At 43.3% G+C, this 72,089-nt stretch overlaps 1 pseudogene; it reads right to left on the minus strand.

Moving 5' to 3' along the window:
- Positions 1-11,634: 11,634 nt before the first annotated feature.
- LOC141131083 (uncharacterized) lies at positions 11,635-58,832 on the minus strand (annotated as a pseudogene).
- Between the last annotated feature and the right edge of the window lie 13,257 nt (positions 58,833-72,089).

The following is a 72,089-nucleotide window of genomic DNA, read 5'->3' on the forward strand; positions in this document are numbered from 1 at the left end:
CGGTCATTTGGTGGCACAGCTGACTTCCCTCCTTCCAAACTAAAGACAGGCTACGGAGAACAAGTGTGTTTATGTGCTTGATTTCCTAACAGAAGAAGTTTTAAAACCATACAAGCTTTACCTGGAAAAGGCCTGTATACCCTTCAGAGGAGTTAGATGAAGAGGTTATAGTGGAGGGTGATGCTGAGTTAACATTAAATTTGAAGATTAAATTGTTGAAGAAGAATCAGACAATGATGAGGAACACTTGGTAGATTTAAACATTCTGAAAGCACAAAGTAATAAAAAGAATGCTGGAGATACTTCTAAACCAGAGGAAATTTTGGAATTTAAAAACAGATGCAGCAGAGTGGTACCTGGAAGTGGAAAGAGTACTTCTACAGCTGAAGCTCACCGTCAGAACTGATAATAAGGATTGGAGGATACATGTTGATCAAATGCACCAACACAAAGATGGAATCAAAACATCCTTGTAGGAAACAAAAAGGGTTATCTGGACAAGCTTCAAAATGAGGTCAAGTGGCTAGTCGTGAGAAATATATTAACAGCCAGCTGGATGCTCTGGTTCAGGAGTATCGAGCAGCACAAGCCCAGCTAAGTGAGCTAAAAGAACAATATCAGCAATTAACAACTAAAGTAACAGAGAAGACGCAAATTCTGTCTGAGGTTACTGAAGAGCTAGAAAATGTTAAGCAGTAAATTGAAGAAAAAGGAAGTAGTATCACTGATGGCGCTCCACTGGTGAAGATGAAGCAAGGATTAAACAAGATAAAACAAGAGGTTGTACAGATGGATATCAGGATTGGTGTAGTAGAACATACTCTGCTTCAGTCCAAACTGAAAGAGAACTCAAACATGACCAGAGACATGCATGCCACAAACATTCCAGACTCATCTATTGGAGACTATTAAATTACAGAACATTTGTGAAAAAAAAAATTATCAAAAGCACCTACCATTTAAAAATAGCCACTACAGATAACACACCGCTCGCCAGAACCAGCATTAACCACTGACTATATAGTCAGTATGGCGCCAAAACTCAGCATACAACGCTATCACCCTGATATGGGTCAGCTGTTGCAGCTTGACAGGGGAGAAAATAAGCAAAGGCCGACAAGAGTGTACCGATCAGAGTGACATCACGGCCGACGCGCCGATCCCCTATCCAAGATGGGAAACAAAACTAGGCGCATTTGTGCAGAAAAGGCAGAAAGTCGCCACACATTACAAGCAGACAGCTGGGAACCCAAACCACACCGGCACAGCGCCACCAGTGGACCATGTCAATGCATATCACACAGCCAAAAGGGGCCCAACATATCATACAGACATAGAGGGAATAAAGGGGAGGAAAGGAAGGGGATTCCCCCGGATGCCACCACCGTCAACTCCACCACCCTGGTAGGACTAGTGGAGTAGCAAACCACCACTAGCCCCCAGATAGACACCATGCCAGGTGGAGCCCCACCTAGCCTCCCAATAAGGATTCAGGTCCCGCATATCCATCTCTGGGCACCGAACAGGTCCGCAGAATAAACCCTGGGGAGGGAATGTCATAAAACAAATTAATAATCATATCCATAATACAAAGCTCAAACTAGACCAGCATGTATCTTCAAAGGATCTCCCATGTCTTCCCTACAATTTAAAACATAGTTAACAATCATTCATATTTCTGATTCATTTTTATTTTTATCTCAAAGAACAGCATAGGGGAAAGGGGGGGAGACAAATCATACAAGATAGAAGACAAATACATCATAAACTAGAATAACCTTATTATGATTAAAGGAATGGCCTATAACTTAGAGAGTCATTGAGACCGGGTGATGGGGTGGCATTCAGCTTAAAGATCCATTTAGCCTCACGCTGAAGTAACTTCTGATCGATACTCCCACCCCGTGGGTCCTCCCTAACCCTTTCAAGAGCCGTGAAGCAGACCATGGATGTGTTGTTTTTATGCTTGAGTGCAACATGTCTGCCTATGAGTGTGTACAGTAGATTTTTTTCTAATATAGTAAATGTGGTCGTATACCCGTCTCCAGAAATTCCTGAAGGTTTTCCCAATGTAAAACGAACCACATTTACAGAAGGCAATATAAACAATGCCCTTTGTCTGGCAGTCAGCATAAAATCTCATGTTATACGTCTCTCCATTGGGCAAGACATATGACGAGCTCTCCAACATTCAGTTATAATAATCACAGTTGTTACATTTGAACATTCCTGGACTTTGTCCCAATTGTCTCAAAAATCCTGCAAGTGACTATGGACCAGCCTATCCTTGAAAGAAGGACATTTCCTGAAGGTGATCTGTGGAAATCACTGATGTACTTTTTTAGAATACGATCACCTACCAGAAGATGCCAATGTTTAGCAATTGCCTGTCGTACATTTCATGATTGCTTGAGTATGTTGTTATTACTCTATCCATTTGTTTTTCTTGTTTCCTCTCAAACAATGATTTCCATCTATCCTTGTCAAGGGTCTTCTTGAAGGCCTTCTTAAGGATTGTCTTGCTGTATCCTCGCTCAATTAGTCTTATCCTCAAAATATTAGATTCATTCCTGAAAGATTCTTCTGTGGAGCAATTTCGCCTTAGACACAAATATTTCGAGTAAGGTATGCTCCTAATCAGTGGCTGGGGATGGGAGTTGGCTGCATGGAGTATAGTATTTCCAGCTGTTGCTTTTCTGAAGAGTGAGGTGTCAATAGTGCCATCTTCATGTTTCAGGATGGTTAAATCCAGGAACGCTAAAGACATGTGACTATACTCCATCGTAAATTTGAGTTTGAAACTATTTTCATGCCAACTTGTTCATAAACATATTCAGATACTCAACACCTGCATTCCAGACCATAAAGATATCATCAATATATCTGTGCCAACATAAAATGTTGACCAGATAAATTGATGGATCACTTTTGGAAAAGACAGTATGCTCCCACTCCCCCAGGTACAGGTTGGCGTATGCAAAACAATATTAGTGCAGCGCAAAAGTAAAAACAGTCCATAGTATGTAAAAATGAAAATGATCCCTCGTGGTAGGAAGGGGAAACCAATTCTTCTGTATAAAATAACGATAATCTCCACCCCAGACACACAGATGTGCTTACCAGATAGGGTGGACCTCTTGTTACAGGAGGTCATAAACGCATGTATTCAATAAGAGCTGGATAGAAGCTGCACGGCCACTCTAGATATGCAATGTGATCCCGCAGGACAGCTCTCCAGTGAAGTGGTAAAGATGGTATATCCACAGGTGTAATTGAAAAAGAGATGCGGAAATCCCAAAAAAAGGGGGAAAGACTCTAAGTGTATTCCGTAGCAATAGGCAGTTTATTCAATAAAAAGTTACACGCGCTATGTAACGCAAACAGATAAAAGCCACAGCACAAGTAAAACAGCTTGTTCGTGACCGAACAGCTGAGAGATGGCAGCGGGTGATGTATGAAATGAAGCTCCGCCCCGTACGCATCGTTACGTCCAGTGGGACTTTGTCAGCGAGGGTCCATGTGGTTCAACACTGATCTCAAACAACTACGGGGATCTATTGTATAAACACAAGGGGAAAGATTATATATACATTTTTAAAAGGTATGTGTATATATACATTAACACCCACGGCCATCTCATACATTCAATAAACTATAAAATACACATAAAATACATATGTATATGACAACGAAAAAACATATGTTATCAGATATAAAACAGTTGAGGTCAAACTCTACGTTTAACCCCCTAGGAACTGCCACCCTAGTTTCATGGATCCATAGAGACTCCCGCTGATTAAGCTGCCTGATATAGTTACCCCCTCTCCAGTGTTTGGTAACTTTTTCTAAGCCCCAAAATTGTAATTTTTTTTTAGGATCCCTATTGTGAAAGGTCCTGAAATGCTTTGATACATTGTGTCTTGAGACCCCTTTTAATATTATTGACATGTTCTGCTATGCGGACTCCCATGGGTCTAGAAGTTCTCCCCATGTATTGGAGTCCGCATTTGCACTGTAACATGTAGCAAAAATAAAAAGTTTTATTAAGCAAGTCACTTAAACACTGATCAAACAAAATGCATTAAATAAATACCACCAATAAATCATTAAAATAGACAATGTTGTCTATACACTCTTAATAACCATCACCCATTCCTCCATGCATTCCCCCTGTGGATGACTGTGAATAAAGATGGTCACTGCTGAATCATCTTCCCCACTGAATTATTGAGGGTCTGGGGTCGACAGCAGCAGAGTGGTGATTATTGCACTTGCCCTTTTGGGTGTTAGTAAATGGACACAGAGCTGAATGTGCTCATAGGAACTGAGTCAGTCCAGGTATGCTAGGGGAAAATTTCTGTGGCTGGGCTGAAGTTGTATGGAGCTTGCTTGAGCTCAGACCGATGAATGTGGGTAGGTTGGTGCGTGTCTAGAAAGTGAACGGTTTGGTGTGTAAGTATAGCCCTCCCAGACGGGAGGTATAAAAAGTAAGATCCCATTGCTTTCCTGACAACGAGCAGCTCCTCCAATAAGGATCTTCGTTCAGCTCATCAGGGTAGTTTCCTGGGTTACACGGGATATCTGCCTTCCGAGTATTGCCCTATATTGTCGAGTAGAGCAGAAAAGTCTTGGTTGGCTTCATAGCCCTGACAGCGCAGCCATCACTGAGACTCAGGGCTTTCCGTCGGCACTCGTGAAACTTACGGAGGTGTCCCCTTGGCGTGTGACTGGACCAGCGTGTGCGATACAGAGAGCATGATGGCGTCATGCTGACGCGTTTCACCCGTCACACAAAATTTTATCAAAATTCCCCCTTCTGACCAGGAGGTTCAATCTATAAATGTCCTTGAAGGAAAGTCCGGTGGGATTAATATTGTGGCACTTAAAGTGCAACGACAGTGGTCGTTCATCATCCTTGCCGAGGATGCTTTGGACGTGCTCACCGATTCTGATCTTAAGTGGACGTTTGGTCTTTCCCACATAATACTTGCCACAAGGGCAAGTTAACATGTATACTACTCTGGTGGTGTTACAGTTAATGAAGTTGTTAAATTTATATTTCTTATGTCCCTCAGAATCGGTGAACACATCCGTTTTCTCCACATATTTGCGGACCGAGCATCTACCACACCTGTACATCCCCTAAGGGGGGATTTTTCTTATAGCACGCGAGATAGTGTTGTGAAACACTATGCTTCAGAAAGCCCTTTTTTATGTTGGCAATATGTTCATTGACTCTGACATTCATCACTCGTATAGTGCGACCCACGTATTGCAGGCCACATGGACAAATCAAAAGATATACTACATTCAAGGAAGTACAAGTAATGGATGTGTGGAAGTCATATGTCCTGCCTGTCGCATTGGATTTAAATTGACAAATTTTCCTCTTTTGATTTTATTAAAATTACAAACATTACAATTGCGACATGGAAAATACCCTTTGGATTTCTGAAAAAAAGAAACTCTAATAGGAGCATCTAGAGTGTTAGGTGCCACTTTGTTTGAGAGGAGGAACACCTTTGAGTTTGAGAGGAGGAACACCTTTTAAAAATGACCTGTGGGCAATCTGGTTAGACAGAACCCAAGATTTTGTCATTTATTCAATACCCCCCAGTGTTTGGTCATAATCTTCTTGACATCATAATACTGATGTGAGTAAGTTGTAACCATGGAGAAGTTGTAATTATTCTCTCTGGGTGGCATCGTGTCTTTACTTTTAAACGTAGAGTTCCTGTCCGTATCACCCACAGCTTTGATCGTTGTATCCAGGTCAGCTGACAGATAGCCCTTGTCAACGAACCTCTTCTTCAAAGTCATTGCTTGCTCCAAGAAATCTCTTTTAAGAGTGCAGTTTTGCTGCAGGTGTATGAATTGACTTTTGGGTACAGATTTTAACCATTGGGGGTGATGACAACTACCCTGCCCAATGTAGCCATTCCTGTTGGTGCTTTTGAAATAGGTAGATGTATTAAATATACCATCCCTGATCTCAGTATTTAAGTCCAAGAAATGAATCTTACTAGTACTGATCTCAAACTGCAATGAAATACCCAAAGTATTATCATTAAGCTATTGCATGAAAAAGATATCATGTCACCATTCCAAAGGAGAAGGATGTCGTCTATATATCGTCTCCTGTTGGTGTAGACGACATCTTCCTCCTCCCACTTGGCCATAAATAGGTTTGCCATGCTTGGTGCAAACTTGGCACCCATGGCAACTCTTCGGTCCTGGAGGTAATGTATGTGTCCCTCTGAACCAAAAGTAGTTGTGGGTCATGGCGAACCTCAAGTCCAAGATGAACTTCTTTTGAGAGTGAATCAGGCTGACATCTCTTTGTAAAAACAGCCTCTAGCCCATCGGAGTGAGAAATTATGGTATAAAGAGAGGCCACATCAGCTGTGGCCATAATCAAACCCTTCTTCAACTCAAGAGTATCCAGTAATTGGATCACTTGAGAAGAATCCTTCATGTAGGAAGGAGTTTGAGAAACAAGGGGTTGTAGAAAGCAGTCTACATATTTGCCAATGCGTGATGTAATGGAGTCCAGCCCACTAATAATAGGCCTCCCGGGTGGATTCACGGGGTCTTTATGTACTTTTTTTTTCTTGTTTTTTTTTGGGGGCCAAAGGTATCGGAAAGGCTTTCTCTTTTTTTTGTCAAGCAATTGTTGAGTGAAGCCTAGATCTATAAGTTTCGTAAGCTTGCTTTTATACTTATAAATCAGATTGTGATTAGGTGGGACATACGGGTCAGTATCTGAAAGAATGTTATTCATTTCAGAAATGTAGGCTGTTTTTTCAAGCACTACTATTCATCCGCCTTTATCGGCTGGGTGAATAATGATATCACTCCTCTTTTTAAGGGAATTAACACCATCACGGAACCAAAAGTTATTACGATCCCTTTTCACTTTAAGTTTGTCAATATCTTTCAGAACCAGCTCTTTAAACACTGAAAGTGATGGGGGTTAAAGAGAGAAGCATTAGCCAAGCCTGAGTGTTTTATTCTCTCATTGTCATCCCTAGAGGACAAAATGGGCTGTGACAGAAAATTGTCTTTGGATATTGATCTTTCTGATAAATTTTTGCACGTCGATGAACGTTTCAAATTTACTCTGCTTATCTGGGGCAAACTTAAGACGATGGGCAAGCATAAATTTTTCATTATCGGTGAGTGTACTGCTACTCAGATTAAATATACCAGCATCATTTTAAACTCTGCGTCCTTTTTCAGTCAGTTCCTCCTCCCCCCTCTGGTGCCTCTCTTTGATCCCCATCTTTTTTGTTTTTTTAGGGGAGCTATGGGAAAAAAAAGGCAAGGAAGGGACAGAGTGGGGTGGGGGGCCCTTCGTGCGATGTTGAGCTCTCCTAGGGAGATAGTAGCCAGGGCTATCCCATCCAGATTGTCTATACCCAGAGTGTAAATTCCTAGGAGAAGGAGCAGATGGATGTTAAACAATAATATTTATATTGTCATATTCATACCCATTATAATAGTCGTCATGGTTCCCAGCCAAAGAACCATACTGATTATACAATGGAACATCATTAGAATAGGATCGTGGGGGATAATTGATTTGTCCTCCTACGTTGTTGACCACCCTGATTATTGCAATAATCTGTTTTGGCCTGAGGGTGTTTGGATTGTGCTGGTTTTTTAAAACCAACTCTCCTCCAACTTCCATTAGGTGTTTTATTAGTATTGTTGTCCCTGTCTCGCAGATGGGATACAGAGGCATTGGGTTTTGGCTGTGGAACTGGGCCTGAGGGAGGCTCTGCCCCTCCACTGGCAAGAGCTGCCCTCCTGACCTGCCACTTAAACACTTGTGTTTTATAATCATCCATATCCCTTGCATATTTTTTCCTTTTTTTTTTTTTAAATTTTTGATCTCTATCCTCTTTTTCAAGTACTTAAGATTATCAGATTTATTTTTATATTCCTCCGATTCTCTATAAGGAAGTAATTTATCTTTAACATCAGATATGTCTTCATCAATTTTATTTAACTTGCGTCTCTTTCTAGCAATAAAAACCTTGAGAGATCTAAACCAACATCATTAAAATATTTGTACCACCCCAGGAGGTCAGCCATATCCTCCTGTGGGCTGATTTCAAATCTCAAACTTCTCGAAACCATATTTTCATCAAGGTACTTTTCCAGAAAAGCTATATCTCAATGGCCATGAACCTCTGCTGTCATGAGATTATTTAATCTAATAAATAAACCACTATTGTCAAGGTTTTGTTGAATTTCAACATTATCAAAAGACATCTTTTAGCTTTAGGGAGCGTAAATCCCTAAAATCAAACACATCCATAGTAAAAAATCAGATTGCTCTGAAAAGCAGCAGATACCAAAATCAAAAGAAGTGATGTAAAAAAAAGGAGTAGGTGGGTATCGGCGCTAAGACAAATAAAACATATATAGTATGAAACATATATTAACCTTATTTAAAAAAAAAAAAAAATGTCCTATATGGTTTACTTTTACTGTGAAAGATCATATTTGACCCCCTATACTTTGTTAAAAAGATAAAATTCCCTAAAAATAATATGACAAAGGAGAAGAGGCATACATGAAATATAGGCATAAAAGCATAAGTCACACAATAGTACTAACATACATTTCTTCATTTAGCCCACCAGGAGAAAGGGTTTCTAATGTATATATCCAGTAGGTTTCTTGTTGGCAGAGATGGGAGACATCTGGACATAGCTTCTATGATCAAAACCTGTTTGGCCCACAGTAGTGTTGTGGCACACTGTGCTTGTGTTTTGCCTTCCTCAATCAGGCAGCGGTGTTCACCGAACCGCTGTCTGAGGGACCTGATAGTACGACCCACAAATAATAAACCACATGGGGCATGTCAAGCAATGCACTAGAAATGCTGTGGAACAGTTTTTAAGAATCATTGATGGTGTAGGTTGTACCTTTTTGATGTTAAAGGACTTCTGTCTGTGTTTTGCAGAGGGCTTTCTAACAGTACATCCCCTGAAGGGGAATAAGGCACAAGGAAGCTCTAGTGTTATCCGTTTTTCCAGATTTTAGTTTACTTGGTGCTACTTTGTTCCTTAGGGTAAGGGCTTTTCTGTAAATAATTTTGGGTCTCTCGACTATAAGTGGGGCTCCTGTCGGTGAATTTCCCAATGTTTGACCAGAATTTAGTCCCATCTTGCGGTATTGGATATAATTCTCATAATAAATCTAACAGATTGTTATATTCTTTAGGTTGTTTTGGTGGATTACCTTAAAGGTAAATGAATATGCCTGGTCAATAAGAGTCATCGATGTGTCTGTGCCATGACAAGATATGAGTCTGGCTAGCAAATAACTCATACCCCCACCCGCCACAGATTGGCATAGGATGGGGCACAACATGTTCTCATCGCAACACCCTACACCTTGAGGTAGTGGGAAAAAACAAAATGCAAAAACATTACAAGATAGTATGTGGTCCAGGAGCTCCAATATAATTGAATTGTATGGCCAGCTTCAAAGTCCACATTTACACTTACATGGTCTGTTTTTCAGGACATGCTACCTAACCCACACAGATGTCAAAGTGGTTTACAATTTTGGAAATAATTAGAATCAGTCAAAAGAGGATGTAGCAACCGATTCTCGTTAATTTAAAAGTATTTAAGGTAGATCCAGACTAATTGTCAGCTGGTATAAACAAGGCCTGGGGAATGCCCAGGAAAAAATTCCAAGCCTACTTACCACCAGCTCGCAGACAACCAAATTAACCTGTCTAACAGTATGCGTTAAAAACAGGGGTTTAGTCCGCACGCATTTGCAAACGCATGCGTAAGCCACAGAGCCTCGTCACGGCACCCTGATATCTGTGGTCCTAACACTAAAATATGAGTGTCCCCACAGTGGAGGCACATGCATTCTGATGGATAAATGAGGGCAGGTGGACTGAAGGGCAGCCCATCCCTTCTTAAAGGTACAGGGCACACCAGACACCCAGCAAATAGCACAATGGCTGCAAAGGTGCTGGTGCGTTGCTGGACCAATATACACACCAAGGTGATCTCAAAAAACTTGCCACCACCCTCATTTATAGCTGGCTATCGCAGTAAGCGGCATTGGAGGGCTACAAACAGATATAAACAAGGCCTGGGGAATGCCCAGGAAAAAATTCCAAGCCTACTTACCACCAGCTCGCAGACAACCAAATTAACCTGTCTAACAGTATGCGTTAAAAACAGGGGTTTAGTCCGCACGCATTTGCAAACGCATGCGTAAGCCACAGAGCCTCGTCACGGCACCCTGATATCTGTGGTCATAACACTAAAATATGAGTGTCCCCACAGTGGAGGCACATGCATAATTGTCAGCTGGGTCTGTTTATGCTTCTTATTGTTAACAATAATGCAGCTAATTCCTACAGATCATAAGGGCACATATTATTTGTAGTGCATTTATCTTTGAAGGTTTTTTGGCCTTCATTTTCATCTGGTCTCCCACAAAATGTTGTCTACATTCCCCCCATAATGTGTTTACATGTACGTGATCTAGTGCAATCAATGTTATATAGGGTAAATAAAAATTATGTTCATGACCAACGTGAAGAGTTATCGAAGTGGACAGTTTACCATTCTCGTTGGTATAGACGTGATTATAGATAAGGTATCTAATTTTGTTTTGCCAACATAGAAGTCGCCACGTCTACCTGCCATTACGTAAATACTAACCATATCAAAAGACTTAAAATGTTGGACTTTAAAATTGTACCACTTGGTAGCTCAAAAAGGGATCCCTCTGAAACACAATATACAGTATGTATAATCTCCACATCAATAATAAAAAAAAGGGAAGGGAAGTGCATGCCCTAGCACAATATATTTCTTTAATAATCAAAAGTAAAAATTAAACAATTTATGCACTTGCATGCTACAGGAATGCTTATCAAACACTATCTTGAGTGATTAGATGTAATAATCCACCTCCAGAGAACCTCTGTGTAGGCACCACTGGATGATCACTCAGCTTGTTATATTCTCGCACTGTGCCAGTATACTATGAGGGAGAAAGGAGAGCAGGCAGCCAGATAGCCACACTAGTGGCATGTATCTGACAGACACCAGAGGGGTGGAGAAAGACCGGCAGTAACTCGATGGAGCAGTGTGCACCCGGAGAAGTTGCATGGTTTGCCGTGAATAGAACACATTTCAGGAGCGTGGCCTCCTCTTTCAAGCAATACAGAGTATTTTGCTCCAGTAGTGTAGCTGAAACTAATATAGTGGTAGGTGAAGAAAAAAAGTAACCGCTATTAATGTGCATATAAAGTTAATGTAAGCGTTGCATGTGGTGCAGGGGTGGGGGGGGGGTAACTGATGGGTTAATAATGGGCAGATAGACCATCAATGAACTGACAGAAAAAAGGGAGGCAAACAATTTTGCAATACAGTGAGGATAGAAAGTATTCAGACCCCCTTACATTTTTCACTCTGTTATATTGCAGCCATTTGCTAAAATCATTTTAAGTTCATTTTTTTCCTCATTAATGTACACACAGCACCCCATATTGACAGAAAAACATAGACTTGTTGACATTTTTGCAGATTCATTAAAAAAGAAAAACTGAAATATCACATGGTCCTAAGTATTCAGACCCTTTGCTCAGTGTTTAGTAGAAGCCCCCTTTTGATCTAATACAGCCATGAGTCTTTTTGGGAAAGATGCAACAAGTTTTTCACACCTGGATTTGGGAATCCTCTGACATGCCTCCTTGCAGATCCTCTCCAGTTCTGTCAGGTTGGATGGTAAACGTTGGTGGACAGCCATTTTTAGGTCTCTCCAGAGATGCTCAATTGGGTTTAAGTCAGGGCTCTGGCTGGGCCATTCAAGAACAGTCACGGAGTTGTTGTGAAGCCACTCCATCATTTTAGCTGTGTGCTTAAAGTCATTGTCTTGTTGGAAGGTCAACCTTCGGCCCAGTCTGAGGTCCTGAGCACTCTGGAGAAGGTTTTCATCCAGGATATCCCTGTACTTGGCCGCATTCATCTTTCCCTCGATTGCAACCAGTCGTCCTGTCCTTGCAGCTGAAAAACACCTCAACAGCATGATGCTGCCACCACCATGCTTCAATGTTGGGACTGTATTGGACAGGTGCTTAGCAGTGCCTGATTTTCTCCACACATACCGCTTAGAATTAAGGCCAAAAAGTTCTATCTTGGTCTCATCAGACCAGAGAATCTTATTTCTCACCATCTTGGAGTCCTTCAGGTGTTTTTTTTAGCAAACTCCATGCGGGCTTTCATGTGTCTTGCACTGAGGAGATGCTTCTGTTGGGCCACTCTGCCATAAAGCCCCGACTGGTGGAGGGCTGCAGTGATGGTTGACTTTCTAAAACTTTCTCCCGACTGCATCTCTGGAGCTCAGCCAGTGATCTTTGGGTTCTTCTTTACCTCTCTCACCAAGGCTCTTCTCCCCCCATAGCTCAGTTTGGCCAGACGGCCAGCTCTAGGAAGGGTTCTGGTCCTCCCAAACGTCTTCCATTTAAGGATTATGGAGGCCACTGTGCTCTTAGGAACCTTAAGTGCAGCAGAAATTTTTTTTGTAACCTTGGCCAGATCTGTGCCTTGCCACAATTCTGTCTCTGAGCTCTTCAGGCAGTTCCTTTTGACCTCATGATTCTCATTTGCTCTAACATGCATTGTGAGCTGTAAGGTCTTATATAGACAGGTGTGTGGCTTTCCTAATCAAGTCCAATCAGTATAATCAAACACAGCTGGACTCAAATAAAGGTGTAGAACCATCTCAAGGATGATCAGAAGAAATGGAAAGCACCTGAGTTATATATATATATATATGAGTGTCACAGCAAAGGGTCTGAATACTTAAGACCATGTGATATTTTAGTTTCTCTTTTTTAATCTGCAAAAATGTCAATAATTCTGTGTTTTTCTGTCAATATGGGGTGCTGTGTGTACATTAATGAGGAAAAAAAATCTGAATACTTTCTGTCCCCACTGTGTATTTACCCGATGGGAGGTGTATTCGGAAAGATCCTCCTAACCAGAAATCCCTTAAAAACTGTCAAGAATGATCCTGCATGCTCCCCGGCCAAGCAGTACCCCAAAGGAAGATGGCACTCCTAAAAGTATGGCTTAAAAAGTAGTCACACGTTCAGGTGCCCCCCAGGACATGCTGGGTGGACAGCTCCTGTAGCAGATACCCAGATTGTCATTAAATGTTGTATTTAAGGAGAGGTATACAAACTCCATTGAATTTGATTGCAAACAGGAGGTCAGAACATTCTCGGCAAAAACTATGTGGCTATTTATTATATTTTATTTATATTTTATTTATGCTAGGCAGGAGTAAAGATTTAATCAAAAATAAATAGTTAGAGCAACTGAATAGTGTTGAATATTTAGGTAAAAAATAGATAAAGAAGTACGAAGGAGGTGTGAGTAAGTGAAAAGATGAGGTAAGTGAAAGAAAACAAAAAAAAAAAAAAAAAAGTGGGGGAAAGGAAGACCAAACAGATTAATGAGTGATTGGATGTGAACTTAACATGAGCAGGTGAAGGTGCACGTGGTGTGACTGGGAAAAGATGTGAAAAGGACGATGAAAGATGAATAAATGGGGATCAGATAAGTAGAGGGGTGAGGAAAACAAGAAGGTAAGACTCATCAAAAATAGGAAGGAAAAAAGGGGGGAAAAACAAGGGGGCGAAAAGGAGAAATTGGTGTGATGGATGGGAAGGTGAAGGAGTGAAGGGGGCGAGACTATTGGGCAGTTGAAGATGACAAGGACAATTGAGTGAAGGGTGGTGGTAAAGGGGATTGGAAAGCAAGGAAGATAAAAGGAAAGATAGGGCTGGTAATGGGATGCAGTGTGAAAGGGGGAAGAACAAATGAGAAAGAACAGTGGAAAGGGAAGGAGGTAGGAAATGGGAAGGTACTAGAGAGGTGCGGGAGTGATAATAGCAAGGGAGTGCAAAGGTATGTAAATGAATCAGAGTGAAACAACAAAAATGAGGTGTAAAGTGTGCAAACTAAGTGCCAAACGCATATGGTTTAAACATTATCCAAGCCATGCTGCAATAGCCAGAAAGAGGTTCACATAGAAAATCTATGACTGTGTGTAAACAAAGAAAATAGCCAAAAGATCTGTTATAGAGAATAAACACAATGGGTAGATTGTATTAAATGACGCATAACCTGGCACAGTATGGCAGAAGTTATGCACAGGCAGGTAATTTAAATTTAAACTTACTTAAAATATGCTGAGAGAGGGTCTGACCATCCTGATGGAATGCAAGGAGTCATCTCAGGATCCACAATCATCCCAAGGCTTTTTCATGATGCACTTAATTAAAGGAATGGGTCTGAGATGTGCCGCAGGTGCTGTACCTCCTCCTATTTACCTGACCAGCCGAGGGGGACTGGGGCCGCCACAATGGCATGCCTTGTGTGGCTTCCTCGGCGTCCCAGAAGGCGAAAGTCCCGAAATGACGTCACTCTGCCATAAACACGTGACTTAATGACATCACGCGCACTTGCGGGGCCCCGCACATGTGCGAGCTGCAAAAAAACGTCCGGAAGGGATCGGGGATGCCGCTGGCAGAGAAATGGCACCCACGAATGTGGAGCAAAATGGGAGCACAGAAATCTATGCTCCCTCCCCTGCTGGGAAGACGTACACGAAGGGCCTCTCCATACGGGAACCATAGTGACCAGCAGGGAAATAGGGAATTCTAGGAGACAGAAAGGGAAATTGTTCATAAAGAGCATAACAATCGGCTGAACTTGCTCATAGAATAATATAAACATGTAAACAATGGAAAAAATATCAAAAGTAATATTATTTATATTATTCCATTAAATATTTCAAATATATCAAGAAAGAGATATTTAAGAGGTGTGTGCTGTCAATCTACTACTATATTTTTTTGATAACAGATGTCACGATAAACCAAAAAATCATGGCGTTTATGCTGTATTAAAATTATAGTCAATTCAGTGAGTCTTCCCAGAAGAAAAGCCCCTTAAAAAGGGAGCAAAATAAATGTATTCATTTAAACCTGGGAAGGAGGTAACTTGTAATCTGAAAATCCATCTTTGCTCATGTTGTAGCAAGATTTTTTTTTTTTTTTTTTTAATTGTTAATGGCAACAGGTTTGGTAATGAACATGTGCCAACTTTACTTTAATTAATATATAACAAAAAATAACATTTTTTAAAACTCAACCAAACTGAGGCTCATTGTTGATTCTGTGGACCTAGATTCTTCTTTTTGGTCACATGGAATTTATTCTTTTGTTGCTGTTTGTCTAAACGGTTTTACAAATCATTTTCTGATTTAAAGAAATGTCCAATTGTCCACTCCAACAGCCACTCCAAAAAACTTGTAAAATTCCTTACGTAGTGCCCTGTCTTCATTGAGGACATCTATTTCCTTCTCCATGACACTCCTCCATTTCGCTCTTCAATCCCTCTTTCTCCTTCCTAGCTATCTCAAACTTAAGGTATATTTAAAAAAAAATTATACTCATAAGCAAGGTCACCTCAATGACTAAGAAAACCCATTTGTACGATGTGTGTGGCGGTGGTTGTTGTGGTTGTCTATTAAGACATAAACTAGTTGTAGCAAAATTTTATTCCAGTCTCCTCCTCGATCGGGAATATGAACTTGTTTGAGTGCAGTAAAGGAGACTCTGGGTAATTTGTAATTGTAAAAAGTATGGCATGTCTGCCGATTGGAAGATGGCAGTTTCCAATCTGCATACTGTGCATTTGCTGGGATATCTGACACCGAAACTCCTGTTTTGTCTTGCCTATGTAGTATGCCCCGCACTCACATACCATGAGATACACCACCCCGCGGGTTTGACAGTTCACAAAATGTGAAGGCTTGAAGGGTACTCCTTTTTTTTTTTTAAATTGGCGTCTATGAGACCCTAGATCTCTCCTCTGCCCTTAAAGCACCTGACCACACCAAGATCGCTGTAATAAAATGCTTCGCCAATTTCCCAATGGCACTGTTTATATCTGACAAAACCTAAGTCATGAATTGCTCGTAGCTTCCGATTCCTTAGGCCGTAGAAATGATGGGAGCCGTTCTGGTCTCTGATCAGCTCCAAGGTTAGCTGGCGGAATCATCGTCTGCATTCTCCAGTTCCCTGTTGGGACAGGCGAGCCCGAGAAAGCCATGGAAGACAGTGGGGGGGGGGGACACATTCCCTCCCACTGCTTGTAAAAGCAGTCTAGAGGCTAATTAGCTGTTTTTTTAACTGTGGTGGTGAAATCACTTCCTACAGCGCTGGAGTCGCTGATTTACGTATCGTGGGAGCAAACGCTGTTGCTGTCGAGATAAATCAGTGCTGCAGCTGAATGGCGTACCTGAAAAAAAAAATGGTTAACAATAAAACACAGTAAACCGTAAAGTATAAAAAAATTACATAGCTTAAAAGCAAACATGATAAAACATAGTAACAAAACATTGCATTGTAGAATACAGTAAAAAAAATAGCAGAACAATAGAGAGAACAATAAAATAACATCTATTTTTTATTTTATATTTTTTTTTTTCGTTTTTGTTAACTTTTTTTTCTTTTTACACTTTTAATTGTAACAGTTGTAACGGTTCAGTTCCAGGTTCGGGTCTCCCAAAATGCAATGACATCTTTGGAGATCCTGTGAAAGTGTGTCCTAGTCTGTGCAGTGCTGTACCCTACGCTAATACTCAACTAGTGTGTGGTAGAGACCAGGATGGACAGGAGGGACAATATAGCGGGTGTCATGCCTATATCCGCGCTTTCCACAGACATAACATTAAATTGTAGCAAATAATTTTGCGCTACCCCCAATATTAAGCAGCTAACACGCCAAATTGGATAAATGGCAGAGGCAAAAATAAAAACAAAAAATGTGTAGCGTAATAACATAATGGGCTGGGGGCCCAAATAACATCTAAAAATTAGAAACAATGAATATAAAAAATTAAAAAATTAAATTGTGGCATAGAAAGTGACAATGTTAATGAAAACACAAATCATATCGTGAGACTGAGTGACCATATAAATAACAACATTAGTGAAAATACGACTGAAATTTAAATGGATGAGCAATGCCAGTCTATATATTTTAGAGTTGTAAGACTAACAAAAGTTCCAGTGAAAAAAACTTGTTTATCCAAGGATAAAAAACTGTGACTGTGATAGGACCACCACCATGTGAAGAGGAGGCTTACCGGAATGTTTGAACACGCCAGAACATATGTTCTGTGTGTCAAACAGGCTTGTAATGTGGTGGGGAGATGCAGAAGATGATGATTTCTCTGGGCTGGAGACTTCAAGACTTTTCACATCCAAGTGAGGGCAGATGGAAAATAGCCTTTCATATGTAGCGATACTCCGACTTTCACAGATGTAAAGTGGCAAGGGGAGAAGAAAAAAGGGAAAAAAAAGAAAAATTTTATTAAAGTTAAAACACTCACATGATTGTAGGTAGAAAAGCGCTTGTTTTATATCAAAAAGACAGCAGTGGAGACCTTCCTGACATGTTTTGTCTCCAAGGACATCGTCTGGGGTGTCCTTCCACTGCTGCACTCCACAAATAAATAAGAAATATGACCCCCGACAGGACAAATCCAGTCCACAAGTGTTTGCGGTGAATTTTCCGAGTACTTCCGGTGTGTAAAAATGGCGTCTCCACGTGCGTTCCAGCGTGTGTTCCATAGTGTATTATGATCAATATGGAGATGCGCTCCATACTCACCCCCAGCGCCAATCGGAAGGAAGAGGAGACGCAAGTCTGAGGGAGCCACCTCAATGAGGCCGGCACTCCCCTTCCAACCCAGGCACGCAAGTGCGCACCTAACAACGTCACTCGCCAGACAAGTTGACAGGCGCATCCGCAGATGGAAAGGGTAGCAGTCCAAAGGGTGCCAGTAGTGTGAGTTGCGAGCCTCGATGCACACCACGTATCACACGTCCCGTGTCCCAGGCAACTGCGCATGTACAATATGGCGTAAGGCCGTACAGCAAAAAACTGAAGAGGAAATAGCAGAAATGACATCTCGGCAATAGGGGGATACCCAAATCTAACATAAATAAGAAAAATAAATTGAAAATTGTATATATTGCATTGTGCCTAAAAATGAAGATAGAGAGAAATGGCACATAAGTGACATCCCTCAACTCTTCCCACAAAATATCAGATTATTAAATAATAAAAATTTAAATTAAAAAAGTTGTTTTGTGTCAATTCACTAACAAAAGTGAATAGTTAAAGTTGATGGTTATAGTTAATCAAAGGACACAGCAAGATCACCATATCCATATTAACTGTATACAAACATGAATTTAAAATCTACTAATAGACCTGGAAAAATATTAAAATTGTTTTTAAAAATTATTTTGAGTAACTCCTCGTGAACTGGATATTCATGTGTGGGTATATGTACACACAATATGACCATATTATGTATTACATTCACAACAAGAAAGAAAGAGAAATGGAAATATAATAGGTATGAACATTTTGAACTGGATAATATTTAAGCTTTACTAATAAAGGAGTTGATATCCCAGTCTATATTCATGCTGAAAGGCGAATAGGAACACAATTCATAGATCCAATATGTCTCAAGTTGTGAGACTCCCCTAAATTTAGCCCCATCCCTTCCAAGGGGCAATATATCTGTCGATCACCAAAAAAGTGGTTCCCTTAGGGTTTCGATCATGGTGTGATCTATAGTGTCTGGGTACAGAGTGTTTCGTGTCGCCACTTTTGATTAGGGCAATATGTTCTGCAACTCTTATTGAAAACGTGAGGATAGTGCGACCCACATATTGCATCCCACATGGGCAGGTAATTAGATACACTATGTAGTGAGTTGCACAGGTGCAGAAATGCTTAATGGGATATTGTTTGTTGGTGACAGTTGATCTAAATTCCACTGCCTTATGTCCCACTCCTGAGTTGTGTTGATGACAAACTGCATTTTCTGCATGGAAAAAAACCTGTAAGTTCATGAAAGAAAGACGGTCGTGAGGGAGGGTTTATGATATTAGGGGCTATCTTATTTTGCAACGTAGGTGCCCCTCTAAAGACAACTTTGGCTTGGTCCGGTAACAATGGGCTGAGGATACGATCATTTTTAAGAATGTTCCAATGTCTAGCGAAGATGGGTTTTAATTTGACGATATTGGGTGGAAAAAGAAGTCATCATGGCCCACCTGAAACCATTATCAGTATCACGTTTGGGTTTAGTGGCTAATAGGGATTTTCTGTCCATCTCCATGATGGATGAAAGCTCCCTGTCAACATTCACTGGATTATATCCTTTATCTAGTAACCGCACCTTAAGTGTGTCAGCTTGTACTTTTAAAGGATTCTATATTGGTACAGTTTCTGCGTAGCCGCAGAAACTGACTCTGTGGGACAGACCGGAGCCATGACGGATGGTGACAGGTGTCTAGTGGAATAAAGCCGTTTGTGTCTGTTGATTTAAAAAAAAGTCTGGTACTCAAATTGTCCATTGACAATCCGAATCTGAAGATCTAAAAAATTGATCATATCAGTGCTGGAATTGTAGGTCAAAGAGATGCCTCTATTGTTGCAGTTAAGTTGATCAAAAAATGATTGTAATGAATCTGCAGTACCATTCCATAGGAGGAGGATGTCGTCTATATATCACACCCACAGGACCAAAGACAGGTTTCCCAGGGCATAGACGACATCCTCCTCCCACTTAGCCATGAATAAGTTGGCAAGACTTGTGGCGAATTTAGCCCCCATGGCCACTCCTCGGAGTTGGAGGTAAAATTGTTGGTTAAACCAAAAATAACTATGGGTAGTGGCAAATTGTAATAGCTCCAAAATAAATTCACACTGAAAGGAGGCAAGGGATGGTTCTTTCTCTAGAAAATATTTGCTTCAATATCCCTCTCCTGTGCTATACAGGTATAGAGGGAAGCCACGTCCGCTGTGGCCATAATATACTCCCCCTGTATATCCAAACTCTCCAATAGTCTAATCGTAGCTCCAGAATATCTGAGGTATGATGGAATTTGTCTCACGAGGGGTTGTAAATAAAAATCTATATACTGGCCTATGCGTTATGTTACCGAATTGATGCCACTCACGATCAGTCGGCCAGGGGGATGGAGGGGATCTTTATGGATTTTGGGTAAGTAATAAATGGTTGGTATTCGAGGGGCTAAAGTATCTAAAAATTCTCTCTCCTCCTTGTTCAAGACCTTATTATCAAAACCCTTTGTGACAATCTTCAAAAGTTCTTTTTTGTATGTATATGTAGGGTTATTAGGTAATAGTTTAGATGTGTTGGGTTCATCCAAAATTTTGTGCATTTCTTGTTCATAATCCACTTTGTCCAAAACAACTATGCCCCCTCCCTTATCGGCAGAGCAAATAATTAAGTCTTTCTGTTGACATAAAGACTTCAGGCCAGTGTTGGAAATTGGTTGGTGGCGGATACGTTTTAACAGGTAGATCTGCTAGATCCTTGAGTACAAGGTCTTTGAATATAGAAATAGCTGGGGCCACAGGGACAGGTGGATTGAACAATGATGGGTTTGATAATCCTGAATGAACAGTCCCGGAGGTAGTAGCAATGCCACCACTCCTACACGGGTTGGAAATAAGGTAACGTTGTATGTGAAGTTTGCGTACGTACTTGTGTATATCTATGAAGGTATTAAATTTGTCCAATTGTTTAGGTGGGGCAAATTTAAGACCCTTGTCCAAAACTGACAATTCATCTTTGGTAAGTGTTTTGGAACTCAGATTGAATACACATCAGGTCCGCTTTCTTTTTTTCTGCTCTGTATTCTCCTCCACCCTCTTGTGCCTCTCTTGGGTCTTGGCCCATTGTGCGTGTAAATGGGTCCCTGTGAAAAACCTGACCATGTATGTTAGGATTGGTTTGGTTGTATCCATAGGGTGATTGTTCATGCATATCTCTTCGATCCGAAGAGTGTTCACGTGTATTTGTGAGAGGGGAGAACCTTTTATGAGTGGCCACAGGTGGTTGCACATAATAGCGAGGATTGGAATAATATGAGTTAGAATATTCCCTTCGGCCAACAGGGGAAGCTTCTCTATACTGGTTATGATAGTCTTGGGGATAATCAGAGTTGGAACGGTATGAATTGTAAGAATTAGCACCCCGTTGGCCTCTACCGCCTCTTTTACCCCTATTATGACTCACCCCTCCTAGGGGTAGTAGGTGTATGGGGGTTATAATGGCGTATTCTCGGTTGTGGGAATCCATTACCCCCACGTGTGTCTCTATTGCCCATATGTGTGGCATGGACAGAAGATGGGACTCTTTTATATGTGATGTACTAGGTATGGGTAGTACAGGTGCCAGAGAAGGCGGGGGGAGGGCAAGGGAGTTGGAATCTGCAGTTGGATTGGCGAAAAATTTTTGCCAACCAAAAACAGATCCACTTTTTATAATCACCAACATCCCTAGTGTATTTTTTCTGTTTCTTATTTCTTTGGTCTCTATCCTCTTTCTCCAGAAAACTCTGGAGATTAGAGGAGCGTGAATTACATTCAGGGGAATTTTTATGTGACAGAAGCTTATCTCTAAGCTCTTTAATCTCCCTGTCCAATGTTGTTAACCTGTTTTTCTTCTTGGTAATAAGCACACCAAGGAAGGAGATCCCAGCCTCATTGAAGTACTTAAACCAGGAATCAATGTCTGGATCACCTTGTTGGGGTTGTACGTCCCACCTTAAACTCCTAGGTACCATGCAATCAGAAATGTATTGTTCTAGAAATGCTATGTCCCACTGTAAGTGTAAATCTGAAGTCATGACATTTTTGAGTCTTAAAAAAAGACCTCCTATTTCTGTGTTGCTTCCTGTAGAAATAAAGACACCCTCCGTGTTAACAGTGCGGGATGCTCTATAGTCAAAAACATCCATATTGAACTAAATGTGTAGAATAATTGGGGTTGCGGCAAAATGTGTTCAAAGAAAAAGACGAAAAATTGTAGCAAATAATTTTGCGCTACCCCCAATATTAAGCAGCTAACGCGCCAAATTGGATAAATGGCAGAGGCAAAAATAAAAACAAAAAATGTGTAGTGCTATAACATAATGGGCTGTGGGCCCAAATAACATCTAAAAATTAGAAACAATGAGTAGAAACAATAAATAAAATTAAATTGTGGCATAGAAAATGACAATGTTAATGAAATTACAAATCATATCGTGAGACTGAGTGACCATATAAATAACGATATTAGTGACAATACGACTGAAATTTTAAATGGATGTGTGATGACAGTCTATATATTTTAGAGTTGTAAGACTCTGTAACAAAAGTTCCAGTGAAAAACGGGAACACAGCTACAAATGAGCCCTGCAGAATGATAAAGTGTTTGATATATCTTTTAACCTTTCTATACAAAAATATAGATATTTCACTCAAATGATTATTTAGGAAGGTAAAGGTTTAAAAATGAATAGGTTGTATTCGTTTTACATTCTAATTTAAAAGCTATTTATCATAACAGTTCAACTGAAAACTCAAATGAATAAGAAAAAATTATTTTTGCAAATTAGCTAGACAATCAGATGAATGGTAACAAACCTTATAACTGCTGAAACTGAATGCGTGACCGATCGTGGTTAAGTAGCTTGCCTGGACTGAGGGTTTTAAACATACTGCACCAGGTGTGGGCTTAAAAAGTCGCCGCCGCTGCATGCGCAAATTTGAGCAACCATACGGTGTCAACAAAGAATGTCAGTGTGCGTCGTCGTCACGTGTAATAACGTGGTGACGTCATCACACAGTGACTAGGGGATAAAAAGAGCAGGGCAGACGCTTTCAAATAGGTCATTTGATGGGCGGGCCAGAATGAGAAAAAAAAAGGGGGATTGTTGTTGGCTGTCTCCATAACAACAACAAAACACAGATGGAACGCACAAAAAAGGAAAAGAAAGACCGGGTACAACAGGGGACCATAAAATCCGAAGGGAAGAGCCATGGAGAGGCACATATGAGGAACACCCAGGGCAGGAAATGCACGGCTCCGCCTCACTGCAGAATGGCAGTGGGGAAGTGTCATGCAGATCAGGCACTCTGGCGCACAATCGCCGCAATGCCCCAAACGACCGAAGTAGATGGGGGATGCAGCATATAATGGCGGCCCACCAACCCAACCCGTACCAAGGGAGGGAAAGGAAAGAATGGGCCCCTGTGCACCGGGCGGGGATAAATCAAACCCCCTGTAAAAGGGGGGAGCAGGATGGGAAATTGGATGGTGAAAAAATCATTTAAGACCGAGAAATTAGTATCGATTCATAAAGATCTTATTAAAGGGATAAAACAAATTAGAATATATAATGGCACGCATGCAAGTATAATCAAATACATCATATGGGACTGAGATGGGAAAACGGCATGGAGAACATACAGATATGGCTTGGCTTCTTACAGTGTACAGATGTATAATGTGGTTCTATCATCCGACATACATTATTAACATCGACAGATTATTAATGATGTTGAATTAAACAAACATAAAAAGAAAAAGTACAGAACAAAAGCCCATACAAGACATATCTGATATTGGTTCAAGAAATACATTTACAACAGATGTTCAAGGAGTAATCGTCTTTTCTACTGATAACCCCAGAGATAGACTGTAGTCCCTGGGTTTTAAATTAGTCTTTTTCACAACCTCCTGAAACAAACCCGTCTAAAAAAAAAAAAAGACGAAAACTTAATTGAGTATTGAGACCTGGGAAAGAGGTTGCGTTGAGATTGGCAATCCAGCGGACCTCCCTCTGGAGCAAGATTTTGTTCCAGTCACCATCCCTGTTGTCCAGGTGAACCCGATCAAGGATGGTGAAGAGGAAGCGGAGAGTTTTACCCGCATGATGGTCTCGTACATGTCGCCCCAGAGGGAGGTCTGGGTTTGCATGTTTCATGCTGGTAATGTGTCGGGTTGCTCTTTTGTAAAATTCTAATTTAGTTTTGCCAATGTAAAAACATTTACATTGGCAAGTTAATAGACAACGCCAGGTGTTTTGCAGTTGGCGTAATGTTTGTGTATATTCATCTCACCGTTGGGTAGTACAAATTTTGACTGTGTTCATGTATCGACAGCACATGCAGCCCCCTCATGTGAAAGCCTTTTTAAGGCACGTGGGTGAATATCCTCGATCTAAGAGTCGATTTCTCAATAAATTTAAATTCATGAATGAATTCTGTATCTGTGGAGCAATTGCATCTGAGCCTCAGATACTGCCCATATGGAATGGACCGAACCAGGGATTCAGGGTGTGAGCTATTCGCATGCAGAATGGTATTTCCAGTGGTCTCTTTGTGATAGAGACCGCTGGATATTGAACCATCTGCCAGTTTGGTGATGTGTAAATTAAGAAATGTAATTGAGGTATTTACAAAAAGTGTGGAAGTTTACCGCCCCTACCTCACACTGCTCCGCACCAGGAACCAGATTAATAAAGCAGCTACTTGAATAATAGAAACGTGTGTGTATATAGGCAATAATATCTTAGAAAACCAAAAAAACGAAGCAAAGTCTCTAATGTCTTATTGCAGCAGCGCTATGTATCAGAACCTCCCAGACACATTTAAAATAGGAAAAACCCATTAGGAGAGGAGATCTAGATAAGTTTGAGTAGCTGTGTTCTGTAGGAGTAGGGAGCTTCTTCCACCCAAAACAATCACCACGTGAAGGGTAATCGACCCTAATGGGATTATACTCACCAGAAATTCAGCATACAAAAGCTTTTGTGATATTATTAATAGTAGTTTTCCACTTCCTCTGTCCGGCCACCAGATGTCAGTAATACTCTCGGTTAATGCAGCATAACATATGGGAGGAATAAAATATCCACACAGCGTAATATTGCTAAAAATAGTTTTATTAACAATATCCAAATATATCCCCCCTTATTCTGATCTGCGTACCAGAGATTCTATAAAATAGAGCATTTGATTTTAAAGTGCACTGTGCCTGATACCACGACTCCCGGGAAGTCCTCCAGAGTGTTCACTGTGTGTAGCGAACCACACACTTCCTGGTTCCTCTCCGGTACGTGGAACGCATGCGTCGCTTCCGGTAGATTACGTCTCTGATGCATTTCGTCACTTCCGGACGTCGTCTGAGGGCGTAATCTACCTTGTGATGGGCCGGTATTTATATAAGTGACAAACTCAATGGCCAATCCGGTGAGACCTGCTGGCAAATCCCCGCTGCGCATATATCTATATTCAGGGAGCTGTCAGCAGTGGGGAACAATTACAAAAAAGCCCCTATCACTCAAAATTAATCTAGACTGCCCAGAGTCAGCCACAACCAGACACTTAAAGGAAGATGACTTGTATGCATACTACAGAAATATATACCTTCCATGCATTTATAACAGTACAAATATCAACCATGTAGGTATTATTCCATATAGAACGCCTTGGAAAATATATAATTTCCCAATGAGATATATATATATATCAACCTACCAGCTAGTTTATCCTGTTTTAACAATCTTTGTATATATATATATATATATATATATATATATATGACATTGACTTATAATACATCCTAAGCATCATATATTACTTCCATACTGGGCGACTGCCCTCAGTATTAGTATGGGCACCAGGATAAACATGCATGGAGGATGCAATAAAATGGCACTAAGACTTAAAATGATACATGATCCACATAATACAAACAATATCTGGAGAATATAGACAATATAAAAGCCAATATAAAACAATCGATATAAAACTTGCAATATAGATAATATAAAATATCTGCAATCTAAAAAATACTAAAAAATTATGAGATTTTAAACATATATTTTAAACTACTATATATGGGATAGCTTTTATATGCGACAGAGACTACGCGGAGCTGCATGGATCAATTAACTATGATGAAAATTGTACAAATACATGTGTCGGATAAAGTACTACGTGTCACTAATGAAACAATTAATATCCAGCTCAATATTAAGGCCTTTGGGGGAGAGTACATCTACAGAATAAATCCACCGAGTTTCGCATTTAGACAATTCTCGGATGCGATTTATGCCCCTCCAATGAGTTTGGAGATGCTCCACCCCCCAAAATTCCAAACCCGTAGGATCCATATTGTGCTTCAACTTAAAATGTAATGAGACATTATGGTCCTTTTGATATTATGAATATGCTCAGCGATTCTAACTCGTAGTAATCTTTTAGTGCGGCCTATGTAAATCAGGCCGCAGGGGCATTTTAGAGCATAGACCACATAAGTACTATTGCACGTCATAAACTATTTAATGTTGAAGGATCGATTGTTAACAGGAGAGACAAAATTATCAATACCCCTAAGGGGTCTAGCAACTTCCCTGCATGCCTTACATTTCCTGCATGCAAAAAAACCGTTTCGATCCCAAAATGTCTCAGGGCGTTTAGGAGGATCTATCACTTTTTTTTTCACTTTATCGCCAAAATTCCTGTTTTTTCTGTAAATAAATTGAGGTGTGGGCGGTAGTACAGTGGTAAGTTTCTTGTCCATTAAAAGAATATGCCAATGCTGTTTAAAGATATCCTCAACTTCCTTGTACTGAGAGTGAAATTGAGAGATGAAACTCCATTCTTTATTGCGATTATTTTCTTTCATAGATGGCATATCAGAACTCTCTTGATCTACTTCTTGTAAGCATGCAGCTCTAGGCAGAGCTGCCACTTCTTCATTCACTTTTTTCAGCATATCAGGTTTGTACCCCTTGGCTTCAAATCTTTCCGTGAGGATTTTGGATTGGAGAAAGACTTCGGCCTCTTCAGAGCAATTTCTTTTCACCCTCATGATTTGTCCTTTTGGAATATTTCTGAGCCACAGGGGGTGATGGCCACTGGAGATAGGTAAATAACTGTTCCTATCAGTTTTTTAAAAAATATACCTTCGTTTCTAATTTATCATTCCAACGATATACGGTAACATCAAGAAAATTAATTGTGTCACTATGCCAATTAGAAGTTAATCTTATGTTGTTATTATTGTGGTTTAATGTTTGTAAAAACAGTTCCAACTAATCCGGCGACTCAGCCCAAATGAAAAACAGATCATCTATGAAGCGTTTGTAGAATTTTAATTCTGAACGTTGTTCCCTAAAGATGATTTTATCCTCCCACTCTGCCATGAAAAGATTTGCGATGCTGGGCACAAATTTTGCGCCCATCGCAACCTCTCTCTGTTGTGTATAAAATGTGCCACCATACCAAAAGTATTTGTGACTAAGACTGAAATCGAGAGCATTCCTCAGAAAAATCTTTTGATTGTGGGGAAGGTCATCCCTTTGGCATAGAGCCCAATTGAGCGCCAAGAGAGCATCATCGTGCTGTATAATGGAGTAAAGAGACGCAACGTCTGCTGTAACCAAAAGGACCTGTGATTTATCTGCCAAATCTATGTTTTGCAAACAGTTCAGAAAGTTTTTAGTGTCTCTAAGGTAAGAGCGAGTGCTCATGACACTCTTTTGTAGAAAACAGTCTAAATACTGGCCCATTCTTGAAGAAACCGACTCAATGCTATTTACAATGAGTCTCGTTGGAGGATAGGTGGGATCTTTATGAATCTTTGTCAGAGTATATAGTGTAGGTATACGACTGCTCGAGGGTAATAAAAAACGCTTATCTTTCTCGGTTAAGACCCCACTTCTTGATCCCATATCCACCAGAATTTTCAGTTGATCCCTGTAGCATTGAGTTGGATCATTCTCAAGAGGTTTATATGTAGCCTGGTCAGATAACATATCCATAATCTGGCCATAATAAAAATCCTTTGGGAGTATCCCCACTCCTCCTCCCTTATCAGCTGGCCTTATGATGATCTCTTTTTCTTTCTTCTAACATAGTGATGCCCTCACTAATATGTCTCATATTCACCTCTTTGTTTGGTTTGAGGTGTTCTAAGTCCCGTAAAATCAATCCCTTAAACACCTCAACTTGATGGTTGGGGTAATGGAGGTATTGCTAAAAGACACGAGAAGCAAAATGTTCCCCCAGCTCCACTGCCAGTATAATGTTCTATGAACTGTGATCCAGTGCTCTAGCCAGGACGTTCAGGCCCCACAATGCAATACTTGAATCAGAAAAGGGCTGGCGACTCGGTTGCTCTTGAATGAAAGGACTTTTATTCAAGAGCATCCGAGTCGCCAGCCCTTTTCTGATTCAAGTATTGCTAAAAAACATGGTGAAATATACCTTGAGCGTATTTTTGTTCATGGCACACATAAAAATTTCTAAATTCTCAGGTGTACTGTCCCATACCATGAGGACATCATCTATATATCTAAACCACGCCAACACATGGGTGGTATAGACCGATAAGCTGTCATCAGACAGAAGAGATTGTTCCCACTCCCCCAGGTTATGGTTGGCATACGATGGGGCACAACATGTCCCCATCTCAAACCTCTGTACCCGGAGGTAGTAGGCCCCATTGAAAGAAAAGACATTATGCATTAGGATGAACTCCAATGCTTCTAGCAGAAAAGAAATATAGTTTTTGATCATCTTCATGGGATTGTGATATGACATGTTTTATTGCAGAAAGACCTAGGTTGTGGGCAATGGAGCTATATAACGCTTCCACGTCAATAGCAACTAATAAAGAATGAGGTGGGAGTTGTAGTCCTTCTAAGCTTTTTAGCAAATGAATATTGTCTTTTGGTGTATGAAAATTAGACACAAAAGGTCTAAGATGACTTTCTATGAATTTACTCAGTTATGGAACCACTCCCTGAGACAATGGGCCAACCAGGGGGATTTTTTAATTTTTTGTGTATTTTTGGGAGACAATATAGGGTAGGGATGCGAGGAAAAGGGGTTCTAATATACTCCAATGTATCTTTATCAATGGCCCCATTGCAAAATGCTCAATCAATCAAATCGTACAAAGCGTCATTGAATTTATCGATGACGCTTTTAGATTTTGGTTTATACCAGGATTTGTTAATAACTTTCTGGCACATTGCTGTATATTGTTCAGTGGTCATAATAACAATATTTCCACCCTTGTTGGATGGTTTAATTGTTAGAGAATATTATTTTTTTAAGGAGTCTAAAGCAGCGTGTTCATCCTTCGTAAGATTGCTACAAGATACATGCAATTTTTATTTTACAAATCTCAGCTATAACTGAGGCTATAAAAGCCGTTAAATTGGGATTACTGGCAAACAAGGGAAATTTATCCGACTTTTTTAAAAATTTGTTTTGCATACTTGAAATAGGTGGAGGTTCTTTTGAAATGTGTTCTTCTGAAATGTGTTCTTCCAACAGGGCCTCAATGTCTGTTGCGTCAAAGAGGTCATTGTGATCCTGTTCTTCAAGGAGAGTCAGAAGATCATTTAAAGCTTCATCCAATCTCTGAGTCTCCTTTTTGTACAGTGTTTGTTTCTTTAGAAAAAATACTTTTATAATAAAGTTTTCGTGCGAAGAGGTGCAAATCCTTTATTATTTCAAAAGTGTTTATACGCCAGCGTCTGGGCAAAAACTTAGGCCTTTGTGTAAGAGATTTGTTTTAGCTTGACTAAGTGAATGTTTAGAAAGCTTAATGATATTTTGTGTTTTTAGAATTGGAGGAGATTCCTGATGTGGAGATGAATGCTGAGGGTAAGTGTCTGGAAGATTCTCCTCCATATGGTGCACTAAAAAATCTTTGTCAGTTTTGGACAGGTGGTTTATGAGGGGCCAAATTTTGTAGAGCCGATCGTATCCAGGTTCACCCAGAGGGGAACAGAGTTCATTGTCATTAAAGTGCATGAACCGCAAGATCTGCTCGTATCATGCCCTGGCCATGGAGGCAGATAATACAGGCATATGGTGAATTGGGCCAGTGGATCAATATGACCGCAACTCACTCTTTTTAGTTATGCCCATGAGGAGGGATAGGCCCAGGAAGGTCTAAAATTTGGAAGTCGTAATAGGTTTACATTCTCTGGCAAGGGTCAAATGGAGATTAGCGGAGATTAATTGACCAGCATACAAATTGCTTTGGTCCACAATAGATCTATAGAGATCTTCTGTGAAAAACAGCAAATTATAATCAAATGACGTAAAATAAACTGTTTTTCCACCTGAATTCCGGGTTGGCCAGTGAATGGGGGAAGTATGGGTGCTGCAGAAGTGGTGGGCTCCTAATTAGGATTGGCAAATGCAGCAGGAAGGGCACTCTGGGCTCAACGGGCCTGTGTTTGTCGTCTTCTTGGTGGCAGCGGAACACTAGTTGTGCTTGCCACCTCACCAGCTTGAACTGCACCACGTCATCAAGTGTTACTGCAGTGCTGGATGTATGTCCAGGATGTACTAGGCCGCTGGTGCTTGCCAGTTCACCAGAAGGATGAGCGGCACTAGTACTGGCTCTCAGCTCCATACAAGAACCCTGCGGTTCTTGCAGCTCAACAGCTGGACAACGGGGTCAGGTACGCCTGACTTTTACAGGGACCACAACTTTGTCAGGGTGCCGCTGCTGTCTACAGGATCATATTCTGAACCTGAATCTGACGGATAAGTGACTTCCTCTTCACTAGGGATGAGCCGAACACCCCCCAGTTCGGTTCGCACCAGAACCCGCGAACGGACCGAAAGTTTGCGCGAACTTTAGAACCCTGTTAAAGTCTATGGGACTCGAACCTTCTAAATCAAAAGTGCTAATTTTAAAGGCTAAAGTGCAAGTTATTGTCCTAAAAAGGGTTTGGTGACCAGGGTCCTGCCCCTGGGGACATGTAGCAATGCAAAAAAAAGTTTTAAAAACGTCCGTTTTTTCGGGAGCAGTGATTTTAATGATGCTTAAAGTGAAAAAAAAGTGAAATATTCCTTTAACCACTTGCTTACTAGACACTTAAACCCCCCTCCTGTCCAGACCAATTTTCAGCTTTTAGCGCTGTCGCACTTTGACAATTGCGCGGTCATACAACACTGTACCCAAATGAAATTTTTATCATTTTTTTTCCCCACAAATAGAGCTTTCTTTTGGTGGTATCACCTCTGCGGTTTTTAGTTTTTGTTATAAAATTTTGCAAACAGGTAGTTTTTTTCTCCTTCATTGATGTACACTGATGAGGCGGCACTGGGCACCGATAGGTGGCACTGATTTGCACTGATGGGTGGCAGTGATGGGCACTGATGGCAGCACTGCTAGGTGACACTGGCACCACCGGTGGGCATTGACAAGTGGTACTTGTGGGCATAAGTGTCACTGCTAGGCACTGTGGGCACTGGCAGGTGGCAATGTCAGGTGGCACTGTCAGGCACAGATGAGGCATATGTGCCTCCTTCCACTTCGGGACCGATGTCCCTTTAACATGAGCCGGTGATCGGCTTTTTTTTCGCCTCACGCTATCAGCGTGAGGAAAAAAAAGGATCACCAAGCTTTTGTTTACATCATGTAATCAGCTGTCATTGGCTGACAGCTGATCACATGGTAAGGGGCCGGGATCGGCCCCTTACACGGATCTGTGATCATCCGAGTCTCTGTGACTCGGTGATCACAGCGCGCGCACCGCGCACAGGGGAGGACGTCCCAATGACGGCCTCCCGGAAATTGAGGTCTGCGCTGTGGAGGTGTCTATAGTATGCCTGTAAAGTGGCGTGTGTTTCCCGTCCCGGCACAAAATGACATTTCTAAAGGAATAAAAGTCATTTAAAACTGCGGCTTTAATGTAATGTCGGGTCCCGGCAATATGGATGAAAATCAGTGAGACAAACAGCATGGGTACCCCCCAGTCCATTACCAGGCCCTTTGGGTCTTGTATGGATATTAAGGGGAACCCTGCACCCAAATTAAAAAAAAGGAAAGGCGTGGGGCCCCCAGGCCCTATATACTCTGAACAGCAGTATACAGGCGGTGCAAACAAGACAAGGACTGTAGGTTTGTTGTTAAGTAGAATCTGTTTGTAATTTTGAACTGGTACATTTTTAAAGTGTAGCTCCAGCCAAAAAATCTATTTTTAAACTTTTTGGAAAACATAGGGAAGGGTTATCACCCCTGTGACATTTGTTTTGCTGTCTGTGCTCCTCTTTAGAAGATTTCACCTCACTTTCTGTCCCAATGACAAATGTTTTTTGAAAATTTGGGGGTTTTAGTGAAACAAGGATTGGTGATAAAGCATCAGTGGAAAGGAGACGCGTTTTTCCCATATTAACGCTTACAGGAGAGAATTTCCCTTCCTAGGGGTAGATTTCATCTCACTTCCTGTTGTCTCTTTCCGTTTGCAAGTAGGAGTCATTTGTAAGTTGTAAGATGTTTGAAAGTAGGGGCCTGCCCTGTATACTAGGGCTGCTGAAATTAATCGCAGCATCGATGCATCGCGATTCGGGTGTCCCCGATGTGGCATCGATGCATGCGACCCGAAAAATCGATGTCTGGCCCCGCCCCCTCCCAGGAGAGTGCTCCGTGCATAAAGCTGTTTTTGGTGTGTGTATATTCCAGTCATGTGATTCTCAGCCACGCCTCCCTCCTCTCAGTCTCTCCTGGTGTCAGCTCCGTCCACTGACTGGAGCTATCAGGTCAGAAGAGAGGCGGGCGGGGCTGACATCAGGAGAGGAGGGAGGCGCTGCTGAGAGTCACATGACCGGAATATACACACACTAATAACAACTTTATGCACGGAGCGCTCTCCCGGGAGAATTCACTGCTGACCTGAGATGTGACAACCGGCGGAACACTGGCTGCACGAATGGAGATCGGGGGGGGATGGTGAGCAGGCAGATCGCCCTGCTCATTACAGGCTGCCACCAGCAGAGCAGCATATAAGTACAGAGGGGGAGGGGGAGGGGGGGGGGCGCTGTGACACAAGTCCATATCATAGAATTGTCTTCTATGTGCCTTCATCACACCACAACTCTGCATTATTGTCCACAGTCTGTGACCATCTCCTGTGCCATGTCCCAGTGTCTGACCATCTCCTGTGCCATGTCCCAGTGTCTGACCATCTCCTGTGCCATGTCCCAGTGTCTGACCATCTCCTGTGCCATGTCCCAGTGTCTGACCATCTCCTGTGCCATGTCCCAGTGTCTGACCATCTCCTGTGCCATGTCCCAGTGTCTGACCGTCTCCTGTGCCATTTCCCAGTGTCTGACCGTCTCCTGTGCCATGTCCCAGTGTCTGACCGTCTCCTGTGCCATGTCCCAGTGTCTGACCGTCTCCTGTGCCATGTCCCAGTGTCTGACCGTCTCCTGTGCCATGTCCCAGTGTCTGACCGTCTCCTGTGCCATGTCCCAGTGTCTGACCGTCTCCTGTGCCATGTCCCAGTGTCTGACCGTCTCCTGTGCCATGTCCCAGTGTCTGACCGTCTCCTGTGCCATGTCCCAGTGTCTGACCGTCTCCTGTGCCATGTCCCAGTGTCTGACCGTCTCCTGTGCCATGTCCCAGTGTCTGACCGTCTCCTGTGCCATGTCCCAGTGTCTGACCGTCTCCTGTGCCATGTCCCAGTGTCTGACCGTCTCCTGTGCCATGTCCCAGTGTCTGACCGTCTCCTGTGCCATGTCCCAGTGTCTGACCGTCTCCTGTGCCATGTCCCAGTGTCTGACCGTCTCCTGTGCCATGTCCCAGTGTCTGACCGTCTCCTGTGCCATGTCCCAGTGTCTGACCGTCTCCTGTGCCATGTCCCAGTGTCTGACCGTCTCCTGTGCCATGTCCCAGTGTCTGACCGTCTCCTGTGCCATGTCCCAGTGTCTGACCGTCTCCTGTGCCATGTCCCAGTGTCTGACCGTCTCCTGTGCCATGTCCCAGTGTCTGACCGTCTCCTGTGCCATGTCCCAGTGTCTGACCGTCTCCTGTGCCATGTCCCAGTGTCTGACCGTCTCCTGTGCCATGTCCCAGTGTCTGACCGTCTCCTGTGCCATGTCCCAGTGTCTGACCGTCTCCTGTGCCATGTCCCAGTGTCTGACCGTCTCCTGTGCCATGTCCCAGTGTCTGACCGTCTCCTGTGCCATGTCCCAGTGTCTGACCGTCTCCTGTGCCATGTCCCAGTGTCTGACCGTCTCCTGTGCCATGTCCCAGTGTCTGACCGTCTCCTGTGCCATGTCCCAGTGTCTGACCGTCTCCTGTGCCATGTCCCAGTGTCTGACCGTCTCCTGTGCCATGTCCCAGTGTCTGACCGTCTCCTGTGCCATGTCCCAGTGTCTGACCGTCTCCTGTGCCATGTCCCAGTGTCTGACCGTCTCCTGTGCCATGTCCCAGTGTCTGACCGTCTCCTGTGCCATGTCCCAGTGTCTGACCGTCTCCTGTGCCATGTCCCAGTGTCTGACCGTCTCCTGTGCCATGTCCCAGTGTCTGACCGTCTCCTGTGCCATGTCCCAGTGTCTGACCGTCTCCTGTGCCATGTCCCAGTGTCTGACCGTCTCCTGTGCCATGTCCCAGTGTCTGACCGTCTCCTGTGCCATGTCCCAGTGTCTGACCGTCTCCTGTGCCATGTCCCAGTGTCTGACCGTCTCCTGTGCCATGTCCCAGTGTCTGACCGTCTCCTGTGCCATGTCCCAGTGTCTGACCGTCTCCTGTGCCATGTCCCATTGACCATCTCCTGTAGCACGTCTGTCTGCAGTCTCTGTCCTTTAGTATTTTGGAAGAGAGCCTGGAGCTCCTCTGCTGTCTCTTTTTTTCTTAAGAACAGATGGAATAAAAAAAATGGAGTTCTCCTGACTACTTTAAATTTTTTTGATGAAAACCATGAGCACCTGCGGACTTGCGCTGTAATCGTGATGCATCGTGGAATCGAATCGTTGACTTGATAATCGTAATCGAATCGTGAGGCCAGTGAAGATGCGCACCCCTACTGTATACTCTGCAGAAATTGGGGGCCTTAGGTGTTGGTGTTGCCACAACACTGTAAGCCCTCACAGTTACTCTTGGTGTATAGAAAGTAAAAACCGCGCTACAAAGTTTATGAAAGTGTATAGTCCTATACAGAAAAAAGTCCAACAATCATAGATCATGAATGGGTGACATGAAATTCTTCAAAATTCAAATCTTGTAGGTGAATAATCAGGTGAACACATCTAGAAGGTAAAGCGCTTACCAGAAGTAAGCCAAAATAGGCGAGTGGCTTGAAACCCAGCCAGGGCCTTTGGAAAACGATCACAATGGAATAGGAAGGTCACACTCGAGCCGTAAGTGCAGATCCGTCAAGGATTATCCAAAAATATATGACAAAAAAACATAGCATAATACTGATAGCAAAACCAATGCAAAGGAAAGAAAAAAGTGCGACACACCACAGAGCAAAAATCATATATAGTCATAAACCACATCCAGTGTCTCAAACACAACTAGGATCAATAAGTGAGTCCCATGCAATCATGCAATAAGTGAAAATCCCTAAATAAATTATATTGAACCTTCCAAATAGTCTGCTTACCAGATACTTAAAGGCTAGTGAGCATATAACCATCACCAAGATGAACGGTATACAAGAGAATCCCTCTGGGTGCAACAAGCCACTTGTAGAATCTGCTTACCAGATGTCAGACTAAAATATGCAGATTCATACAGCTGAAATCCAAACACCATAAGGAGAGACACAGGGTATGAAGTTCCAGCGAGCCTAGTGAAAATCCTGCTTACCAGATGTGAGTAGGCAGACTGACACGCACACAGACCGAAGTCCCGGCAGGAACAGCATGGATACGTCCTGGAAATCCTGACCCGAACTCAGCAGTGCAAAAATGTATGAAAAAAATGGCCAATAGTGTGATACTGTATGTAACCAGGGTTTTATTAAATAGAATAACAATAGGTGAAAAGATAAAATGCGATGCCGGCCGGCACTAAAAGTAAAGCTCCCGTCCTCAACAGGGCGACGTGGTGACGTCAGCACGTCCCTCCCAGACGCGTTTCGTCATACGTTGACGTTCTCAATGCGTGCTAAGCCACCACTATTTATGCGCACTCCAAGCCTCGCTCTGAGTCCCGCTGTGGGAATCTCAGAGCGCCATCTTGGATGAGGGCATCAGCAGTATATATCTAAGGGAAAATAAGGAAAGGAGCCAAATAGTGTAAGATAAAACACCAGACTCGCATTCCTACAATCCTAGAAGACAGTCACAAAACATCAAGTGACCTGCACATCAAAAATTATTAAAAAATAGGCATACAAAACATTACCATTACATATTTAACACTGTAATAGGAGGACCTCATTCAATATCGGTCTACACATGTTCAGGCTCCCCATTAATGTTGGGCATGAACATTAACTAATATATTGAATAGAACCAATACATATTTAAAAGAAAAGCAATGTAAGAAATTAAAAGCTAAAAATGGAAATAAAAATAAAAAGTACCACTATAGATTAGATATAATGTCAGATATATCAAAGAGGGATACCTCTACATAATAGACATAATTAGAAATAAGAATGAAAATTTAATTATTTCCTCAATGAGAGAGCTGTTAGGCCCCCTAGAGGCTGTGGGCAAATCACTGCTCACGTACCCATATTGGGCCAACCATGACAAAAAGGAAAAAAAGAGCAGATACAAATGTGAAAGACAGTGTGTACAAATCCTTATTAACCCACATATGTGCCCAGAAGGTGGCCTCTACATTGAAGAAGTAATCCAAAAGATAATTTATAGGGTGAACCTATATCACAGATTCAGTTAAGAGAATGACCTCACAGGAAACATAAAATTTGATTTCAAAATTATATTACAAAAATGCACCTCAAAAATATGATATGTTCTGTTGCTCTTGGTACATTCATTATGCGCCAAAAATCAGGAATTGTCAATAAAAGCATTGACATCCACCTCTATGTTCAATCCATGGGGCGTGTATCTTTTGATCCTATGGATCCAAGACATCTCCAATTTGGAAACCTCTCGCACCATGGAACTCCCTCGCCAATGAGGTTTATAACGGTCAATCCCTAAAAAAAGGGTGTTAGAGGGATCTCTATCATGTGCTAAACGATAGTGTTTAGAAACAAATGGTTTTAAAGCCTGTAAGAATATTGGTAATGTGCTCATTGAGCCTTACTTGAAGGGGCCGCTTGGTCCGCCCCACATATTGCAAGCCACAAGGGCATTGCAACATGTAGACTACCCCCAAAGTAGAACAGGTGATGAATGGAGTAATGGGATGAGTTTGGCCTGTCCTAGTAGAAACAAAAGACTGGGTCCTCCTATTTGTGCAAGAATTAAAAGAGCACACTCGACATCTTTTACATTTATAGAATCCAGTAAGTTGATCAAAAAAGGTGGTCCAATTCAGTGGGGGATCCAATATATTGGGGGCCAGTCTATTCCTAAACGAAGGAGCCCCTCTAAAAACAATTTGTGGTTTAGGCGGTAAAACTTCCTTCAAAATTCTATCATTGGTAACTATATGCCAATGCTTGGAAACTAATTGTCTTACTTCCTTGTGTTGAAGGGAGTAGGTGGTAATAAAGGGTACTCCTAAATTGTGACCAGACCCACTTGACTGTGGTTTATCTCTCAGGAGGAGCTCCCTATCCATCTCCTGCACATCCCTTAAGACAGGCAACAAATTATCACTGGTGTATCCTTTTTCAAGGAACCTCTCTGTAAGAATGTTACTCTGTGATACAAACTTGTCAGGGTCAGAGCAATTCCGACGTACTCTCATGTAGTGGCTTTTAGGTATTGATTTTAGCCAGGGTCTATAATGGCAACTTTCCAATGGTATGTAGGAATTGCGATCACTTTCCTTAAAGAAGGTGGATGTAGATAAAACCCTGCCCTCTATAGCCAAAGTGAGGTCCAAGAAATGTATCTGGGTTTGACTCATCTCAAAATTGAGATGGATACCACGATTGTTTGTGTTGAGAGAGGACAGAAACTGCTGAAGTTCCAGGCCATCACCATCCCATAGGAGGTGGATGTTATCTATATACCTCACCCACAGGACAAGATGGGGACTCCGGTGGGCATAGATGACATCCTCCTCCCACTTGGCCATAAAAAGATTGGCCAAGCTGGGGGCATATTTGGCCCCCATAGCAACACCCCGACTTTGGCGATAAAACTGGTTAGAAAAACAAAAATAATTGTGAGAAGCAGCAAAAACAAGCAGCTCCATAACAAAAGAAATTTGGCATGTGGGGAGACCCGAATCTCTGATCAAAGCTCCCCTTACTGCATCTAGACCCATATCATGGGGAATTATGATATATAGGGAGGAGACGTCGGCACTCACCATCCACATGCCAGACCTAATCTCAGTATTAGAAAGGAGATTCAACACATGACGAGTGTCTTTGATATATGAAGGCATTTTTTGAACTAAGGGTTGCAGAAAAAAAATCAATGTATCTGCCCACCCGGGATGTGATTGAATCGATGCCACTCACAATAGGGCGTCCCGGGGGGGCAGATAGGGTTCTTGTGAACTTTAGGTAAATAATATAAAATTAGAATCCTAGGGGCCTTGGGGAAATAGGCTCTCTTTCTTCTTTAAAATCCCTAATGCGGAACCCTTAGAAATGATCTTACATAGTTCCCTTAGATACCCATTCTTGGGGTCGGAGGGGAGGGGAGTATAGGTATCCGTATCGCTAAGGATCCTGGTCATTTCTGCCATATAGTCCCCACGATCAAGTACCACTATCCCTCCCCCCTTATCCGCTGGGCGGGTAATCAAATCTTTGTTTTTGCACAGAGTTTAAACCTTCTTGTATGACTTTTGAATTCTTGGCTTTCTTTATTTCCAACCTTTCAAGGTCCCTTAAAACAACATCTCTAAATACTTTTAGTGTTGGGAGCAAGTGTTCCAGGGGGATTAAAGAGAGATGCATTGGCCAATCCTGAGTGTACAAATTGATCAGTGGATTGGGAATTCCTAGTGATGGGATTGCCGATCATGTATCTTTTAATATTAAGTTTGCGGACAAACTTGTGGACATCCATATAGGTTTGGAATCTATTTAAGCCCCTGGGAGGGGCAAACTTGAGACCTTTATCTAAGACTATTTTTTCTGACGGTGTTAACTGTTTGGTACTCAAGTTAAAAATGCCCTGCCCTATTACGTCCTGGCTTTTTTTTGCTCGCTGGCGCCTCCCCCCTCTAGTTCCTCGCTTCTTTCTACTGGTCTTTTCAGACCTTGACCCGGCTTGGAAAAACCCCAAGTCCCTGGTCCTCTGGGGGGCGGGGCGATATGATTGGGCTTAGGTCCTGAGAGGGATAAACCATAGAAGAATCCTGGACATCCTGTTGCCGTCCATAAGTTTCAAATGGGTCAAAACCCTCATCACAGGGATTCATATCCCTCATAGGAAAAAATCTATTTTGTGTAGGGAAATTATATTCCCAACTAGCATTATAAGAGTCTTAGTAAGTTGGCTTCTGAAAAGGATCATAATTCTGACTAGGTCTCCACCAGTCTGGATAATTGGCATTATAGCCCCGACCCCTATTGGAATCTGGATGGCCCCGCCCTCTTCCATTCACATGATGACCTCCTCTCCACGGGGGTGGCGGTATAAACCTTGACCCACCTCCCCTTTGGGGATGATTGGATCTAGGGGGCCCTGGATTATAGGGGTAGTGAGGGGGAATGTTATTGAGTTGATTAGGCCCTGTTGGTCTTTGAGGGGATTGGTATCTCTGGGGGCCCAAATTTTTCTGAGTTTTATTAAGGGGACCTTTTTTAGTATTTTTAGAAGGCTCAGGTTGTCTCGTGGGACCACCTGAATTGTCCCCATAACCTTGTACTGATACCTCTATTTCAATGTGGGTCTGACCAGCTGAATCCTCAAGCATTCTCTTCTGCCAGTCAAACACTACATTGTTGCAATAGTAATTTAAATCTCAATTGTATTTTTTCTTTTTCTTAAACTTTTGGTCCCTCTCCTCTTTTTCAAGGACTTTTAACAGACTCTGTGATCTCTCTCTGTACTCATCACTGTCTTTATTGGCACCGAGTTTATCTTTAATGATTTTAATCTCGGTGTCAATTTTAGTCAACCACGTCGCCCTGTTGAGGACGGGAGCTTTGCTTTTAGTGCCAGCCGGCATCGCATTTTATCTTTTCACCTATTGTAAGTGTTATTCTATTTAATAAAACCCTGGTTACTTACATACAGTATCACACTATTGGCCATTTTTTTTCATACATTTTTGCACTGCTGAGTTCGGGTCAGGATTTCCAGGACGTATCCATGCTGTTCCTGCCGGGACTTCGGTCTGTGTGCGTGTCAGTCTGCCTACTCACATCTGACATCTGGTAAGCAGGATTTTCACTAGGCTCGCTGGTAAGCAGATTCTACAAGTGGCTTGTTGCACCCAGAGGGATTCTCTTGTATACCGTTCATCTTGGTGATGGTTATATGCTCACTAGCCTTTAAGTATCTGGTAAGCAGACTATTTGGAAGGTTCAATATAATTTATTTAGGGATTTTCACTTATTGTATGATTGCATGGGACTCACTTATTGATCCTAGTTGTGTTTGAGACACTGGATGTGGTTTATGACTATATATGATTTTTGCTCTGTGGTGTGCTGCACTTTTTTCTTTCTTTTGCATTGGTTTTGCTATCAGTATTATGCTATGTTTTTTTTTGTCATATATTTTTGGATAATCCTTGACGGATCTGCACTTACGGCTCGAGTGTGACCTTCCTATTCCATTGGGATCGTTTTCCGAGGGCCCTGGCTGGGTTTCAAGCCACTCGCCTATTTTGGCTTACTTCTGGTAAGCGCTTTACCTTCTAGATGTGTTCACCTGATTATTCACCTGATTATTCACCTACAAGATTTGAATTTTGAAGAATTTCACGTCACCCATTCATGATCTATGATTGTTGGACTTTTTTCTGTATAGGACTATACACTTTGATAACTTTGTAGCGCGGTTTTTACTTTCTATATTCTGTTTTGGTGTGCCTCACTTATAACCGCAGCTTGTATTTTTTATTTTTTATTCCTTTTTTTTTCCCCTAGCGCAGTTTTTTATTTTTATTAGTTACTCTTGGTGGGCACTGGAAATGCTGTGAAATATTAGATCAAGAATTGTAATTACATGCCATTGTTGAACAGTGGTAGAAAAATTGGGCCTTTGGTGGTGTTGCCACAACACTGTAAGCCCTCACAGTTACTCTTGGTGGGCGCAGGTATGGGCCCTGCTGTGAAATATTAGATCAAGAATTGTAATTACATGTCCCTGTTGAACAGGGGCAGAAAAAAGTAAAAAAAATATTGTTACCAAAAAAAAAAATACACGTTCAAACAAAATGCACCTTTCAATGTGCACACAGTTAAATGTTTTTACTACTACAATGTGTGTGGCTTATTATTTCTCAATAACAGTCTGTTATTTTTTTTTGTGTGGTTACAGTGACAAAGGGCCTTATTAACTAAAGGGAAATGCACTTGCCACTACAAGTGCACTAGGAGACAAACAAAACAGAATGCAAACAAGAATCAAAACAAGAGATTGTTGCCAAAATGTTTTAATTTTTTTTTTCAAAAAAACCTTAAAGATCTTGTTGCCTTGCAATGGCCCCCGACCATTAAAATAATTGACATATCTGTCACGCACTTCACGGGCGGTTTGGGGGGCCAAGCCAATACGGCCACTTTCCAGGCCTGTGAGTGGTTCATCAACATCAAGTCCGGCCTCAGGCCCAACAGAAGTTAGATATGTCAAACAGTGACGTCTCAAGAAATTATGCAGAATGGAGCAAGCCATGATCACATAATAGATCTTGAATTCTGCAAGATTTATTGCCGAGAGGAACAAACGGAACTGGCTGGCCAGAATCCCAAAGGCATTCTCCACAACTCTTTTTACTCTGGCCAGCCGGTAATTAAATACCCTCCTCTCAGGGGTGTGTGTCCTTTGGGGGAACGGCCTCATCAAGTGCTCGCCGAGAGCAAATGCTTCATCAGCGATGAAAACTGAGGGGAGTCCATCCACATTCTGGTCATCAGGTGGCAATCCCAGGCTACCAGTCTGGAGATGCTGGCACAGCTCGGTCTGTGCAAAGACTCCTCCGTCATACATCCGGCCGTTCTTCCCCACGTCCGCGAACATAAATTCCAATTGTGCCGAGACCACCGCCATCAAAACTACACTATGGAACCCCTTATAGTTGTAGAAATAAGACCCCGAATGGGGTGGTGGCACAATGCGGACATGCTTCCCATCGATCGCCCCGACACAGTTGGGAAAGTCCCAATGGTCAGCGAACTGGGAGGCCACAGTCTGCCATTCCTGTGTGTTCGAAGGAAACTGGAGTCAAACAAGATAAAAAAATACAAGTACTTTTAAACATGGATATCAGATTACACAAAAACATTATTGAACGACAGCAGTTGAACATTATTAATATGTGTTATTTTTAGAAAAAAAAAAAATAAGGCCCACTTATAAGATTACTCACCCCCTCTGATGGACCATTGATCAATTTGTATGTGGGGGGAGGAGTTCTAATTGGGGCCAAAAACACACCTGACAGTTGCAAAGATTTGAGGGGGTGGGGGAGGGTAAAACAGTACAATGAAGCTGATAATATACATTGTTCAAGGGACTATAGGCTAGAGGTATAAATGGACCCAGGATTGCATGGTGGGGAGGTTATTGAAGGGAAATATGCATGTAGGCCAAAAAATGATTAAGGTAAAAAAAAAAAAACAGGCATGCATGAAGATAAAGGGGACATTCCCAGCATTTTCCAAGCATGGTAATTAGGTAACGAGGACATTTAGACAATACATTAGCAAACATTAAATACATATAATGTAATGTTAAAGGATAAAACTTACCTTCATATACTCCTTCTGCAGGACCTGAATAATAGCAGAACAGGTCTCTGGGATTATGATCCCCAGAGCCTGGGGGGAGGTGCCTGTCGAGAACTTCAAGTCCTGAAGACTTCTCCCAGTCGCCAAGTAACATAAAGTGGCAACTAGCCTCTGCTCCGCAGTGATGGCTTGCCTCATGCAGGTATCCTGCCTACTGATATAGGGGGTTAGCATAGCCAGCAGACATTCAAAAACAGGGTCCGTCATTCTGAGAATTCTTGAAATCCTCAGGATTATTCTCATGGATCTCACAGAGCAAAGGCATGTGCGAGAATTGGTCACGCTGGCGCAACCAATTCTTCATCTATGAACTCCTCCTCGCCCTGTTCATGGACTATATTAACCCCAACACCAAGTCCCCACGCAGCACGAACTCGAGAATGAGTACGTCCATGCAACATGGCTTCAAAACGGTCAGCTGGTCAAACAAACAAACAAACGCACGCTGGTCAAACTTAGAACAAACACACTGAAGAACAGCAAGGCCTATGAAGAGCGACCTGAAAATCAGGAACGAGCAGACCAGAATAGCCCAAGCACAAACCTCACAAGCACAAACTGATCCGCAGAAAACGATCAAAATAAGCTGAAGTGTAAAAAGCGCATATCATCTCTAACCAAACTTCTACTAACACGAGATAACCAGGAGATTAGCAGAAGGAGCCCAAAGGGTGGCGTAGTGGGGCTTGAACTTCCTTTTTCTAGTCCCGTCGTACGTGCTGTACGTCACCGCGTTCAAAACCCTCCGACTTTTGGGGTGATTGTGTGTGTGTGTGTCCAAGTCCGTCCGTTTTTAAGTCCGGCGCACCTAGCGTACAAAGTCCGTCGAAAAGATCGCCGGACCAAGTATGCCGTAAAGTCTGATCATGTGTATGCGGCATTAGGCACTGGTGCTGGTCCCACAGCACTGCAAACCCTCACAGATACTCTAGTTGGAGCGCAGGAATGAGCCCTGCTGCAAATTATTGAATTCAAAATTGTAATTAAACACCCCTGTTAAACAGGGGCTGAAAAATTGGGCCTTAGCCAGTGGTGGCGGTGCCCAGAACCAAAGATGTTCTTACAAGCTATCAGCATGATCATTGAGGAGGAAGAGGATAGTCACTCAGCATCAGCATAGGCAGTCTTGAAGGGATCTGACATTTCCAAAAAAAATATTTGGTTACATCAGCATCAAGTGCTTGGTAGCTGGTGGTGATCCAAGACTGATTCATTTTTTTGAAGGTCACTCGATCGAGTCGGTGGACAGGCGCACCCTGTGATTGATTACAAAGCCTCCAGCAGCACTGAATGTGCATTCCGAAAGAACACTGGATGCAGGACAGGCCAGTAGCTCAATTGCATACTGTGCAAGCTGTGGCCAGTGATCCATCCTCAAGATCCAGTAACCCAGAGGATTTTAGGTGGGAAAGGTGTCAAAGTCTGATCTTGCCCCTAGGTATTCCTGCACCTTGTAAAACAGACGCTGGCGATGGTTGCTGGAACTGATCATACCTTGGGGCTGTGGACTAAAAAATTGTCTGAACGCATCGATCAGACGGCCACCTAATCCACCGCTCATTCTGTGACTGACCGAAGCCTCAGCAACACGTTGTCCAGGAGGACCGGGAAATTGTAACCTCCCAGGCTCTGGGAACGCGCTCCACAAAACTCTCTGAAAGGCCTCCTGAAGGATGTTTCATCCTCTGCTCCCTCTGCGATGGCAAGATAAGGTCCGCAAACTTACCCTTGTAACGTGGATCAAGGAGGGTTGCCAGCCAATAATGATCCCTCCCCTTGATACCACGAATACGAGGATCCTTCTGCAGCCTTTGCAGGATCAGGGAGGCCATGCAGCATAGGTTTGCTGAGGCATTCGGTCCGGAGTCCTCTGAGTCACTAAAGACGACATGATCCGCATCCACCTCCTCCCAGCCACGTACAAGTCCATGTGTTAAATGATCCCTTGAAGACTGCTGCTAATGCTGAGTGCCAGGCTCCACCACCATGCTGACACAATCCTCCTCGTCCTCTTCCTGTGTGATCGGTGGGCACGCAGAAACGCTATTTCGATAAAGGGGGCCTTGAGAGGTAAGGAAGTCCTCCTCTTCCTCCCTCTGTTCTGCCTCAAGTGCCCTGTCCATTATTCCACGCAGCGTGTGCTCTAACAGGTGGACAAGAGGGCCAGTGTCACTGATGCATGCACTGTCACTGTTCACCATCCTCGTGACCTCCTCAAATGTTGACAGGACAGTGCATGCATCCCTGATCATAGCCCACTGATGTGGGGAAAAAAAACAAGCTCCCCTGACCCTGTCCTGGTGCCATAGTCGCATAGGTACTCATTGATGGCCCTCTGCTGCGTGTGCAGCCGCTGCAGCATGGTCAACATTGAGTTCCACCTGGTGGGCATGTCACAGATTAGGCAATTCTTGGGCAGGTTAAATTCCTTTTGGAGCTCAGCCAGCCGAGCACTGGCATTATATGACCGGCGGAAATGCACACAGACTTTCCTGGCCTGCCTCAGGACATCCTGTAAGCCTGGGTACCTGCCCAAGAACCGCTGCACCACCAAGTTAAGGACGTGAGCCAAACCGGGCACATGGCTCTGTGAAACTATCACACCCAAGAAAAATACTGAATCCTTTATCAATTGTGCCTTTTTGGGGTTTAATTTCAGACCTGCATTCTCAATTAGTGTCAGGAGTTCCTCCAGCCGAGCATAATGTTGCTCTTTTGTCTGTTGAAAATGTCTTCAGAATGTCCACCATGCAGATGTGGAGCTGGATTTGCACCCCTGAGCCAATCGACAGAGTGCATACTGTTTCCCCTGAAATGTAAAGGCCAGCTTGTATTGGCTATCCTCATGCACGGGAATTGAAAAATAGATTTTGAATTGATATGTCAATTGATATGTCAGTGCTGTCATCATGTCTGGAATCTTGGCAACAACATTTGTTATAGGTGGGGTGCATTTGTTTAGTGCACGGAAATCTACGGTAGGCCTTCACCCCCCACCCCTCCTTCTTTACTCGCCAGAGGGCTGCATTTGTTTTAGATTGGCACTCTTTAATTACATTTTGTGCTAGCAAATTCCTCACTGTGCTCTCTATGTATGGGATAGATTCGGGAGGAATTTTGTACTGACACTGAGGTGGCGGATCAGGGCCCTCAATTTAGAAGTTGCCCACACTTTGTTATGTTGCCACAAGATTTTAGCCAATGTTTGGTCCTCTGTTTTCAGCAGTGCCTGTGGGTCAAGGATTTCATTTGTTTGAACTGATGTAAGAAGAATCAGTCCATGTGTCCCCATGACATCCGAGCCCAAAATAGTGTCCTCATGTGTTGCGGAAAGAAACAAACTATGTTCTACACATAACTTCTTTAGTTCTATGGGTACAGGTATTGACTGCTCAGAAGGTACTAGTTGTCCTCCGAATCCTCTCAGGAGAATTTGTCTCCCCGTAGGATCTATTTCAAGTTCGATATTTGTTACGCTGACAGCTGCTCCCGTATTCAAAAGTATATTTGTGCGATGGCCCCCTACCGCCCCTTGGATACGTGGTCTGCTGCCTTTGTTCCTCTCCAGATGACATACTAGGGACAATCCTGGGGCCTGACATCCCTTTTGTTTAAAATAAGGATTGGTTGAGGGTGGGATTTTATATTCCTCCTGGTTTTCTTTAAATCCTTTTCCTGTCCTCTGTAACTCCCTCAAAAGAGGACCATATATTGTAGTATCAGGTGCCTCACTCGGCTCCTTTGCCACCTTATCTGGTCCAGGTTTTTGCAGTTCGTTCTTATGCCACGGCGGCTTCTCACCCGTGCTCCTCCTAGGCAATTTACAGTCCTTCATTAGATGGCCCGTATTGCCACATCTGTAGCACCTGCCTGCAAATCTCACCCTCCCTTCGCTTTTAGCTATCTCCGAAATTCTTTTGTGGGGCCTTTTGTCTTGATCTGTCTCCCAAACCCAGTCCCTTATGGTGTTTATAAAGGTCTGGTATGAGGTGGCATTCCTCAGTGCAATTCTGGTATGGTAATCAATACATGTGCACTTCTTATTAGCCATGGCACACAGAAAACTACTGTCATCAGGAGACATTATAAATGGAGATGTATTCACTGCAAAAGAGTATTGGATCCACCCCTCTCCTAAATTTTGTATTCTCTAGGGCGTCTGACCCCCTAGTATCTCTTCCTCCCATTATGCGCTGCATCTCCCTCATTCTATCTGCCGAGTTTCCCCAATTTGAGTTTAACTTGGGAGATAGACCTCTATGACTCCCGAATGGTGGTTGCAGTTTTTCACACAGTTGCAATGGAAGCCATGCGCGGAGGAGTGCGCATGCATCCCTATTTTTTAAAATGTACTGTGCCACCACCGCTTCCAGCCTGTTTGAGAGACTAATGGGCGAAGCGCTAGTGTCAAATTTTACAAAATCTGGCACAGATTTGTGCGATCTTGTATGGAGAGTGTTGTGGATTGGGTGCTACCCTCCCTTCTTATAATTCCTAATCCTTGCCCAGTTCTTTCTGGCGCAGGAGTGAATAGAGAAGAACTTTGATTTGGGGATTCTTCAGGATTATCAGCCGAATATATTGGCTGTTCGATCAGCATCCTGTCTCCCAGCTCATGTGACAGAAAGGAATGTGTATCCTTGCTAGGACAACAATGGCTGTGCACTTTTCCCATTGCCTGGGCTCTCAAAGATAAAATTGCATGATCTTTTTGGGCTAGCTGAGTTTTACATTCTTGTAACTCTCATTTAAACATTTCTATCGCAGTTTCATTACCGGCCTCTCTTTGTCCTAAAATATAAAATCATACAATACAGCGCTCGCAAATAAATATAATATGTGATCTCAAAAACTAGAGAAGAAGAGAGCTTTGTTGCAGCTGCAGAATGAAAGTACTGTACTTTAGTGATATATAACCAGGTGAACTGCGCTAGCAACTATATATAAATAAGATATACCACATCAAAATAGACTAAAAAACACAAATAGTGAATATAAAGGTGTCGCAAATAGTGAATATAAAGGTGTCAAAGAACTGGACATGCACCCTGTGCAACACACCCAATTTTGTGTGAGAGTGCACAGGAGTGCACTACCAGAACCACAAGACCTTCAATATAATAAATGTGATAGATCAATTCTTGTTCATAATGCTGCACAATGACAGAAAATGACAACGGGAGCGTACAAAAGTGCACTCCCTGGGTGAAAACCTTCACTGCAATAAAAATCAATTGGTGTGCATATTAGACAAGATATGAACTATAAAAAGACAAAAAATAGCGGTTAACGTAACACTAGTGTAAGGAAGAGAAATAAAACAAATATACTCTCAAAAAATTCACAATCAAAAATGACTTATGGAGCGATCCCATCAGGAAATGCCAGGTGGGATAGTGGAATCATGAAATGTCAGCAATAACCAAATTGCAAACAGAGAAACGTAACTAATGGTTAAAACCCCTTCATGGGAGAAGCAATAGGCGGACTTCCAGCTTTTTCATCCTTATGGTCAAACAGGGCTGATGGTATAACAATGTTGAAATTGCTTGGAAGAAACCCCAAAGCTCGCGTTTCTCCAAAAGAGAAAGGAGAAGCATATAGCATAAAACCTTAAGATACCAAGGGGTCACCTGCGCATATATGCGCTACTCACGGGACCGGTAGGCAGAGCAGGCATTCAGATATTTGGTCGGTTCGCCGCTCTCCGGCGTGCGTTCCACCAACACCAGGAAGTGATGTCACTGGTAGCAAATCAGGTAGACGTGGACAGGATGTTGCGTCGACGCGTTTTGCCCCTCCCCCAGGGCGTTATCAAAGACTTAAATCGCATCTTTGTCCTAAAGATGCGATACATTGTTCCCTTAACATATGTTTCCTCCCAATTTATCCAATCTGTGCTCTAAAGAACCATTCTCAATCACAAGTTGTTCAAGCTCATCCCTCAGTTCATCACACTCACAAACACTTGAATCTATATTCGCAGCTATAGCTGAAACAATTTTACTCACATCTTCTATCTTAGCTATTAATTCTGTTCTATCTTTATACCACTCCAATTCTTTTTGTTCCGCAATGTCTTTCATTTTCAACAACATGCATACGGCATTGGCCATTCTCTGTTTTTTTACTCTTTTTATACTTTATGGCATCATTATGAGTATTGCATTGTTTTTTAATAGATCCTTGAATTGGTGTGTTAACATATTCTTTTGTGCATTATTGAATTGAATATAAGCTTTTTTTCCAAGAAACTTTTCAAGAATATCCATTGATATGCTAATTTGCAACTTGGTCTACACTGAAGCTCATCTAACCTGTTTTTTCAACAGTTGCTTACAATGCACACAGACAAATAACAAAAAAAAACAGATACAAAGCCGTTGAAACCTAAAAGTGACATGTAGTTCTCCAAGACACAAGGCAGACTCCAAAACACAAAGCACACTCTTAATCAATGCCTTACTATATTACCACTGATTTTTAGACCCCTTAGATCACAGGCCACATTATTTTATTGGAACAGAGAGCTATTTCACACTCACGTGGGGAAAAATAAAAATAAACTAATAATAAAATAAAAATTTAAAAAAATAATAAAAAAAATAAAAAAACTTAAAACAAATCTATTTTTCTCCCACTTTTTCCTCGAAGATGTGTGGTTTATCCTGTCAATCTGCAGGCTACATCAGATAACCAGGGATGATCAATCCCTCACTCACCAGTACCCTTGACTGGTTACACAGGCCTAACAATATACACTAACAATACAATACACATTAAACATATACATATATCAGCCAACAATCTCACCAGGTTCTGTGCATCCGCCTCACTGATGAAATATTTCAAAGAACTTTCATGACCATCCAAGCAGGATTTCCGAATTCCCGAGCCAGCGCCAATCTTTGTCCACACTAGAGACTATTTTCAGTTCTGGGTGTACTTGACGATTTATGCTTACAGGGACTCAAAAACAAAAATACATTAGGGTTTGTGAATTTTGTGCAGAAATAAATTCTACACGCCTTCTGGGGTGCCAAATGAAGTAATATATGCAATAGTTATATAGGGTATACTAGATTGTATAATATTGCATCTATGTATCAATTTGTCTAGTCCCTATAATTGCTAATCTATAATGCCCTGTACACACGGTCAGATTTTCTGACGGAAAATGTGCGATCGGAGCTTGTTGGAAATTCCGACCGTGTGTGGGCTCCATCGGACTTTTTCCATCAGATTTTCTGACACGCAAAGTTTGAGAGCAGGCTATAAAATTTTCTGGTGTTGGAGGTGTGGCAGGAGGAAGAGTAGGACCTGGAGGAGGAGGACCATGGGTGAGCTGACAAATGTGGCTTTCGCATGTGAGTTTGCCCCTCAACCCCTTATGTAGAGCTTCGAAAAAGACAAAACTCACATTAGAGTCATTGGCCCTCCTCCATTTGCAGCATTTTGCATTCTGTTAGGTCAGCAAAATCCTCTTCCACACTGTGGGGTGTTCTGAGGGCCTCAGTAGCCTTCCAAAATAGGCTTATTGCAGCCTCCTCCAGGTTACTCCTCTTCCTGCCACTTTTTGGTTGAAGGCGGAGGGGAGGGATTTGGGTATCGGGCAGCCTGCTTGGCCCGGCCACCTCCTGGCTGAGACTTCCCTGTGTATGAAAAAGGGACATCGTTTTAGTTTTTTGCTCCTCGATCACAATCAGAAATTAGTACTCCAAACTAACATAGATTTAACATCATTAATTTTGACAACCAGAAATGTTTAGAACAATGCTATACCTGGCTCAAGCTAGGCTCCTCCACATGTTGCTGCCTGGAAGGCCCAGGTTGGATGTCAGAAGCCTCAGCTGGGGGGGAAGGAAGCGTGGAAGGAAGAGTCGAGAGTGCTGGTCTGGGTTCAGTCTGACCTGCCAGAAAATGCAGTCTGTCATAGTACCACAGCCTGGGGACATAAATGTCATCTGCTGCTCCTGATCTCTGGGACTCTTGGACCTTCTTGTGCTCCCTTAGATGAGTGCTCCTCATGCCACCAATTAGGCTCTTCAAATAGGTGATGTCTACCGTGGGGACCACCGTCTTCACAAATTGCAGCAATTTATCCAGCACTGCCTTCCTCTTTGATTCTTATAATCAGGGTGGTTCACCTGCCACAGACAGGGCAGCTCTCTGAACATATCTATGAATATGCTGATAAACTCCTGAACCTTCAAGCTATCCATTTTCTCTGCAAGACACAGCACAAGACAAACCCTAATGTCAGGCTAAACTCTCCTAATCTTGTCACAATACAGGCCTCAATCTAGAAGCAGTATAGGGCCAATTTTAAATCTTACCTTCGTTATCACAATCCCAAATTCACAAAAAAAAGTATACCTGGCTGAAGCTGGGCACATCCACTTCATCAAGGATGAAAGAGCCCAGATCTTCATGGGACTCCTCAGCTGGGGTGGAGGGAAGGGTCGAAAGTGATTGCCTTGCTTCTGTCTGGTCATCCTGCAATCGCAGTTTTTGGTAGTACCACAGCTTGGGGACATAAACCTGGTCTGCTGCTGCTCCGGATCTGAGGGAATCCTGGATCTTATTGTGTTCCGGCCTGTACATATTGTGCAAGATACCAATTTTACTGTCCAGAAACTTAAGGTCTGCCTGGGGGACTCGAGTCTTCACAAATTCCAAAAATGTGCCCAGTGTTGCCTTCCTTACATCTCTATTAGAATATAATGGGTGCTTGACCTCCCACAGGTTTCTTTTTTCTTGATACAGATCAATTCAACGTTTCAAAAATTCAGCATCCTTAACCACTTCCCGACCGCCGCACGACTATATACGTCCTAAGTTTGAACGGGGATATCGTTGTTATGGCAGCAGCTAGCTGCCATAACCCCGGTATCCCCGTTTTCATGCGGCAGCCGGCTTTCAGATAAAAGTGGTCCCTGCGGCGGATTCGCCATGAGATCACTTTTATCGGTGGCGGGAGAGGGGACCCCCCTCCCGCCGCGATCCGGTGCCCTCCGCCGCTTACCGGAGCCGTCGGTAGCGGCGGAGGCGATCGCGTCCTCTGCCGTGCTGTGTATAGAGACGAGTGAGGCCAAGATGGCGCTCACTCGTCTCCATGACACTGCTGGGCGGAAGCGACGTCAAAACGTCACTTCCGTCCACGCCTCTTAAAGGCATATTTTTTCAAATGTCATTTTTCTAAATGACTTTTTTTTTTTTTTATTGCATTTTAGTGTAAATATGAGATCTGAGGTCTTTTTGACCCCAGATCTCATATTTAAGAGGTCCTGCCATGCTTTTTTCTATTACAAGGGATGTTTACATTCCTTGTAATAGAAATAAAAGTGACACAATTTTTTTTTTTTAAAGTGTAAAAATAAATAAAATATTGTAAAATAAATAATAAAAATAAAATAGCGCCCGCATATGAAAACGGTGGTCAAACCACACATGTGAGGTATCGCCGCGACCGGTAGAGCGAGTGAAATAATTCTAGCCCTAGACCTCCTCTGTAGCGCAAAATATGCAACCTGTAGAATTTTTTAAACGTCGCCTATGGAGATTTTTGAGGGTAAAAGTTTGACGCCATTCCACGAGCGGGCGCAATTTTCAAGCATGACATGTTGGGTATCAATTTACTCGGCGTAACATTATATTTCACAATATAAAAAAAATTGGGATAACTTTACTGTTGTTTTATTTTTTTATTCAAAAAAGTGAATTTTTTCCAAAAAAAGTGCGCTTTATAAGACCGCTGCGCAAATACGGTGCAAAAAAAAGTATTGCAATGACCGCCATTGTATTCTCTAGGGTGTTAGAAGAAAAACCATATATAATGTTTGGGGGTTCTAAGTAATTTTCTAGCAGAAAAACCTGTTTTAAACATGTAAACACCTAAAATCCAAAACGAGGCTGGTCTTAAAGTGGTTAAGGCTCGATTCACACAGGGGCAACGCGACTTCAACACGACTTTAAGCGACTTATAACACGGCTTCAAGTCGCCCTCAGAATTTGCCTGTGGCCAATCAGAGCTCATCAACTCCTGTGACATAATTGTTGTTCCTGTTCTCTTCCTGGTTCCAAGTTCCCTGTGTCCTGTGACGACAACAATGTTATCCTTGCGTTATTTGATGACAGCTGTCGTAACAGCTGGTGTAGCAGTGTTGATGGAAGAGGAAGCGGAGGATTAGGATGAGAAGAAGACGTCGCTATTGGATACATCCAATCATTATAAACAGAGATACCAGAGGCCAGTTCTGGGCCATGTATGAAAATTTGCGTGCTTATGATGACAAGTTTTTTAACTACACCCGGATGTCTATCGCAAGGTAAGTTAAAATGCTATATGTGGATCTGCATATATTTAAAAAAAAAAAAAAAAAAAAAAGCATGTTTCATAGTTTGTTATAAAATTGTGGAAAAAGTTAATTATTCTCCTACATTGATATTCGCTGATGAGGCTACACTGATGGGCTTTTAGTGGACACAGATAAGGCGAGACTGATAGGCACAGATTATGCGACACTGATAGGAACAAATAAGGCAGCACTGATGGGCAATGATAAGACGGCACTGATGGGCGGCACTGATGAGCGGCACTGATGCTGGCATTAATGGGTGGCAATGATAGGTGGCACTGTGGGCACGGATGTGTGGTACTGGTAGGTGGCCTTGGTGGGCACTGGTATTTACCTTCACGATCTTGACTGATGTCCCTCTCGCATCAGCCGGTGTCCGTTTTTTTTTTTCTCTCCTCGCGAATGAAATGAAAAATAAATAATAAAAATAGCCAATTACCAGCTTTTTTTTTTACATCACATGATCAGTTGTCATTGGCTGACAGCGGATCACGTGGTAAGGGGTCCTGGACCTCCTCCCATGCTCCAGCGGCCTGCGCGCCCCCTGCAGGGCGCACACGGTGCGCTCTGTGATCAGCGAGTCTATGAGACTAGCCTGATCACAGATCGTAGAAAGGGGTCGATCTCGCTGGAGCACGGGAGGAGGTCCAGGCACGTCCTCCCGGCAATTAGCGTCCACGCTGAAGCCATCTTTCGGCTATAGCTTGTGAGGAAGTGGTTAACTACCCTTTTATTTATACATTTGTTTTTTTACTCCGTATCTTTTACTAGATAAAGTCTTTCTAAGCCCCAAATCTTAGATATCTGTTTTTTTTATCAGTGACCCTGCAGAATAGGGGTTAATGTGTGTGTGTGTGTGTGTGTGTGTGTGTGTGTGTGTTTCAATATACTAAATTTCCTCCTTTTTTTTTTTTATAACAGTTTTGACGAATTGCTTGGTCTGGTTTCCATCCATCTGCAACGACAGAACACATCATGGAGGAGAAGTATCTCACCTACTGAAAGACTGATTATTACACTAAGGTAATCTATATTTTATTGGATGCATAACATTACGCACAACAGTAGCTGTTCTTCTCCAATGGTTCACATGAGTGCAATTCTTTTGCACTCCTGTGAACCCTTTTCAGCATACAGTGGTCAGAAATCCGCTCTGCATTGACATCACCAAGTTCATTTCAGGCAGCGCATCATCCTTACTTCAAAAGGTCTTTATTCACCAGCTGCCTGGACTCCTCCAAGCAAGCCGCTCCATGCTACGCCACAGTTTAGCGCTCCAATGAGTGTGGAGAAGCAGAACAGGAGACCTGCTGACTGAATGTCAGCAGCTCTCTGCTAAGGGAGGGTAGAGAACAGAGCCATCGACAATGTTTGTTGACTCAATTCTGTGTAAAGAAGCGGCAGTTGACAGATGCAACATCGGTGCGATGCTGCATCCACCTAGGTAAGTATCATTCTTTGAATAAAAATAAAATAATGTGGAACATACTGTATATTGTGTAGCACACAAACATCCATAAAATTTTGAAAAAACTTCTAACTTTTTAATATTTATTACCTGTAATAATAATCCAAGAATGTAACTTTACATTATCTAACAATAATAACTTTTTTTAATTGTTATATATTATCTATAACAAAAAGTAAAAAATAAGAACCTTTTTATTACAGGTTATATTACTTTATAATTGCTGGTAAGAGGGTTGGTACTCCGAATGGGGGTTTGCATTGCTGCTGGAAGGGCCTTGAGATGGTGTAGCTTGAAAGCTCGGTGCACCAATGGTGGAGGTAAATCGGGGATGGATATGGGATCGGTGGATGGGAAGAAGGTAGCATATTGCCATACTCGTCGGAGTATGGGCGGAAGCGAGGGGAATAGTAGGGGTGGGTTCTGGGTGGTGGGGGGTTTGAGTGGGAATAATATGGACCGGATGGCGGCGGCAGTCCGAGCATTAGTGATGAGCAGTTTGGTTGCTCATTGCGCACACTAGAATCCAGTAGGTCCATCACAGCCTTTTTCACCTGGTTTCTTCTCTCTTGGGGGATTTTCTTTAACATGCCAGCCACCATAATCCCAAATCCGTGCTCCTCTGATTCGAGATCATCCAATTTTTGGTTGAGTCGATCAACTAGGTCTGCAAATCGATCCATGTTTTTCTAAATGCCTTCCTGGTGGTCTGCTATTACGCAGTCTTCTTACTTGTGTAGGGCCAGGGCTTTCTACACGACTAGGGCCAGCTGTCACCGGCGTATTTACAGACGTTTCGGAGGGGTTCAATTCATGAGCAGGCAATTCAGACATCGCATATTGGTCCTGCGACCCTTGAGGTTCCAGAGGTGCCTCGTGACCTTCACCCACTTCCCAACTGGATTGTGTTCTGTAATAAAGATATAATAATGTCAGGCACAACCTTCTTTATATAACTGTATAGTAGCACTTTTCGAATATGAAAGATGTTATCTCACTCTCTCAGCTCCATGTACGGTCTAAGGAAGTCGAGTTCGTCAGCGTGGACATAGGGTACAAGCCTTTTCGATCCCGATATCTTTCTTAGATGTCTTTTGAAGCAGTCCCTTAAGCCTTTCCATCGAATTTGTATTAGAGACACTGCAAAAAATTAAATATAAAAATAATCAATTATGTATTTTGGAGGAACATTTGTTTGCCTGACAAAAGTGGAATTTCTTACCGGACGTTCAGGCAACTCTGCTTCGGCAGCTGCAGATAGTGTAGGACTTGCTGGTAGAGTGCCTGAATGTCCCTACCAAAACCAAAAAGATTGAAGGTATGCCATTTCCAAACAACATCTGTAACATTTTTTCTTTCGACATGCCCACCTTGTAACATCGGAACACATACATTGGATGCAGAATCCTCACCAGCTCCAGCTGCACCAGGGGACAGATGTTCTAAAAAAAAAAGTAACAAAATTGTTTTGGCAAAAATATTAGGCTGTAGGGATGATCTGCCGTGTTTGAGCACTGGTTTAAGGGATTGGGCACTGAGACAGAATAACATTCCAATCTCGCTTCCTCCTGTTTCACATGGCACATGGGACACTTGCAAGCACAACCCAAAATAACAGTTGTGTTGTTAATGGTCAAGAGCCAGGGATACATTAATGACTTGTGGTCAGCAAGAAAGCAGATGTGTTAGTCTTGCTACATAATGATTATAAGTGACATAAGCAGATTAAACCCTGGCCTGCCAACATCCAAGCTTATTTATTTATTTTTTGGACACACATTTGTAGGCCAGCACTATGAAAACAATGTTAAGTGCTTAACTCAGAGTCCTACAAAGAATTTCCCGCACCAAATTAGCAATACATACCAATACCTTCCTCCAGGCTTTGCTGCAGGGTATGGTCCCGTTTCTCCTCCTTCTGCTGATGTGCTGTGAGTAGGACATTGCCTGTGTGAGTTGGTTTGTAGAGGATATTGCAGCCTTACACATTGGTTGGCACATTCACATTTTTAACTTACCAGGGGAAAGCTGCATCCTCTCCACAGCATGTGGGGCATCTTCAGCCATAGCCTCCTCAGCTGAGCTGGCAGGGACTGCCGCTCCCCCTGGAGATAGGCGAGAAACCAAACTGAATTTGCAAGACAAGTGTAAAAGTATTTCAATGTGTCATTTTTGAGAATGGGTAGAAAATTCCAAGAAGCTAAAGCAAAGTAATGGAGAAGAGTTAGTTACTTACCATGCTGCCAATCATCCATATCCACATGAGTTCGGAGTCCTTGGATTGTGTCCAACTGGATGAGTGGCAGGTAATCTAGTTCGTATTGATAAAGGAGCGCCACGTAAGCAGGCACGATACCCTGGCTGGTCACATGCCCAGCCCAGTGAGACAGCTTGGCCTTAATGGCTTTGTTGATGCCCCCACACGCTTCCGGAGGCTGCTGATGGAACAGTGCTGCACGTTTTCCTCTGCATTGACAGCTGCCGCAATTTCATCCCACAGCCGTTTTTTGGCCGCCTTACCTGTTTGGAGGTACCAGGCTCTTGCAATACGCTCATATCTGAGTACATATGCGGTCAGAAGAGCTTGGCTTTCCATGCAGGAGAAGTGAGGACGTCGGCGAGAAGTGCCCATACGGCCTCTCCTCAAAGTACCCTGTGCAGAACTTGAAGAAGGAGAGGCAGCACGTCCAGGATGCTTGTCCGAAGGCAGAATGCAAGAGTCCTTTGCACTCTGCCTTCGGGGAAGCATATGCTAAGCCCAAAAAGGGCTAGCATACGCTTGTCCGCAAAGGAGTGCTGTTGTGCATCATATAAAACACAAATTGAACAAATTTATTTTCAGTCAAAGATATTTAACAAATTATTAACTTAATTTAACAAATTAAAGATATTATTTAACAAAAAAAAAGGGTTGGTAGATCACAACTGGTGATAGGTGGAGGTGGATGCTTGCTCACCATGGGGATTGGGGACGGGGTAATGCTTGGGACTGGCGTTCATGCAAAAATTTCTGCTGGTAGCGGGGTACAGGATATGAGGGATGAAAATGGGAGGTGGAAGGTGCAAATTCACCGTAGGAGTGTGGAGTGTCCAATGAGGTCTGGGACGGGATAGGTGGTGGCTGGCGTTGAGGAGGGGGCTGTTATTGAGAGGGGGTGCTAGCACTGCTAAGGTCCCGGGGCCATTGGGGGATCATGAGATGCATAATATGGATCACATGGAGGTGGCCCAGCACCTAATTTTGCTTGTCTATATTGCATAGCAATACCATACATGCGATCCATACAATGCTTCTCTAGGTCTCCCCCAACGTCCTCCAGGATGTGATGTAGGCTGCGGCAGAAGCATGCGCGTGGGTTGCTGGTATCCAAAAATGCATCCATACTGTGCCTCTCCTGCCGCACTTCCTTCAGTAGTGCTAGCACCCTATCATCTGCCTTGATATTGCAGCCACCCCTCGTCTGACGGACACCGACATGACTGTGCCGCTCCCCACGTTCTTGACTGCCAGTCACCGCCAATTCCAAGGCCCTGGATTCCTGCAAAAGAACACAAATTTTTACATTGACAGGCAGACATAAGCAGTTACCTCATCTGTGCACTGAACACTTCCCTCACTCATTGCATGTGGAGATGGATTGCCAGTGCTCACCATGGGACTGGTGGGACTGTCAACCTGTTCCTCTTCTGCAGCCAACCCTCTTTGTCTAGCAATGTCAGATAACGCCTAAAAAGCAATGTGCATAGCCAAATATATTATGAAAAAAAAAAAAAACTTACGGTCTGCTGTTTATCATATTTTGGCGTAAGAACATCAAATTATTGTGGTAGACATGAGGTCTTTTGGCAGGTGCTGGTGCTCCACTTTGTGCTGCCTTCTCCTCGTCCTACAGGTCCCTCCTGACACCATCGCGTAGCGGTTTCCAACAGCGCTGTAAAGTCTGGCCTAAAAAAATGTGGAAAACAAGGGTTTTATATGCAATCTTCGTTTACATTACACAAAAAAACAGATCATGCATTCAAGGAATATAGACTTACTTATTTCCTTTCTTGCTCCATTTCTTATGTCTTCCCAGCCAGGGATAATAGCAGCACTAACATCCTCCCATGCTTTGACTTTCCTGATGTGGTCTCCGTGTAGTGGATGTGCCACATCCCACAGTTCAGGATGGGCCTGAACACCATTGATTAGGTCTTGTGGCATACCACTTGCCATCTTCTTGGTCTCTTCTCTGTCCTAACCACAGTCACACGGCTGTGCAAAGGACTCTTGGGTAATCTAATGTTCAGACAGAAATTTCCTGTTTTTACAGAGATTACAGTGTCCAATCAACTTTTTGCAGCTTAAAAAACGCCGCTGCAGCGTTTTTGCACATTTTTTCGCGTTTCACATTTTTACAGCACACCCTGGTCCTGTTTTTTTTTTAACAGCTTAAAACGCCAATGCCATTTGCGCCCTGCGCCCCCCACCTCAAGGCACCCTGTCGCCATGTTGATGAGGACAAGGGCCCCTTCCCGACAACCTTGGTTGCCGGGGACTGTGGGCAGGGGGCTTATCAGAATCTGGGAATCCCCTTTTAAGGGGGCCCCCCAGATCCCGGCCCCCCACCCTATGTGAACGAGTGTAGGGTACATCGTTCCCCTACCCATTCACCTGAAAAAAAAGTCAATAAAAAAAGACACTACACAGTTTTAAAGTAATTTATTAGGCAGGGTCTCTTCCGACTTTGGGGGTCTTTTCTGACTTCGGGGGTTTCTTCCTTCTCCGCTTTCTCTGATTCTTCTTGCGCTGTCCAGTGCCTTCTGACGGGTTTTTATGCTTTTGCTAGCTCTTGCCGGTCTTCTCCGTTGTCTTCTGCCCTCTTCTCTTCTTCCGATGTTGACACAACGCTCTCTACCGCTGTAATGCAGTGTGCGCGGTGCACAACGACTTATATTGGCATGGGGCGGGGTCACCGCGTGATATCATCCGGTGACCCCGCCCCCTTACATCACCGCCCCATTATGCCTCCGTGAAGTCATAAGGGGGGCGGGGTCACCAGATGACTTTTTTTTTTTTTTTGGCAGACCTCCACTTTAATAAACGGACACCTTGTGTTTTGAATTTCTGGTATACTGTAATTTCATTATTTCTCATGAGATTCCAGAAGCAGGGGGCGTTCTCCACTGTTTGAAGTGCTTGTAGATCACTTCACTTTATAAAAGGAGAAGTAATCTACACCACTTCATAAACTGGCCCTCAGAGATATCCTCTGTGAATGCTGGAGAATGGAACAGTGGATATTTTCGGTTGCTTCATAAACGTACACCAAAGTGTGAGGAGATACAAATAATAATTCTGTAAACACAAGATCGCCAGAACTACTGTCCCCATCCTAATAATTTCATTCTATTTTCTATTGCCAACACCCAATTTTTGCATTTTTAGTCACATCTGTTTTCATTGATAATAGCAAAAAGGACAACTAGAGAAGGTGAATCTTAATGGCAACATAGTCACCATTTACAAAGTTGCTAGGTGTTATACCTTTCCACTTTGTAAACAAATGTAAACACAGATAAGACAACATTTTCATCCACTTAAATTCTCTCAAAAGAAAAGCACACGGATAGCAATTTTGTTTTTGGAATGAACAAAATCTATTTGAACATGTGGCTCATAAACGCTAGTATAAAAAAAACCTTCCTCCCGCACCACCCAACCACCCCCGCCCCCCTTGAAAAATAACATTTTTACACTTATTATTTGGCACCAAAAATACAATAAGAAATAAAAAAATATATATTTCAACAAAAAATAAACCTCCCCCCCTCCAAATTGAAGAATACATTTATAAAATTATATTATTTCTAAAAATAAATACATGAAATAAATAAACCTGAAAATGTATTTTTTTTTGTAACAAAAATAGAAAACTACCCCCTTCCTCCCCCATTGGAAAAAAAAAAATTAAACCAATTTTTTGGTATCCACAAAAGGCCCAAACTACAGCAATAAACCCAACTTACAAATTGGTATAATTGGTGGAATCTTCCACTAATGGGGTGGATGCTGCAGGATTAGGTCTAGCAGAGGGTTGTGGGACAGACTCTGGGTAGAGGGACTGAAATTGAGGGGAAGGTGTTGGATTTTTTCGGAATGCTCCTGAAACAGGGTGAAGAACAGAGGAGATTGGGGAAGGAGTCAGATAAGGTATGGGGGGTTCAGATTGCTAGGGGAGGTTGCCATAATCATCAGTATATGGACGGTATTGTGGGGGATAATAGGTGTGGATTCTGGGTGGTGGAGGGTTGGGGGAAGGGAAATAGGGTCCGGATGGTGTAGGTGGACCATAGAGAGGGGTGGAGGGGGTTGTGGCTGGTCGTTGTCCAAAAAACTTTAGAAGATTCAATACTGCAATTCTCATCTGGCATTTCTGTTCTTCAGGTGGTACTTTGAACATTGGCACCAAAAGTTTTGAAAGCTTTCTGTCTGGACATTAAGTTTCCTCAAGCTTTTCAGACAGTGTGTCCACAACCTCTCTAAACTTTGCCATGTCCTGTTCCATTTTTGATTGTGGAGGCCGTCTGCATGCACAAAGTCTTGGTCTGACCTCTTGTGATGGATCAGGTTCATCCAAAACTGGAGAGCGAGTGGGAACATTGAAAGGGGTCACTCTTTCTGCCTGTTCGTCATTGGTTTCATCCTCCCGTTCCTCCTGATCTGTCTCCCCACTTTGGTGCTGCTCCCAGCTAGATTGTGTACTGAAAAAAATCATTTTAGTCATAGCATTATCTCACAGTTGTAGAATTACATGCCCCTGTTAAGCAGGGGCAGAAAAATTGGGCCTTAGGCAGTGGTGGTGGTGCCACAACACTGCAACCCCTCACAGATACTCTTGTTGAGCGAAGGAACGAGCCCTGCTGCAAAATAGTACAGCAAAAATTGTAATTACACGCCCCTTAAACAGGGGCAGAAAAATTGGGCCTTAGCCACTGATGGTGGTGCCCAGAACCAAAAATGTTCTTAGAAGCTATCAACATGAACTTTGAGGAGGAATAGGATAGTCACTCAGCATAACAGAATAGTCCACAAGGGATCTCACATTCATAAAAAAATAGTCGGTTACATCAGCATCAGGTGGTTGGTAGCTGGTGATCCAAGACTGATTAATTTTTATAAAGGTGAGCCGATCAACCGAGTCAGTGGACAGGCGCACCCTGTGATCGGTTACAAAGCCTCCAGCGGCACTGAATATGCTTTCTGAAAGAACGCCGGATGCAGGACAGGCCAGTAGCTCAAATGCATACTGTGCAAGCTCTGGCCAGTGATCCATCCTCAAGACCCAGTAACCCAGTGGATTTTTGGTTGGAAATGTCTCCAAGTCTGTTCTTGCCCCTAGGTATTCCTGCACCATGTACAACAGATGCTGGCGATGGTTGCTGGAACCGATCAGACCTTGGGGCTGCGGACCAAAAAATTGTCTGAACGCATCGGTCAGACGGCCACCTTCTCCACCGCTCCTTCTGTGACTGACCGAAGCCTCAGCAACACGTCCAGGAGGACCAGGAAATTGTAACGTCCTGGAAACGCATTGCACAAACCTTTCTGCATGGCCTCCCGAAGAAGTTTCATCTTTTGCTACCTCTGCGACAGCTGGATAAGTTCCACCACCTTACCCTTGTAACGTTGATCAAGAAGGATTGCCAGCCAGTATTGATCCCTCTCCTTGATACCACAAATCCGAGGGTCCTTTCGCAGGCTTTGCAGGATCAGGGAGGCCATGCAGCGTAGGTTTGCTGAGGCATTCAGGCCAGAGTCCTCTGGTTCACTAAGGACGACCTGATCCGCAGCCACCTCCTGCCAGCCACGTACAAGTCCATGGGTTTCTGGGGACTGAAAACGATCCCTTGAAGACTGCTGCTGATGCTGAGTGCCCTCCCCTCTCCCCACTCCTCCTTCTATAAAGGGGGCCTTGAGAGGTAAGGAAATCCTCCTCTTCCTCCCTCTGTTCTGCCTCAAGTGCCCTGTCCATTATTCCACGCAGCGTGTGCTCCAACAGGTAGACAAGAGGGACAGTATCACTGATGCATGCACTGTCACTGTTCACCGTCCTCGTGGCCTCCGCAAATGGTGATAGGACAGTGCATGCATCCTTGATCATGAGCCACTAGCGTGGTGAAAAAAAGCCAAGCTCCTCTGACCCTGTCCTGGTGCCATACTCGCACAGGTAGTCCTGATGGCCCTCTGCTGCGTGTGCAGCCGCTGTAGCATGGCCAACGTTGAGTTCCACCTGGTGGGCATGTCACAGATTAGGCGGTTCTTGGGCAGGTTGCATTCCTTTTGGAGGTCAGCCAGCCGAGCACTGACATTATATGACCAGCGGAAATGCCCACAGACTTTCCTGGCCTGCCTCAGGAGATCCTGTAGACCCGGGTATCTGCGCAAGAACCGCTGCACCACCAAATTAAGGACATGAACCAAACGGCGAACATGGGTGAAGTGTCCCTGTTGGAGGGCGGAGAGGAGGTTGGTGCCATTGTCGCAAACCACCATTCCTGGCTTAAGCTGGTGTGGCATCAACCACCTCTGAGTCTGCCCCTGCATAGCTGCCAGAATCTCTGCCTCAGTGTGGCTCCTGTACCCTAAGCAGACCATCTCAAGCACCACATGGCATGTTTTTTGCCTGAGTGCTTGCGGAGCACCGCTGGTTCCGAGGACAAATCAGTACAAGAAGAGGCCATAGAGGAAGAAGAGGAGGAGGGGGTGGAGGAGAGAGGTGTGGCAGAATCACCACTACCAGCATTTTGGAGGCATGGTGGCGGAACAAGCTCTAACAATACTGCACCCTGTCCTGCATCCTTCCCAGCTGCCAGCAAGGTTACCCAGTGCGCCGTGAAAGAAAGGTAAGGTCCCTGTCCATGCCTGCTTGACCATGAGTCAGCGGTAATATGCACCTTACCGCTGACCGGCCTGTCCAACGAGGCCAAGACATTGCCTTCCACATGTCGGTAGAGAGCACATTCCACAAATTCTCGAAAGTGGGCCGAGTCTACCAGCTGAAACGGCAGCAATTGGAGTGCTAGCAATTTAGCCAAACTAATTTCAGCCGCTGAGCATGTGGATGGCTGGGACTGAATTTATTTTGCCTTTTTAGCAACTGGGGTAGGGAAATTAGCCTGCTACAATCGGATGTTTGTGTACCGCTAGCAGATTGCCAGCAAGTGCTTGGGATACCTAATGCTACACCTTCATTCCTCTCAGTCCAGGTCTCTGAGAAGACTGAAGTTATAGTGGGGTTGGAGATCCCAGCTGATGAGGAGCAAGGAGAGGTCCGCCTTGTTCTTTGGTGTGGGTCTTTTAAGTACTGTTGCCAACGGACTGCATGGGAGCTCGACATATGTCTTGTCAAGCATGTGGTGCTCAAGCGGCTGCTGTTTTGGCCACGCTTGATACGCTTCAGACATATGTTGCAAACAGCAACGGTGCGATCTGCTGCACACGTCTCAAAAAAGGCCCACACCAAAGAACTTTTGGAAAAATGCGCGGAGTCAGCAGCACATGTGGAGCTCTGCGGTGTGATGCAGTTAGTTGCCTGCCCTTAAGCTGGCCCCTGGAGGGCATCCTGCCTCTTTGGAGATGTGCCTCCTCCTCCTTACTTCTATCTGGCACCAACGTAGAGTCAGTGACCTCATCAACCCCTCCCTCCTCGCCACTGGAGCAAACCTGGCAGTATGCTGCAGCTGGGGGAACATGACTGCCAGTTTCTTGTCCTTCTTGGGCACCCCCTCTCTCTGGGCTCACGTTACTGCCTTCATCCTCAACCTGGGTACCATCATCAGAGTCTTTAAAATGCTGCGCATCCTCCAGCGGCATGTACCCTACACTGTAGTCGAACAGTTTGGGGGACTCCTCAGGGCATGATGGTGGGGCTAGGGAAGGGGTGACTGATGACATTGAGCCGATGGAAGAGGCCGCTTTGGCAGCTGCATTGGCAGACAAGTACCCTGAGCCTGGGTGACAGAGGATGAGGACGGCTTGGTCATCCACTCTACAAACTCTTCTGCATGTTTTGGCTCAAAGCGGCCAGCTGCCGAAAAAAAGGACAAGCGTGCCCCACTGCCATGTGCTGAGGATGCAACGTGTCCATGACCAGCACTGTTGGCTGTAGACACACAGAACCTGCTTGCCCTCTTTTAGAGGCCTGTGAGCATCTGCCTGTCCTTGGCGGCCTTCCAGACATACAGTACAATTAGATTAGCAAAAAAAACGCCTGAAGTTTACTAAAAACAGTACACCAGGAATGGCCTACAGTCAGGTATAGGCTTGGCTAGACTATGTGTATATATATTTAATGAACTGCAGCTCACTGAGTCACCTGCCTGATAGTGTCTTTGAACACACACACTCCAGGAATAGCCTACAGTCAAATATAACACAAGGGGAAAGTTATTAAAAACTAATGTGCAAACAACTCACATTTATGTAGTTAACACAAGGCATGTAGTGGAGTGAGAAGGTAATCCATCATGGGAACAGTTCGTCAGATCGGTCACGATAGCCTCTTCTGGCTTGCCGGGCGTGTGGCTGTGCTGTATGCTGCGGTGGAGATAGAACTCAAAGCAAGGCCAGGAATGCAGATTGAGGGCAGGCGCGAAGAGGTGACGTCACTGGTAAGCAACACGTTTCCTGAGTGTATGGGCTACAATGACATGTTAGCCGCGCTCCTTCATCAAGCTGCAGATGGATCATGATACTAGCTTTAAAAGGCCAGGGGAGGGGAGAGGCCAAGGAGAAAGCACTATAACTGGTCTGACATCGTGTAAACACATATGGAGAGTATTAATAGAAGGGTCATATGCTCGGAAATTCTAAAGGCCAGTACTAACACACTGATTTTGATAAAAAAATATTTGTACATATATAAAGTTCATTAGAATGATTTAAAACAATGTACCAGTAGAAATGAGAAGGACAATAATAAACAACAAACTCAGCAATATGAAAAAACACATATAGATGTATACAATGGGTCACATCCACATGCATACCCATGCATAAGTGCACATAGGGGACATGGAAGTACTCATACTGGATGTCCAATGTGTGCATAAGGGTCATGCATGAAATGTAGCTCAGACCCTTATGGGCGGCACAATAAATAATAAATTGATAATAAAAAAAAACAGATAAAAAGAAAAATTGTATAAAGGCAAAATAAGTTAAAAATGTACAGAATAATATTTAGTCTATACTTACACCAGCCCGCCACCCCCATAAGAAAGAGGAATCCAAAGAAAATACCAACCTGTGAATACAGATTAAATAGTTAGAATGTATGGGAGCAGGGCTGGGGGACTAAATCTAAAAGCAGCACTAAGTGGTATATTCATAAGATACAGGGGGTCCCCGACTTACGAACATCCGAGTTGCGAACAACTCCTACTTACGAACGGGGCCCGAATGACGTCACTGCCGGCCGAATCTTCCTCTCCTTGCTTGACTGAGCCGTTCCTCCGTTCCTGGCCTGGCCATCCACAGGCCTGGTACGGTCCGGTGGCCTGCCAGGCTGCTAAAACTGCCCGTCGTGGCCGCGGCCTAGTGAAGCCTCCAGGTTCCCCGGTCTTTCCTGCGCCGCTGCCCCGCGGAGGTGCACTGCAGCCGGCCGGCCGGCCTGCCCGGACTCGGATCACTGCTGCTGTCACTATCCATCTCCCTGCTGTGCCATTACACATCAGCTCCCCTCTCTCTGGTGTCTCCTGTCCCTGCTGCCATGTAAACAGTGAGAGGGGAGAGCTGTGCTGTGGAAATCTAGCACAGTGCTGGGACTCCTGTTTTTGGAGGTGACAGGGTCAATAAAGAGAACCTGTCACCTCCAATTGCTATCACACAGGGAATTGTTTTCTCCTGTGTGATAGCAATAAAGTTTAAATGAAAAAATATTGATAAAAAAAGAAATACAGTAATAATTAAATTAATAAAATAAAAAAGTAATTAAAGTAAAGAATAAGAAAAATAATATTAAAAATAAGAAAATTATACAAAAATAAATAAGAGACTGGATTTGCACTGAAAAAAAGGTACTGTTCCGACTTGCAAACAAATTCGACTTAAGAACAAACCTACAGTCCCTATCTTGTTCGTAACCCGGGGACCCCCTGTAGCAGCAATCTCAATACTCCTCATTTATACCTCCCTGGCGAAAGTACATCCAAAGTATAGATCCAGTAGGTCTCACAAGCGCAAAGCTTCTTAAATCTCTCAGCCCCGGTAGGGACCTAGGAATCTGTTCAATGACCCAGACCATAAGACCCACCGTAGAGCTCTGGTGGGCCATAGCAAAGTGTTTTGGGACACTGTGAGGGTCTGTGCCTCCCTCAAGTCTTCTATGCTTGCCAAACCTTTGTCTCAAGGCCCTAATTGTCTGGCCGACATAAATTAGGCCACAGGGACAACTTAGGCCATAGACAACCAAGTCAGACGAGCAATTGAAGAATTCTTTTAATACATAAGTCTTCCCCTTGGTGGTAAAAGATTTTTGTCCGTGTAGGACAAATTTACAAGTTTTGCATAGAGCCTTTCGGCATTGATACATGCCTACCAAGGGGATCAATGTTGGTGCAAGTGGTAGAGCTGAAAGAGATTTAAATTTGCTAGGTGCGATCTTGTTTTTCAAATTGGGGGCCCTGAGGTAAGTGACTTTTGGGCGAGCGGGAAGTAGTGTTTTTAGATGAGGATCTTGATGCAAGATGCCCCAATGTCTACCTAATATCCTCTCCATATTTTTGTGCTTATTGTGGAAGGTGGTTATGAACCTTCTGGAACAATCATGTGGAGGTTGGTTTGTTTTGGGGGGTTTCCCGTGCAGGTAGTGTTTTTATAAGCTTCTTCAACTAAAGTTTCTGGGTACTTTTTGTCAAGAAACTTTCTTTTTAAAGTTGTACTAAGTTTGACATAATCAGAGTCCCTGGTGCAATTCTGTCGGAGACGACAGAATTGTCCTTTAAGGATATTCGTAATCCACTTAGGAAAGTGGCAACTCTCAAAATGTAAGTAGGAATTACCTGCCGTGGGCTTAATGTAGTTTTTTGAGGTGATAGTACAACCATCGTGTTCCAGCTCCAGGTCCAGAAAGGCCATGGTAGCTGGATCGGTAGCTGACATGAATGATAGCCCATAAGGGTTATTGTTACAGTGTTGAACAAAAGTGGTCATAAGATCAGTGTCACCATCCCAAATGATGATCAAATCATCAATATACCTCCCGAAAAATATTATGTTGGCCGCAAAGAGATTATTATGGTAGATATAGTTGGTTTCCCATAAGCCCATGGCCAAATTAGCATACGAGGGGGCAAAGTTTGCCCCCATTGCTGAGCCCTGTATTTGTTGGTAATATTCATCGTTAAAGGTAAAATATGCGTCAGGCAAAATCTTGTGGCCTCTACAATAAACCTCACCTGGTGCATGTTGACCAAGGGATCTGTGGACAGAAATCTGTGGACATCCGGTATGAGTACTTCCATGTCCCCTATGTGTACATATGCATGGGTACGCACATGGATGTAACCCATTGTATATATCTATATGTGTTTTTTCATATTGCTGAGTTTTTGTTATATATTATTGTCCTTCTCATTTCTACTGGTACATTGTTTTAAATCATTCTATTGAACTATATATATGTACATATATTTTTTATCATCATTAGTGTGTTAGTATTGGCCTTTAGAATTTCTGTCCATATGACCCTTCTATTAATACTCCCCATATGTGTTTACACGATGTCAGACCAGTTATAGTGCTTTCTCTTGGCCACTCCCCTCCCCTGGCTTTTTTAAGCTAGTATCACGACCCATCTGCAGCTTGACAAAGGAGCGCGGCTACCGTGTCATCGTAGCCCCTGCACTCAGGTAACGCGACACTTACTAGTGACGTCACCTCTCCACGCCTGCCCTCCATCTGCGTTCCTGGCCTCGCTTCGAGTTCTATCAGTACAGTACAGCAGGAATGGTCTGCAGTGAGATCTAGCTAACTGAATAAACTGCCTGCTCAAAGTAAATGAAATGACACTCTCTCTAGAACGCCAGCAACACACTACACAGGGCCGACGTGCAGGCGGCCTTTTATAGTGTGGGCCGTGTACTTAACCCTCTGAGCCATAATTGGCCAACGGCACCCTGCCTTTGGCCAATCATGGCTCCATTTGCTTACAGCGCTGTGATTGGCCAAAGCATGCGGGTCATAGTGCATGCTTAGCCAATCATCAGCCAGCAAACCACTGTGATGACATAGTGCATTATGGGCCATGACGCTCAAATTTGGCGCGAACGGCCTATAATGTTCGATTTTCAGCGAACGATCAAACAGCCGATGTTCGAGTCGAACAGTCAGCCCATCCCTAATCATGAGTGTCATACAACACTGGACGTTCCTTCACTAGCTGAATGAGCTGCTAATTTTGCAGCCTGGATCTGGTACCTCTGTTTCTCCTAGGTGCCATTATACAGGTCACATAGACAACAAAAGGTCACTTCCTCCTCACCACCACACACAATGGGAGGGGCTGCTAAAGTTGGATGGTTAGGACAAGGAGTCTACTTTGATCCTACTTCAATGATAGTCAATGGGCTATAGTGGGGTCAAAGTTGGACCAAAATAGTTCAGGGAGCATTTTCAAAGCCGGACCGACTTGTGTCGGACCGTATAAGATGGCTCCCATAGGGAAACATTGATTTTCACACATCATGCTACATGAGGTCCCAATGTCGGAGCGTTTGTTGTACCAGTGTGAACCCGGCCTTAGACAACATTCCTTGATGAAATTTGAATGCAAAATGGATAGCATACAATGCCTAACTGCTACATGTGCTAGTGCTCTTTATTTAAACCTGGCCCCTCCAAAAATATTTTGAAGACAGCTTGCCAGTTTAAAATACACAAATCAAGCAAACCCCAAAACAAATCCATGCACCACCACTCAGAATCAGTTGCCTGCTCGATGAGAACTGTTTTTCTTTTGTATTTTTAAAGGTCACCTTTTATGTTTGCCTGCTTATTTGAGGATTGTGATTACCGTATTTTTCAGACCATAAGACGCACATGACCATAAGGCGCACTTAAGTTTTAGAGGAGGAAAACAAGAAAAAAAATCTGAACCAGATGGTGTACCAAAATATTTAATAAAATATAGCAGAATAATATTTCAACCATGTAAAGTGAACAGCAGTCAACAATGGCATTAAGGACCATCAACACTGTCATTAACAAATGAGGAGAGACTTTAAAGTTCGAGTACTCTTCTAGTTTTCTGGGAACCACAAGAAATCGCTGGTGTCAGAATTTATGAAGCTCAGTTGCTCACAATCACTGACATCACTTTCTTAGCTATCTTCATGTACAATACAATCTTCAGTTCTATCTAAGTCATTGCTAATGCCACATTTTTTGAATGACTATACGACGATTTCCTCCTTCACTGAGTGCCATGATGTTTTCACCCATTCACAACCTTGAGTGATAGTGGGCCTCTTCATTCGTCCAGTAGGTGTCAGATCATGATTACCAGCAGCCATCCATTTGTTCCACTCTTCTCGCATAAAGACTTTAAATGGTTTGTTGATGGAAACGTCGAGAGGTTGCAACTGGCTGGTAAGACCCCCAGGAATGACAGCTAGATGAGTCTTCACTTCTTTAAAGCATTTTTTTGTAGTTTCGCTAATATGTGCTCTACACGGGTCAAGCACTAAAGGCAGGTTTTTTCAGAAGCCCTCCAGGATGTTTGGACCACACGTTTTCAACCCATACACTTATTCCATTTTCGTCCATCCATGCTTTGTCAAACATGTACAACAACTCCTCGTGGAATCACTACTTTTGGAAATGTTTTCCTTTTTGAAAATTAGCATGGGCGGCAATTTGGTGCCGTCTGCACAGCAGGACAACACAACCATGTAATGTGTTTTCTCATGTCCTGAGGTTTTCAAAGTTATATTTTGGCACCTTTCAGATCAACAGTCCTATTAGATGGCATATCAAACGTTAGCGGGACTTCATCCACATTCCCAGTCTGGCCAATTTCAAAACCAATTTTCTTCCTGGCATCAATCACAAATTTATGAAAAGACAGAAGATTTGATTCATATTCTTTTGTCATTTTTTGCGCAATTCTATTTTTGGTGCGCATAACGAGGTCACATCGCCTCATAAATCTGTAGCACCACGATGGTGATCCAGTAAAATCCTGAATGCCTTTCTAATACGTTTGGCTTCATATATTATCATTTTTGTAGAGATGGAGAAGTAATTCTGGTGATGTGATCCATTCTTTCATGGCCACTTCTAACAGTGGCCACTTTGCAGCATGCCCACGAAAAGTGTGCTTACTTTTATTTGCTTTTTGTAGCTGATCCTCCTGTTTCCTCCACTCTCATAATTTTTTTAGTTGGAGGTGGCCCAAAATGTCTCTTCGCTGCTCTGTTTCCATGTTCCTTAGCATATTTTACTACCTCCAGTTTAAAAGTAATTTTATATGCTAGTCTTTTCTGTCCCTGCAGTGGGTGGCTGAGCTGAAACCTTGTCCCGTCAGTGGGTGGCTGAGCTGGCACCTGGTCCCGGCAGTAGGTGGCTTAGCTGGCACCTGGTCCCTGCAGTGGGTGGCTGAGCTGGCACCTGGTCCCTGCAGTGGGTGGCTGAGCTGGCACCTGGCCCCTGTCAGTGGGTGGCTGAGCTGGCACCTGGCCCCTGTCAGTGGGTGGCTGAGCTGGCACCTGGTCAGTGTTAATTACCGTACATACCAGTGTTCAGTGTATAGTAATTGTTTTTTTGTACTGTATACTGTAGAATGCAGATTGAGGGTGGGCACTGCTTGCAGAGGAACTTGTGAGGCAGCAACCAATGAGGGCTCACTTTAGTCAGCTACAGAACAGCCCAGTGCAGTGGGTGGCTGAGCTGGCACCTGGCACCTGCAGTGGGTGGCTGAGCTGGCACCTGCAGTGGGTGGCTGAGCTGGCACCTGCAGTGGGTGGCTGAGCTGGCACCTGCAGTGGGTGGCTGAGCTGGCCCCTGTCAGTGGGTGGCTGAGCTGGCCCCTGTCAGTGGGTGGCTGAGCTGGCACCTGGTCAGTGTTAATTACCATACATACCAGTATTCAGTGTATAGTAATTCTTTTTTTGCACTGGTATACTGTAGAATGCAGAATGAGAGTGGGCACTGCTTGCAGAGGAACTTGTGAGGCAGCGACCAATGAGGGCTCACTTTAGTCAGCTACAGAACAGCCCAGTGTACGGAGAAACATGTAGTGACATCATGTGGGCGTGCCTCTGCGCACTGGACCTGCTGCAAAGCTTTCTGGGCTTCGTTTACATGGGCCGTCCCATAAAATAACAATATACTTTATTTACATATATAGAAAAAAGACAGATATTGGATATATAGGCGCACAAGGATATAAACAGTTGCGGTACATATATTTTTTGATAAAGGAGAAATAGA

Source organism: Aquarana catesbeiana, linkage group LG01 (genome assembly GCF_042186555.1).
Source record: "Aquarana catesbeiana isolate 2022-GZ linkage group LG01, ASM4218655v1, whole genome shotgun sequence".
NCBI classification, from domain to species: Eukaryota; Metazoa; Chordata; class Amphibia; order Anura; family Ranidae; genus Aquarana; species Aquarana catesbeiana.